Source organism: Neovison vison, chromosome 1 (genome assembly GCF_020171115.1).
Source record: "Neovison vison isolate M4711 chromosome 1, ASM_NN_V1, whole genome shotgun sequence".
NCBI classification, from domain to species: Eukaryota; Metazoa; Chordata; class Mammalia; order Carnivora; family Mustelidae; genus Neogale; species Neogale vison.
The window spans coordinates 165,789,828-165,861,916 of record NC_058091.1 but is presented as its reverse complement, the minus strand read 5'-3'; the positions used below and the strand labels follow the sequence as shown (position 1 = coordinate 165,861,916).

The window sequence follows — 72,089 nt, the reverse complement described above, 5'->3', positions numbered from 1 at the left end:
TTTTTATAACTTTTACCCTTTTCTTTTTTAACGTTTTTTAACTAGATTATCTAATATATATATATTTTTTTCTTTTTTATACTTTTCTTTATTCATTTTCTTTTTTTTTAATTCTTTTTTTTTCTTTTTTTCTTTCTTTCTTTTTGAACCTCTTTTTATCCCCAAATCAGAAGAGATCCTAATCTCTTCAATCTTTTTTTTCTTAATTCTTTTTTAAATTCTTGATTGAATTTTTAATTCAATCTCTTTTTTTTAATTCTTTTTAAATTTTATTTTCTTCCTTTCTTTTTGAACCTCTTTTTATCCCCAAATCAGAAGAGATCCCAATCAGAAGAGATTGGGAGATCCCAATCAAAGGAGATCCCAATCAGAGGAGATCCCTCACCCAATCGTGAGGGAGGAGAAATCGCCCCTCACGATTTGGGATCTCTTCTGATTTGGTTAAAGCATATTTTCCTGGGATTGTTGCCACCCTTTTAGTATTTTACCTGCTCCTTCATATACTCTTAGCTGGACAAAATGACAAGGCGGAAAAATTCACAACAAAAAAAAGAACAAGAGGCAGTACCAAAGGCTAGGGACCTAATCAATACAGACATTGGTAATATGTCAGATCTAGAGTTCAAAATGACAGTTCTCAAGGTTATAGCCGGGCTTGAAAAAGGCATGGAGGATATTAGAGAAACCCTCTCCAGAGATATAAAAGCCCTTTCTGGAGAAATAAAAGAACTAAAATCTAACCAAGTTGAAATCAAAAAAGCTATTAATGAAGTTCAATCAAAAATGGAGGCTCTCACTGCTAGGATAAATGAGGCAGAAGAAAGAATTAGCGATATAGAAGACCAAATGACAGAGAATAAAGAAGCTGAGCAAAAGAGGGACAAACAGCTACTGGACCATGAGGAGAGAATTCGAGAGATAAGTGACACCATAAGACGAAACAACATTAGAATAATTGGGATTCCAGAAGAAGAAGAAAGAGAGAGGGGAGCAGAAGGTATACTGGAGAGAATTATTGGGGAGAATTTCCCCAATATGGCAAAGGGAACGAGCATCAAAATTCAGGAGGTTCAGAGAACGCCCCTCAAAATCAATAAGAATAGGCCCACACCCCGTCACCTAATAGTAAAATTTACAAGCCTTAGTGACAAAGAGAAAATCCTGAAAGCAGCCCGGGAAAAGAAGTCTGTAACATACAATGGTAAAAGTATTAGATTGGCAGCTGACTTATCCACAGAGACCTGGCAGGCCAGAAAGAGCTGGCATGACATTTTCAGAGCACTAAACGAGAAAAACATGCAGCCAAGAATACTATATCCAGCTAGGCTATCATTGAAAATAGAAGGAGAGATTAAAAGCTTCCAGGACAAACAAAAACTGAAAGAATTTGCAAACACCAAACCAGCTCTACAGGAAATATTGAAAGGGGTCCTCTAAGCAAAGAGAGAGCCTACAAGTGGTAGATCAGAAAGGAACAGAGACAATATACAGTAACAGCCACCTTACAGGCAATACAATGGCACTAAAATCATATCTCTCAATAGTTACCCTGAATGTTAATGGGCTAAATGCCCCAATCAAAAGACACAGGGTATCAGAATGGAAAAAAAAACAAACCCATCTATATGTTGCCTCCAAGAAACCCATTTTAAACCCGAAGACACCTCCAGACTTAAAGTGAGGGGGTGGAAAAGAATTTACCATGCTAATGGACATCAGAAAAAAGCAGGAGTGGCAATCCTTATATCAGATCACTTAGATTTTAAGCCAAAGACTATAATAAGAGATGAGGAAGGACACTATATCATACTCAAAGGGTCTGTCCAACAAGAAGATCTAACAATTTTAAATATCTATGCCCCCAATGTGGGAGCAGCCAACTATATAAACCAATTAATAACAAAATCAAAGAAACACATCAACAATAATACAATAATAGTAGGGGACTTTAACACTCCCCTCACTGAAATGGACAGATCATCCAAGCAAAAGATCAACAGGGAAATAAAGGCCTTAAATGATACACTGGATGAGATGGACATCACAGATATATTCAGAACATTTCATCCCAAAGCAACAGAATACACATTCTTCTCTAGTGCACATGGAACATTCTCCAGAATAGATCACATCCTCGGTCCTAAATCAGGACTCAACCAGTATCAAAAGATTGGGATCATCCCCTGCATATTTTCAGACCACAATGCTCTGAAGCTAGAACTCAACCACAAAAGGAAGTCTGGAAAGAACACAAATACATGGAGACTAAACAGCATCCTTCTAAAGAATGAATGGGTCAACCGGGAAATTAAAGAAGAATTGAAAAAAATCATGGAAACAAATGATAATGAAAATACAACGGTTCAAAATCTGTGGGACACAACAAAGGCAGTCCTGAGAGGAAAATATATAGCGGTACAAGCTTTTCTCAAGAAACAAGAAAGGTCTCAGGTACACAACCTAACCCTACACCTAAAGGAGCTGGAGAAAGAACAAGAAAGAAACCCTAAGCCCAGCAGGAGAAGAGAAATCATAAAGATCAGAGCAGAAATCAATGAAATAGAAACCAAAAAAACAATAGAACAAATCAACCAAACTAGGAGCTGGTTCTTTGAAAGAATTAATAAAATTGATAAACCCTTGGCCAGACTTATCAAAAAGAAAAGAGAAAGGACCCAAATAAATAAAATCATGAATGAAAGAGGAGAGATCACAACTAACACCAAAGAAATACAAACTATTATAAGAACATACTATGAGCAACTCTACACCAACAAATTTGACAATCTGGAAGAAATGGATGCATTCCTAGAAACATATAAACTACCAAAATTGAACCAGGGAGAAATAGAAAGCCTGAACAGACCCATAACCAGTAAGGAGATTGAAACAGTCATTAAAAATCTCCAAACAAACAAAAGCCCAGGGCCAGATGGCTTCCCGGGGGAATTCTACCAAACATTTAAAGAAGAACTAATTCCTATTCTCCTGAAACTGTTCCAAAAAATAGAAATGGAAGGAAAACTCCCAAACTCATTTTATGAGGCCAGCATCACCTTGATCCCAAAACCAGACAAGGATCCCATCAAAAAAGAGAGCTATAGACCAATATCCTTGATGAACACAGATGCAAAAATTCTCACCAAAGTACTAGCCAATAGGATTCAACAGTACATTAAAAGGATTATTCACCACGACCAAGTGGGATTTATCCTAGGGCTGCAAGTTTGGTTCAACATCTGCAAATCAGTCAATGTGATACAACACATCAATAAAAGAAAGAACAAGAACCATATGATACACTCAATAGATGCTGAAAAAGCATTTGACAAAGTACAGCATCCCTTCCTGATCAAAACCCTTCAAAGTGTAGGGATAGAGGGCACATACCTCAATATCATCAAAGCCATCTATGAAAAACCCACTGCAAATATCATTCTCAATGGAGAAAAACTGAAAGCTTTTCCACTAAGGTCAGGAACACGGCAGGGATGTCCATTATCACCACTGCTATTCAACATAGTACTAGAAGTCCTAGCCTCAGCAATCAGACAACAAAAGGAAATTAAGGGCATCCAAATCGGCAAAGAAGAAGTCAAATTATCACTCTTCGCAGATGATATGATACTCTATGTGGAAAACCCAAAAGACTCCACTCCAAAACTGCTAGAACTTGTACAGGAATTCAGTAAAGTGTCAGGATATAAGATCAATGCACAGAAATCAGTTGCATTTCTCTACACCAACAACAAGACAGAAGAAAGAGAAATTAAGGAGTCAATCCCATTTACAATTGCACCCCAAACCATAAGATACCTAGGAATAAACCTAACCAAAGAGGCTAAGAATCTATACTCAGAAAACTATAAAGTACTCATGAAAGAAATTGAGGAAGACACAAAGAAATGGAAAAATGTTCCATGCTCCTGGATTGGAAGAATAAATATTGTGAAAATGTCTATGCTACCTAAAGCAATCTACACATTTAATGCAATTCCTATCAAAGTACCATCCATCTTTTTCAAAGAAATGGAACAAATAATTTTAAAATTTATATGGAACCAGAAAAGACCTCGAATAGCCAAAGGGATATTGAAAAAGAAAGCCAAAGTTGGTGGCATCACAATTCCAGACTTCAAGCTTTATTACAAAGCTGTCATCATCAAGACAGCATGGTACTGGCACAAAAACAGACACATAGACCAATGGAACAGAATAGAGAGCCCAGAAATAGACCCTCAACTCTATGGTCAACTAATCTTCGACAAAGCAGGAAAGAATGTCCAATGGAAAAAAGACAGCCTCTTCAATAAATGGTGTTGGGAAAATTGGACAGCCACGTGCAGAAAAATGAAATTGGACCATTCCCTTACACCTCACACAAAAATAGATTCAAAATGGATTAAGGACCTCAATGTGAGAAAGGAATCCATCCAAATCCTTGAGGAGAACACAGGCAGCAACCTCTTCGACCTCAGCCGCAGCAACATCTTCCTAGGAACATCGCCAAAGGCAAGGGAAGCAAGGGCAAAAATGAACTTTTGGGATTTCATCAAAATCAAAAGCTTTTGCACAGCAAAGGAAACAGTTAACAAAACCAAAAGACAACTGACAGAATGGGAGAAGATATTTGCAAATGACATATCAGATAAAGGACTAGTGTCCAAAATCTATAAAGAACTTAACAAACTCAACACCCAAAGAACAAATAATCCAATCAAGAAATGGGCAGAGGACATGAACAGACGTTTCTGCAAAGAAGACATCCAGATGGCCAACAGACACATGAAAAAGTGCTCCATATCACTCGGCATCAGGGAAATACAAATCAAAACCACAATGAGATATCACCTCACACCAGTCAGAATGGCTAAAATCAACAAGTCAGGAAATGACAGATGCTGGCGAGGATGCGGAGAAAGGGGAACCCTCCTACACTGTTGGTGGGAATGCAAGCTGGTGCAACCCCTCTGGAAAACAGCATGGAGGTTCCTCAAAATGTTGAAAATAGAACTGCCCTATGACCCAGCAATTGCACTACTGGGAATTTACCCTAAAGATACAAACGTAGTGATCCAAAGGGGCACGTGCACCCGAATGTTTATAGCAGCAATGTCCACAATAGCCAAACTATGGAAAGAGCCTAGATGTCCATCAACAGATGAATGGATCAAGAAGAGGTGGTATATATACACAATGGAATACTATGCAGCCATCAAAAGAAACGAAATCTTGCCATTTGCGACAACATGGATGGAACTAGAGCGTATCATGCTTAGCGAAATAAGTCAAGCGGAGAAAGACAACTATCATATGATCTCCCTAATATGAGGGAGTGGTGATGCAACATGGGGGCTTAAGTGGGTAGGAGAAGAATCCATGAAACAAGATGGGATAGGGAGGGAGACAAACCATAAGTGACTCTTAATCTCACGAAACAAACTGTGGGTTGCTGGGGGGAGGGGGGTTGGGAGAAGGGGGGTAGGGTTATGGACATTGGGGAGGGTATGTGCTTTGGGGTAAATTGGAAGGGGAGATGAACCATGAGAGACTATGGACTCTGAAAAACAATCTGAGGGGTTTGAAGTGGTGGGGGGGTGGGAGGTTGGGGTACCAGGTGGTGGGTATTATAGAGGGCACAGCTTGCATGGAGCACTGGGTGTGGTGAAAAAATAATGAATACTGTTTTTCTGAAAATAAATAAATTGGAAAAAAAAAAAAAAGAAAGAGTCACAAAGTTTTCCTTCTGCTTCAATTTTTTGAAACAGCTTCAGGAGAATAGGTGTTATTTCTTCTTTGAAAGTTTGGTAGAATTCCCCAGGGAATCCGTCAGGTCCTGGGCTCTTGTTTTTTGTGAGGTTTTTGATCACTGCTTCAATCTCCTTACTAGATATCGGTCTATTCAGGTTGTCAATTTCTTCCTGGTTCAATTTTGGGAGTTTATAGTTTTCCAGGAATGCATTCATTTCATCTCGGTTGCTAAGTTTATTGGCATATAACTGTGGATAGTAACTTCTGATGATTTTTTCTACTTCCTTGGTGTTCATTGTGATCTCTCCCTTTTAATTCATAATTTTTTGAATTTGGGCTTTCTCTCTTTTCTTTTGGATTAGTGTGGCCAATGGTTTATCGATCTTCTTGATTCTTTCAAAAAACCATCTTCTAGTTTCATTGATACTTTCTACTGTATCTCTGGCTTCTACCTCATTGAGCTCAGCTCTAATCTTGATGATTTTCCTTCTTATGTGTGGAGTTGGTTTGATTTGTTGTTGATTCTCCAGTTCATTAAGGTGTAGAGACAGCTGGTGTGTTCTGGATTTTTCAGTTTTTTTTTAGGGAGTCATGGATGGCTATGTATTTCCCCCTTAGGACCGCCTTTGCTGCATCCCATCGGTTTTGGACTGAAGTGTCTTCATTCTCATTGGTTTCCAGGAATTGTTTCAGTTCTTCTTTGATCTCCTGGTTGATCCAAGCATTCTTAAGCAAGGTGGCCTTTACTTTCCAGTTGTTTGAGTTTCTTCTGAACTTTTCCTTGTGATTAAGCTCCAGTTTCAAAGCATTGTGATCTGAGAATATGCAGGGAATCATCTCAGTCTTTTGGTATCGGTTGAGTCCTGATTTGTGACCCAGTATGTGGTCTATTCTGGAGAAGGTTCCGTGTGCATTTGAGAAGAATGAGTATTCTATTGTACAACAAAATAGGGAAGAGCACACAAAGGAAAGATACAATTTTTTCCACAAATGGTTTTTGGGAAAACTGGACAGCTACATGCAAAAGAATGAAACTGGACTACTTTTTATACCCTACCGCAAAATAAACTCAAAATGGATTAAATACCTAAATGGAGACACGAGACCATAATACTCAAAAAAAATATAATTGCACTGCTGGGTATTTACCCCAAAGATACAGATGTAGCTGCCTCAGGGGAGGTAAGGTAAGGGGAGGGGGGAAAGGTAAAATAAATGAAGGAGATTAAGAGGTACAAACTTCCATCTATAAAGAATATAAATCATAGAGATGAGTGGTACAATATAATGAATATAAATAATATTGTAACAATGTTCTATAGTGACAGAGGGTGACACATTTACCAAGAAGAGCTTGAGTAATGTCTACAGCTGTTGTATTGATATTATGTGCACTTAAACCTAATATAATATTTTATGTTAATTGTGCTCCAATTTAAAAAAAAAAAGAGGGGAAGAAACTCCACATTGGAGGAGGGACTTGCTATTTGGAGGGCATCACCAAACTTTACTGGGTTGATGGCAAATCCCATTTCTTTTTCTCCTTTTTAAAAACAATAGTTTTATTGAGCTATATTCCACCTAGGTCTTATTTCTTAACCTACTTGTCTGTAAAACAGATGTTTATTTGAAAACACATTAATAAAAATATTTTTATTCTTTTGTTATTTTATTTTACAAAATTTTTTTTAAATTTTAGTTTTAATTCCAGTTAGTTAACATACACATTTCCATTAATTTCAGGTGTACACTATTTTAACAGGAGTAGCGTTGAGTGTGCATGTCCGCAACTATTACCAAATATCAAATGAAAATTCCAAGGTGTGGGGCATTGTGTAAGGAAGGCTGCCATTTTTATAAATAGGAGAAAATGGATTGTGCATATTTGCTCATACACTCATCAAATGGACCTATAAGGATGACATGGTCTCTCTAGCACAGACACTTGACAAAGGCCCACTGGCAAGTGGAGGGACATATTATTGCATACATTTTATACCCCTTGAATTGTAAACTATATAAGGATTTATATTTTAAAAATATGAAAAGAAAAATTAAAGCCAGGATATGGCTCCCCAGGACACAGTGTTACTCCCTATTCGGTTTCCATGCCAATTGGATATACTGTCTTTTAATTCCTGCACTAATCATGCAGCATTAGCAAAGACTCCCCAGGTTTCAGGGCTCAGTCCTTCAGAAGACTACTCACTTCAGACACCAGCTGCATTTGGTAGCAGGGGAGTGTCCCTAGGTCACCTGGATCTCCAACTGTCTACAAATTAGAGAGGTCTTGTAACTCCCTCAGGCTTGCTAATTGATCAGAATGATTAACATGAGTCAGGCAAGTGTTATACTCACAAGTCCAGTTTTATTTAAAAGGGTACAAACCCTTTGTCTGAAAAACAATCTGAGGGATTTGAAGTGGCGGGGGGTGGGATGTTGGGGTACCAGGTGGTGGGTATTATAGAGGGCACAGCTTGCATGGAGCACTAGGTGTGGTGAAAAAATAATGAATACTGTTTTTCTGAAAATAAATAAATTGGAAAAAAAATAATAAAAGGGTACACATAGGGTGGATTCTGGTGGGAAGTACACAGCTTCCATGCCTCTGTCCATGGAGCCAGAGTATGCAACTTTCCAGAACATCATGCAAACATCAACTAAGAAGCCCACTGAGCCTTGGTGTCTAGGGTTTTGGTTGATGTTTCATTACAAAGACATGATTGCTTAATTCACCGGCTACTTAATTGAACTCAGTATCTACCCTCTTCTCCTCCCAGAGGTTCAGCTGGCCAAGAGCCTCCACCCTGTGTTGACAGGGTTGGTTTCCTGGTGACCAGCCACTGACCTGAAGCAGTTTAGGATCCTGCCTGGAATCACCTCATTAACAAAACAAGGTCAGCTTCCCACAATCAGGAAATCCCCAGGGATTCTGAAGCCCTTGACAGGAACCAGGGACTAGGACTAGGTACCCTCTTTACTAGACTTCACTTCCCATAGAGTATGGGCTGTCCAAGGTTAACAGGTGAGGCATGACTGTCATTTTCCCAAGACTGTGTTCCCTGAATGTGCATTCAGATTCTGCCTGGCTTGGGGTCTGGGGCTCAGTTAGGTGTCCTTTGGGGTCACTGAGAAGCCTGCTGCCTGGGATCCTGTGTCCTCCTCTCACTCATGAAGCCAAAAACACACCATATCAATGTTCCTGATGTCTTTCAGTTTCCCTTCCTGGTGATGGCTGTGTTTCTCAGAAAAGGAGCCCTCAGAACTTCATTTCACTTTCTATTCTTGGAAATGCAGGGCTCTGCAGTGTGATGGCTGCTTCTTTTTACTATTGGTCAGATTCCTCTGTGGGTAGACTAGAGGCTAGAGATGATTTAAGTCCTGCCTGCTCCTCACAGTCTGTATAGACATTTGGGGTGACCATCAGCTCTTTCTCTCTGCAGTGACCACACCAGCACACGGGACCTGTTCCAGTGGAAGGCCAGTCTGAGTGGAGCAGTGCTCCTGCTGTGGGCTGCACGGAGCACGTCCACCAGGCTCAGCATCTCCTGAGCTGCTCAGGGACACATTCAGAGCTCAACGCTGACACCAGGAGTCTCTTTCCCTCCAGGAGCTGGTAAGCAAGAAATCGCTTTGCATTGAGTACAGGCCTAAAAATAGAATTACACATCTGTAGTCCTGAGGTTGGGAGAGCCTGGATGCTTGATTTTGGGTGCTGTGGAGTAGGAAGGTTGAGGGGCACGATGTCTGGTGGATGGCTGTAAGCCAGTTAGAGCATTTAACTATTTGGGACATTTTCAGAGCAAGGCTGGAGGACAAACTTTATTCCTGTGAACTGCAGAAGGATCATGTGAATGTCTAGGGTGTCAGTAGATGGGGCTTTTCCCCAAGAGCTTCCTGTTCAGATACCCCCTACTCCCCATCTCATGCCTAACTACCTTTCTGTGGGGGAGACAATGCATGTATTATCTATTAATGGTGCATTCAAATAAATAATTTTTTAGAGACTTTATTTATTTATTTATTTATTTGACAGACAGAAATCACAAATATGCAGAGAGGCAAGCAGAGAGAGAGGGGAAAGCAGGCTCCCTGCTGAGCAGAGAGCTCTATGCAGTGTTTGATCCCTGGACCTTGGGATCATGACCTGAGCCAAAGGCAGAGGCTTTCACCCACTGAGCCACCCAGGTACGCCTCAAATAAATAAATTTTAAAGGATGATTAGCTTTATTATATGATGCATAAATTAGGCAGCATCTTATCTAGCAAACAGAAAGGGACTCCATTGAGCTGTAGGAAGAGAAATGTTTTTAAAGGAAGAGATGAAGAGTTCCCTTCCCACTGTGAGGGCATCTGCTTTGCAGCAGAGCAAACTTCAACCGAACTGGAAAACACACATACAGTAGGAAGAACACATTGATGACTCAGGCTAGGTGACATTGAATAACGACCAGCTGTGGGTGTTCAAATGTCTCTCAAAGAAGTGATGTGAGTCCTCTGAGGGCAAAAATAATTTTTCCAGGATAATGGGTCTGACAAGTCAGAAATTGCTGGCAAACGGTTCCCACAGTTTTATAGAAGTCTTTCCTCCACTGTGTAGTCATAGTTTGAATCATCTTAAATGCACCATGATGGGTGAAGGAATGAAAAAAGCAAATAAACAAACAAAAAGCACTGTGGATTTTGCCAGTGAGTCAAGGAAAACCTAACAGCTGCCTTGGGTTTCCCAAAGCCTTAAGAGTTCATTCAACTTAAAGCCATGTATCTCATTTTCTCAGATTCAGAAGCAGAGGGTTGCCATGTTACCCTGGCATCAGAATGGCAGAAATCTCACAATGAGGGGACATTTTTGCAGAGGCAGAATGGATGTTACCCACATGTGCCGCATACTTTATAGATACTTTTGCCGGCTTCCTTTGCATGAGAGTCAGCTGGGGCATTTTCCTGGTACTCAGGTTCAGTCCTTTCAGTGTGAGCCTCAGTTTTGATGAAGCAATTTCAGAAGATAAGAGAGTAATTATACAGGATAACATTATACTAAGGCATATCAAATTTCCAGGAATTTCACATAATTTCTAGAATGCTTCTATACCTACACAAATAGAACATAAAACATAGGATCTTTGTTTTCTAGGAAGATCACTTAAATGGTAAGGGAACTTTCACAACCTACTACCAAAAGTAGATCAAATCCTGGAAGAACAAAGAAAACTTTGTCTTTTTGACAGGCAAGAAACCAAATTCTAATTTTGCACGAACTTACTTTTAAAAAAATTATTTACTTTTTAAAATTTCTTTTCAATGCCAGAATTCATTGTTTACCCACGACACCCAGTGCTCTGTTCAATACATGCCCTCCTTAATACCCACCACCAGGCTCACCTATCCCCCAACCCCCTCCCCTCCAAAACCCTCAGTTTTTTTCTGAGTCCACAGACTCTCATGGTTCATCTCACCCTCCAATTTCTTTAGTATTAAAATTTTTTCATTCCAATGTGAAGCAGTCCCGACCATGAATAAAATTCCTTTCCAAAGATTCCTTTCTCACAATCTTTTAACAACTTTCTTCTGCCTCAAAAAAAGTGCATCACCAATCCACATACGTTTTTTTTTACTTTTCTTTTATTAAGACATATTTCCTTTTTTATTTTTACTAGCTCTAGCTACATTACTTAATTAGAGTTCTTAGCCCCGAAAAACTTTAATTTCAAGTGAAAACGAAATAGTAAGCATGAGTGAACTGTGTGTTACACCAGCATTCTTTAGATTGGCAAATTTAGAAGTACATTTTATAATTTCTACAAATGTGGTTTTTTTAATAATACACCTTTCTGTAAAGGACTCCAAAAAAGTTTACCAATGGACCTATATTTATGTTTAATAAAAAAACAAATTAGGGGAACCTAATTTTAGTAATTGATGTTTCATTATTTATGTTATTTGGAAAAGGTCTAAATATTTAATGAATTTAACTTAAATCATTACTTACTCTAGCTCAGCAAAACTATAATTTTTCAGTTTAGCAGAAAGATTTTGGAAACTATTTAAAAGCTTAACTCATAATTTATTTTTCTTAAGCTCTACACTTAATATGGGGCTTGAACTTACAACCCCAAGATCAAGAGTCACATGGTGTAAGAACTGAACCATAGAGGGGCCCCTACAGGTTCACCTAAAATTTTTAAAAATTTTATTTACACACTTATTCAATATGCTTGTTCTTTAAAAAAAAAAAAAGATTATACTTATTTATTTGTCAGACAGAGATCACAAGTAGGCAGAGAGGCAGGCAGAGAGAGAGGAGGAAGCAGGCTCCCCACTGAGAAGAGAGCCCTATGCAGGGCTCGATCCCAAGACCCTGGGATCTTGACCTGAGCCAAAGGGAGAGGCTTTAACCCACTGAGCCACCCAGGCGCCCCTATGCTTGTTCTTAATAAGTATGCTTAGATTAACCATAAAAGAAGTAATCACACATCATGAGACATCAAAGTCAATTATTTCCCCATTTATTGTTTTTAATTTTAATGCCAGTATAGTTAACATAGTGTTACATTATCTTCAAGTGCACAATTTAGTGATTCAACAGTTCTGTACATGACTCAGTGCTCACCATAGTAAGTGTACCCTTTAATACCCATCACCTGTTTCAACGATCCCCACTCACTTCCCCTTTGGTAACCAACAGTTTGTTCTCTATAGTTAACAGTCTACTTCTTGATTTGTCTCTCAGTCACTTTTATTCCTTTTGCTCCTTAGCTTTTTTTCTTACATTCTACACATGAGTGAAATCATACGGTATTTGTCTATGTCTGACTGACTTATTTCACTTAGCATGATACTCTCAAACTCCAACCATGTCATTACGAATGGTGATATTTCATTCCTTCTATGACTAAATAATATATATCACATCTTCTTTATCCACTCATCTATCAGTAGACACTTGGGCAGCTTCCTTAATCTGACTATTGTAAATAATGCTTCAGTAAACAGAGGGGTGCTTGCATCCATTTGAAGTAATGTTTTTCTGTTTTGGGGGTAAATACCCCAGAGTCCAATCACTGGATGGTAGGGTAGTTCTATTTTTAACTTTTTGAGGGCCCTCCATACTCTTATTCACAGTGGCTGTACCAGTCCTTCCCACCACCCATGTACCAGCATTCCTTTATCTGCACACCCTCTGCAACACTTCTTGTTTAGCCATTCTGACATGTGTGTGATATCTCATTTTAATTTTGACTGGCATTTTCCTGATGATGAGTGATGCTGTTTATCTTTTCATATGTGTGTTGTCCATCTGGATGCCTTTTTTGGCAAAATGTCTGATCACGCCTTTTGCCCATTTTTAAATGGGGTTATTTGTTTTTAGGGTGTTGAGTTGTGTCAGTTGGTCATATATTTTGTATACTAATTATTTTTTAAAAGGATTTTATAAAAAGATTATTTTTTATATTTTTTAGAGAGAAAGAGAGAGAGCATGTGTGGAAGCAGGGGGAGGGACAGAGGGAGGAGAGATTCTCAAGTTGACTCTGTGCTGTGATGGAACCCAATGCAGGACTTGATCTCATGACCTTGAGAAATAGGGAGCGGTTCACACTGTTGTCTGGCCTTCCTCTGTGGCTACCAATCTGAACATTATCAAGCCAAGTTGTTAGGACACAAAACAGGTTTGTAGATTCTTATAGCTTGTAGAATCATAGTTCTTAGATATAAAATAATGTGCTGGACGGTAGAGCACTTAACTCTGGATTTTGAAGATCCCATATATTTATTTATTTATGTACTCATTTTACTTATTTATTATTTTTCTTTAAGCCAAGGCTTAATCTCATGTACACATTAACAGAAACCAAGAGTACTGAGGTAGTGGAACTATGCACATCATCAGTACCCAAATAGCTACGGACTGGGACAAGGATTGAACCAGCACATCTCCAAGAATGGGGACTGCAGCCTGATTCCTCACACATGGAGAACTGTCACTGCCACCAACAGTTCCCAACTTGGAATCTGAGTTCAGATCCAGGGGTTAGGTTTAGAAGTTATGAGGAACTGTTCAATAGAGTGAGTGCCCTCTATAAATCACCACCAATGTCCATCATGGACTAAACCAGCAGGTTCCATTAATAAAGACTGCAGACAGGAAGTGGGGAAGAGACTAAGCCAGGAAAGACCAGTAAATACAGACTGTGGCCTGGAGCTGGGGAAGGGATTCCAGGGTGGACTTCTGTCTGAGCCAAGGGGAAGGGCTGGGGCTCTGTCACTGCCTTCTGTGTCTGTGACAGAGTGATGCATTAACCTGGACTTGAAAGGCAATTCAATCAGGAATTGTAATGCAAAAAAGAGCTCAAACCAAGATGGACTTACTGGTGGCCCTTGGAAATAGTGAGAAAGACTCTGACCTCAAAAGGATTCATGGGGTGCCACTCCTGTGTTTCTTTTTGTCCTCAGATAGAGTCAAACATTTGCTTTGGATCTAGACACTGCTAACAAATCTGTTAAAAAACAAAATTCAAGAGGCGCCTGGGTGGCTCAGTGGGTTGGGCCGCTGCCTTCGGCTCGGGTCATGATCTCGGGGTCCTGGGATCGAGTCCCGCATCGGGCTCTCTGCTCGGCGGGGAGCCTGTTTCCCTCTCTCTCTCTCTCTGCACCTGCCTCTCTGTCTACTTGTGATCTCTCTCTGTCAAATAAATAAAATCTTAAAAAAAAAAACTAACAAAATTCAATCAAGTATATTCTGAAGGCCTACTTGGATTTATTTATTTGCTTGTTTGTTTGTTAAAGATTTTATTTAATTGACAGAGAGAGATCACAAGTAGGCGGAGAGGCAGGCAGAGAGAAAGAGAGAAGGGTGCAGGCTCCCTGCCAAGCTGAGAGCCTGATGTGGAACTCAATACCAGCACCCTGAGATCTTGACCTCAGCCTAAGACAGAGGTTTCACCCACTGAGCCACCTAGGCACCCAACCTAATTGGATTTATTAAAAGACTTAAGAATCAGCCAGTATCCCATCTAGCAAATAGGAAAGTGCTCCATCAAGTTACAAAAAGGGAAAAGTTTTTAAGCACAGAGAGAAAGCAGAAAAGAATCCATTGTTTTAGACAAGCTTGCCCTCCTAAGGGAGAGATGAGGATCTGTCAATACAGTTTTAGTGCTGACTGGGAAATAGCCTTGTTGACTACTGAAAGATTACATCCCTGGAGGTTGAAACCACTTTTAGGTATTAAGCCTTGATTAATTGACTTGGGGAACTAACTCAAGTGGCTCCATTATGACCCTGTGACTTTCTTCTCAACACATGGCTCCATAGAACTATAAAGTCTGTGAGTCATGTTGTTGAGAGGATGAGATAAGAAATGCATGTCTAGCTGTTCACCTAAGGTTTACTGGCATGGATTTCTCACATTCCCTCCCATTTCTACCGCAGCCACAGAGGACCCACTGCAAGTGGTCAGAATACAAGCTCTCAGAGATACCATAAGGTACTCTGGCCCTGCTCTCCCTGCATTGTGTCACAGCAGAAAATAATAAGTAACAGGACATCACATACAACATCAGCTGAAGGCATGGCTTTTGTGAGGCTGAAATTTGCTCAGCACATAGGATCTTGCTGTCCACATCTGTTTGCATTTCCTACCCCGTCATCTGATTTCCTTTTGCTATATGTGTTCTATTCCTCAGGACTTGTCTCAGTCAGAGATTTCTTCACTCTCCTGTGTATTTTCTTGACATCGTCTGAGAATGCACAAGCATGAGACCACACCTGACTGGGCTGAAGTCTTATCTCATTGGCTCCTCCCTGGTGCCCTAATTGCGTACGCTTCTTTCACACTCACTGTTTCCCATTCTGCTTTATGTCCTGCCTGCTGTCCAAAGGGGTGATAGTGTTTGTTCTCCACACAGCAAGGGCTTGACCCCGCATATGCCACTTGCTCAAGATTTATACTCTTCTGCATGTGAAGAATATTCCTGCTGAGCAGTCACAAGTGCTTTCTTAAGTTCTTAATAGCTACCCTTGCAAGCTAGATTCCCAGTTTTTTCTTCTAAGGAGAATGTTTCCATGCCTTAGTCATATGTGTGTCAGTCCAGACCTTGTACACTTGTTCTAAATAATTTCTTCCCAAATTTGTTTTTGCCATCCTCCATCCTAGGCTGGAGCCAGTGGCTGCCAGGAAGCCCCTGGAAGATGTGTCTGATCCCTCAGTTTTAGCCCAAGCTCACCTCTCCAGCCTGCATGCTGGCATGACATCAGTGGTGATTGAAGCGACTTGCTTCCTGGTCTAAAAACTCTGCTGTCTGTCAAGTTGGGCCAGCAAACACTGAGGCAACAGATGAAAAGACTATTTCAGACACCTTAGTAGGAAAAAGGAGAGGGCCTGGGGACCAGACACTCTAATGCATTCCCAAGCCTGACTCTGCCTCCACCTTCATTGTGAATGTTATCAATACAACAAGGGAATAAGAAATCGAGAAGGAATTTGATGCTGTAATAATCAAGACAGTGGCATAGGGAATATCATGTGACTAGAAGAAAGTGTGCTTCTAATGGGCATGCAGACGGGGAGTGTATGGAATGCGTGACATCCAAAGATAAATATTTCTACAAAATCAAGCATTTACTCCCTTGATGAGTGCATTGAACCACATTGAACACAAACAAAGGTTTCTGTTTTCAGCCCAGAAACCTTAAAAGGGCCCCATTTTCCGGACACCCCTTCTGCATTTTTCAACCAGTCTCATCCAAGGAGGCATGTGTTCATTGTCTTCTCTGGCCAGACAATATGAATTCCTACAGTTGCCAATCTTCATAGGAGAGAATTTATAGATATTTCACATTCCGTTTAGTCCTGTGTATATGATTTCCTTGGTTCCCACAGCTCAAGGTATTATAATCCTTCATGATCAGTTAGGTCCAGGACTGCAGATCCAGCTCCGTTTGATTGCCAGCAGGCAAGCTGACAGAGGGACCGCCTCATCATGGCTGACTTCTTACAACATTCCACTCAACTCCTGCTTCAGTTTTTGCTCACACCACCTTTCCCATGGATGCCACTTTATAGACCAGTCAGTCCTCCAGGTGACTTATCTCTCCCATAGGGTTTCTGTCCCCTTTCACACCCAAGCATGGAACAGGGGATGGGTGGGGTCTCAGGATAGTTGTGGTGGTTCATAGCAAGGCCCAGGTGGATAGTCCAACATGACTTTTTAGAGCATGGGGATCCATGCCCCCTGCTGTATCTACTCCCAGAAATACAAAAAGGATTTTTGTTTCCAATTTCCAAGGAATTTTTGTTTCATTTCCAATCATTAAAAATTTCTATCTCCTAATGAAAAATATATGGCATCTTTTCTGAGAAGGGAAGGAGCCACTCATCCTTATTTAGCTACCTCATGTGAGAACCAAGGTCTCATGGTGATGTTTAAGGTTATCAGAAGTGGATTTTCTGGAGGGTCCCACAGAAAGGTGGGAAGGGGTGTGAGGGTAAGTGCTGGTGCTGTCTTCTTAGATTTGCCACCATGAAGAAGTATTATTTTCATAACATTACAAATAGAGAAAACTAAAACAAGATAAACAAAGAATAATGTGGACAGGAAAGTTTGAATAAAAGAATCAGGCTTTGAAATTAGTCCGTAAGAATGAAGAGTATCTTAAAGAAGAAGGACTTTCCAAGACAAGGGAAGAGACTGAGCAAGGGCAAATTGTACATCCAGGTCAGAAGTCTACACAATGTCTGGACAGAAAGAGAAGGGCTGCTGGATACAATGTTGTGGCCAGGACTGATGTTATACTGTCCATAAGAGCACAGCCCAAACCACCCCTTGTTATACTAACTATTTTTCCTTTCTTCTTCTCTTCTCCTCACAGTGCCTTCTGCTCCAGCCATGGGTCAGTCCTCCTCTTCCCAACCCTCTCATGGTGGTGATTTGGCCTCCAGCTTTGAGAAGTTTTTTAAGGACTTCAAGATGGAAAGCAAAATCATCTCTCAGGAAGCCATCAATTCAATTCAATCAAGCCTGAAAGCGGGGGACCTTCAGAGTGCGGGTTCTGTCATCAACAATGCGTTGAGAGATATCAATAATGCCCCACTGAGCATTGCTGTGACTGGGGAGTCTGGGACAGGGAAGTCCAGCTTCATCAATGCCATACGGGGTTTGCGGGGTGAGGAGAAAGGGGCTGCCGCTACTGGGCCGGTAGAGACTACCATGGAGAGAACCAAATATGAACACCCAAAGCTTCCCAATGTGACATTATGGGACCTGCCTGGCATAGGGACCACTAATTTTCTGCCTCATGAGTATCTGGAGAAAATGAAATTTAGGGAGTATGACTTGTTTATCATCATCTCTGCTACCCGCTTCAAAGGCCTTGATGCACAACTGTCTTTAGCAATTGAAAAAATGAAGAAGAATTTCTACTTTGTTCGAACAAAAATAGACAGTGATTTATATAATGAAAAAAAGTGTAAACCCAACACATTTAACGAACAAGAAATCCTGGAAAAGATCCGCAGTGACTGTGTGAATAACCTTAAAAAGGCCAACGTGAGTGATCCTGAGGTCTTCTTAATCTCCAGTTTTGACTTGGCGGACTATGATTTCCCAAGGCTGGAGAGTACCCTTCTGAGGGAGCTCCCAGAGCATAAGCGCCACATCTTTATGCAACATCTGCCGAATATTACTGAGGCCACCATTGACAGAAAGAAGGATTCCCTGAGACAGAAGGTCTGGCTGGAGGCATGAGGGCTGGAGCATCGGCCTTTGTCCCTATGATGGGTTACATCAGTGGTAATGATATGGAGACTTTAAAGGACACTTTAACCCTCTACAGGGTTTACTTTGGGCTGGATGACTCATCCCTGAAAATCATGGCCAAGGACTTGGACATATCGATGGAGAAACTCAAGGAAAACCTTAATTTTCCCCATTTGCTATCAGTTGAGAAGGAAGAGAAATCCTTAAGAGAAAAACTGCGAAGATATGTGGAAAATTTCTTCTTTGTTAATGGAGGACTCATTGCCGCTGGTATTTACTTTAACAAAATTTTCTACCTTCAAAATTTTGTCCTTGAGACTGTAGCAAATGATGCAAAAGTTCTTCTTAAAAAGCAGATTTCTAAGGACTTTGAGGACTCTAGGCAAGCCTCCCTACCTCAGGATGTTGGGAATGAAAATGGGAAAAGTAAGACAGCCAGCTCCTGAATTATTCTCAGTGCTGCTATGGCATTGGTGCCTGGAAAGATGACTTAGGGTTTCCTTTAAGCATTCTGACCCACTGCCCTCAAGGGTATCACAGACATTTCCATAATACACTCCTGAATAAACCACCAACGTAATGACTATTATTTGACAGTGGGAGCAATGAGCTCTAAAGAATCCTTCTTTTGTATGATTGTTTTGGGAAAAGTGAAGGAGAGTAATCTGGAATTTTCTGATTAGTGGAGAGAATAACTTTGTGTGATGGTTACCTCATACACAGCACCGGTCTTTCTACTGACATACTAGTAAAAATGGCTATGCCCAGAGTGGGTTCTGAAAATGAATTTTGAAGCTTTGTGCAGTGGCAGTATCGTAGCCAATGAGGTTTATCCGAGGCGCGATTATTGCTAATTGAAAATGAATTTTGAAATAAACGCATGCATAGTGCCTTTTTGGTGTTCCTGACATTCTGTTATGAATCCGTAAATTCTCTTCTTAAAATTTTTACTTAAATTCCAATTAGGGAACATACAATGTAATATTAGTTTCAGATGTACAGTATAGTGATTCAACACCTCCAAATAACACCCAGTGCTCATCACAAAAAGTACACTCCTTAATTCCCATCTCCTATTTAACCCATCCCCTCCAGTCACCTCCCTTCTGGTAACCATTAGTTTGTTCTCTATAGTTAAGTGTCTGTTTCTTGTTTTGCCTTTCTCTGTCTCTTTTTTTCCCCTTTGCTTATTTTTTTTTCTTAAGTTCCACATGTGAGTGAATTCGTACGATATTTCTCTACTTTGAGTAACTTATTTCACTTAACATAACTCTATCCTTATCTATGTCATAACAAATGGTAAGATTTCATTGTTTTATGGCTGAGCAATATTTCATTTTATCTATATCTATATCTTTATCTGTACCTATATATCATATCTTCTTAATCCATTGATCAGTCGATGGACACGTGGGTTGTTTCTATTATTTGACTATTGCAGATAAGTGCTGGGATGCAGGTATCCCTTTTAATTAGTATTCTTCTAATCTTTGTGCACATAACTAGTAGTGCTGTATCATTGGGTACTTCTATTTTTAGCTTTTTGAGGAACCTCCATACTGTTTTCCAGAGTGGCTGTACCATTTTATATTTCTACCAATGGTGCAAAAGGGTTCCCTTTCTCCACATCCTCACCAATGCCTGCTATTTCTTGTATTGTTGATTTTAGCCATTCTGACGAGTGCAAGTTGATATATCATTGTAGTTCTGATTTGCATTTCCTTGATAATGAGTGATGTGGAATGTCTTTTCATGGGTCTTTTGGCCAGGTGGATGTCTTCTTTGGAAAAATGTCTATTCATATATTCTGCCCATTTTTAATGTTATTTATTACTTGTATGTTGAATTGTTCCAGTGCTTTATATATTTTGGATATTAACTCTTTACCAGGTATGTCATTTGCAAATATCTTGTCCTATTCCAGAGGTTGCCTTTTAGTTTGTTGGCTTTTTCCTTCACTCTGCAGAAGTTTTTTCTCTTGATGTAGTCCCAATAGTTTATTTTTGCTTTTGTTTCCCTTGTCTCAGGAGTTTCTTCTAGGAAGAAGTTGCTAAAGCCAATATCAGAGAAGTTACTGCCTGTGTTCTCTTCTAGGATTACTTTTTTCTGCTATAGATTTCTTTTTTTCTTCCAATTTATTTATTTTCAGAAAAACATTATTCATTATTTTTTTTACCACACCCAGTGCTCCATGCAAGCTGTGCCCTCTATAATACCCACCACCTGGTACCCCAACCTCCCACCCCCCCCGCCACTTCAAACCCCTCAGATTGTTTTTCAGAGTTCATAGTCTCTCATGGTTCACCTCCCCTTCCAATTTACCCAAAAGCACATACCCTCCCCAATGTCCATAACCCTACCCCCCTTCTCCCAACCCCCCTCCCCCCAGCAACTCACAGTTTGCTTCGTGAGATTAAGAGTCACTTATGGTTTGTCTCCCTCCCTATCCCCTCTTGTTTCATGGATTCTTCTCCTACTCACTTAAGCCCCCATGTTGCATCACCACTTCCTCATATCAGGGAGATCATATGATAGTTGTCTTTCTCCGCTTGACTTAATACGCTAAGAAGGATACGCTCTAGTTCCATCCATGTTGTCGCAAATGGCAAGATTTCGTTTCTTTTGATGGCTGCATAGTATTCCATTGTGTATATATACCACCTCTTCTTTATCCATTCATCTGTTGATGGACATCTATCAAAGTACCATCCATCTTTTTCAAAGAAATGGAACAAATAATCCAAAAATTTATATGGAACCAGAAAAGACCTCGAATAGCCAAAGGGATATTGAAAAATATCCCTTCAAGCTTTATTACAAAGCTGTCATCATCAAGACAGCATGGTACTGGCACAAAAAGAGACACATAGACCAATGAAACAGAATAGCGAGCCCAGAAATAGACCCTCAACTCTATGGTCAACTAATCTTTGACAAAGATGGAAAGAATGTCCAATGGAAAAAAGACAGCCTCTTTAATAAATGGTGTTGGGAAAATTGGACAGCCATGTGCAGAAAAATGAAATTGGACCATTTCCTTACACCACACACAAAAATAGACTCAAAATGGATTAAGGACCTCAATGTGAGAAAGGATCCCATCAAAATCCTTGAGGAGAACACAGGCAGCAACCTCTTCGACCTCAGCCGCAGCATCATCTTCCTAGGAACATCGCCAAAGGCAAGGAAACCTAGATGTTCTTCTAGGATTTTTATGGTTTCAGGTCTCACATTGAATTCTTCAATCCATTTTTCTATTTATTTTTGTATATGGTATAAACAAGTGGTGGCGTTTTAGAGAGTGTCTTTGGTGTATGCTGCATATACCCTGCTGATGTGTTTTGGCTGCTCTATCCTTCAGGCCAGTTGTCTCTAGAGGCTCTATTTGTCTGCAGTAGGCAGTGTTTGGTCCTTTTCCTGAATCCTGAGTTTTAACCAAGTGGGATCTGGATTTCTTGAGAAATAAAACCTGACACCACCTCTATGAAAACTGAAGGCCTGAAGAACTCTCTGTTTGGTGGGAGATGTGGTGTGGACAGGGGTTTGGACTGGTCTTCTTGAGGAGGAGTCTGTCTCCCTGGGACTGATGGAAGCCTAAGAAGGGCATTTCCACTGCCTTCTGGCATTTCCAGAAGGGTGGATTTTGGTGTATGCAAATTAAGCAGCCAGTGTTGGTACTCTGCTGTTTCCTGCAGGTGGCTCTGTGTTTATGCTGAGGGGTGGGAAAGGAAAATGGGACTGGCCACTTCCTTTGTTCCTAGGGAGGTGTCTCCATGATGCTGCCTCTCAGGAACTAGTCTGAGAAGATCTAAACATCTCCCCACCATGTGCCCCAGGCACTATTTAGATCACTGATTCCAGGCTGTCTGTCCTGTGTAAGGACCTATTTAGCAAGATGCTTTCATTAAAGTTAAACAAAAACCTTGTTGTTTAGCCCTTAAATTGTCCCTGCTCCCCTTCCTCCAGGGGATTTACTTAAAAACAAGTCCCAGAAGCCAGCTCCAGGTAACAAAGCCCAGATACAAGGGTGGGTCAGGCCAAGTGGAGACATTCAATCAGTGGGGGGATGCATACTGTCTCCCTAGTTACCAAGGAGTATGGACCCCCGCCCTTTGGGAGTCTTTTGGGTGCCAATCCTAACCAAGGTGTGATAGGCTGGTTCAAATGTCTACTAGGGTAAATTGTGATTCAATTGGTCACCTAGCATCACTGTGACATTTCCTGTGTGTGTTACAATCCCATTGGCCACTTGTGCGTGGCCAGGCCTGACCGCATGGCCTTTGCCCTTAAAAGCTAGTCTGTGAAACAGAGAAGGGTTGCCCTCTCTTGTAAGAGGTGCATCCCCGAGTGTTCGGTTAGGTTCTTGATGCTTGTGTGAAATAAAGCGTTGCTTTACCTTCGCTTTGGATTAGTCTTGCTCCTTTAATCATGGACCCATTATTAGGGCATAACATCCTGGGGTTGTTTGCCTGTGTTTTCGCCAGAAGCAGTGCCGTGTCCTCTGGGCTCTAATCCAGTTGAGCCCACTGACCTTTAAAATTCAAGGCTTTAAGACCTACCAGTTTCAAGAATTCATGACATTTAGACCCTCTTGTTTCCAATGCCAATTGCTTTGGGAAATGTTTTCCTTTTGTGTTACCTGTGTGCTCCACTCTCTTGTCCTTTTCTGTGACCATGCCTCTCTCCCCTGCATAGCTTGCATGTTTCTTTTTCCCATATACCATGGCTCTGCAGTTCCTACCTTCTTCGATGTGGCCCTTCACTCCTTTAGTCATGGAGTTTGTTTTATATTCCTTATGGTCTATTTCTGGAGTATTTAAGATGATTTGATAGTTATCTAGTTGTGTTTGTGGGACAAGGTGAACCTAGGGTCCTCCTACTTTGCCACCATTTTCCTCTCCAAAACATTTGCATTCCTTCGTGAATGCAATAACATTCTGATTTTTAATAGATCATCAATTAATGTTCACTGATAACCTTCTTCACCATTTTATGGTTACCATTGTATTTAATAAACATAAAAGATAGTGAGATGAACATGTGTCACAGCAGATGAAAGAGAAACATTAGCTTTAAAAAAGTCTTTATCTGGTGTATTTATGAGAGAGACAAGTGCATAAGATGGAAAAATAGTCAAAGGGTTTGCATATTGTGGGTCTAGACACTCCTTGCTTTGGTAACAGTATATTTGTGCCCAAGCTTCAGAGGTTAGGGAATAAGAGACAAGAGGATTATGATTACTACTTGGAAATTAAAAAAAAAATCAAAAGGCCCTTAAACATACCCATCCCCTCATCTAATAAGGGAGATGCAAATTAGAAATCGCATCTACACTAAGATACCATTTATCCCCTATTCCATTGTATATATATATATATGACATCCTCTTTATCCATTTATCTATTGATGGTCACCTAGGTTCTTTCCATAGTTTGGCTATTGTGGACATTGCTGTTATAAACATTCAGGTACACATGTGCTTTCAGATCACTACATTTGAATCTTTAGGGTAAATACCCAGTAGTGCAATTGCTGGGTCTATTTTCAACATTTTGAGGAACTTCCATGCTGTTTTCCAGAGTGGTTTCACCGGCTTGCATTCCTACCAACACTGTAGGAGGGTTCCCCTTTCTCTACATCCTTGCCAGCATCTGTCATTTCCTGACTTGTTAATTTTAGCCATTCTGACTGGTGTGAGGTGGTATCTCATTGTGGTTTTGATTTCTATTTCCCTGATGCCAAGTGATGTGGAGCACTTTTTCTTGTGTCTGTTGGCTATCTGGATAGCTTCTTTGCAGAAATGTCTGTTCATGTCCTCTGCCCATTTCATGATCGGATTATTTGTTCTTTGGGTGTTGAGTTTGATAAGCTCTTTATAGATTTTGGATACTAGCCCTTTATCTGATATCTCATTTGCAAATACTTCTCCCAGTCTGTCAGTTGTCTTTAGGTTTTGTTAACTGTTTCCTTTGTCATGCAAAAGCTTTTGATCTTGATGAAGTCCCAATAGTTCATTTTTGCCCTTGCTTCCCTCGCCTTTGGCGATGTTCCTAGGAAGAAGTTGCTGCAGCTGAGGTCAAAGAGGTTGCTCCCTGTGTTCCCCTCACGGATTTTGATGGATTCCTGTCTTACATAGGTCCTTCATCCATTTTGAGTCTATTTCTGTGTGGGGTGTAAGGAAATGATCCAGTTTCATTCTTCTGCATGTGGCTGCCCACATTTCTTAACACCATTTGTTGAAGAGACTTTTTTCCATTGGACATTCTTTCCTGCTTTGTAGAAATTAGTTGACAATAGAGTTGAGGGTCCATTTCTGGGCTCTCTATTCTGTTCCACTGATCTATGTGTCTGTTTTTGTGCCAGTACCATACTGTCTTGATGATTACAGCTCTGTAATAGAGCTTGAAGTCTGGAATTGTGATGCCACCAACTTTGATTATTAGGGGTCTTTTCTGGTTCCATAAAAATTTTAGGATTATTTGTTCCATTTATTTGAAAAAAATTGATGAGATTTTGATAGGGATTGCATTAAATGTATAGATTGCTTTAGGTAGCATAGACATTTTCACAGTATTTGTTCTTCCAGTTCACGAGCATGGAATGTTTTTCCATCTTTTTGTGTCTTCTTCAATTTCCTTCATAAGTGTTCTGTAGTTTCTAGAGTATAGCTCTTTTACCTCTTTAGTTAGGTTTATTCCAAGGTAGCTGATGGTTTTTGGTGCTATTGTAAATGGAATCAATTCCCTAATTTCACTTTCTATGTTTACATTGTTAGTGTATAAAAAAACAAATGATTTCTGTGCATTGATTTTGTATCCTGCCACATTACTGAATTGCTGTATGAGTTCTTCCCGTTATTTGGGGGTGGAGTCTTTTAGGTTTTCCACATAAAGTATCCTGTCGTCTGTGAAGAGAGAGGGTTTGACTTTTTCTTTGCCAATTTGAATGCCTTTTATTTCTTTTTGTTGTCTGATTGCTGATGCTAGGAAATCAAGTACTGTGTTGAAAAATAGTGGCAAGAGTGGGCATTCTTTTTGTGTCCCTGATTTAAGAGAAAAGCTCTCAGTTTTTTCCCATTGAGAATGATAGTCACTGTGGGTTTTTCATACATGGTTTTTATGAATTTGAGAAATGTTTCCTCTATCCCTACACTCTGAAGAGTTTTAGTGGGGAAAGGAAACTTTGTTTTGTCAAATGCTTTTTCTGCATCAATTGAGAGGATAGTATGGTTCTTATCTCTTCTCTTATTAATGTGTTCTATCACATTGGTTGATTTGTGAATGTTGAAACACCTTTGGGTCCCAGGAATAAATTCCGCACGGTTGTGATGGATAATCCTTTTAATGTACTGATGGATCTTATTGGCTAGGAACTTGTTGAGAATTTTTGCACCCATATACATCATGGATATTGGTCTGTAATTCTTCTTTTAAATTCTTCTTTTCCTGGTTTGGGGTCAAGGTAATGCTGGCCTCATAGAATGAGTTTGGAGTTCTCCTTCTCTTTTTATTTTTTGAAACAACTTCAGGAGAATAGGTATGGTTTCTTCTTTGAATGTTTGGTAGAATTCCCAAGGGAATCCATCAGGCCATGAACTCTTGTTTTTTGGGTGTGGGTTTTTTTTTTTTTTTTTGTAACAATAGGATACATTATTATCTCATGATAAGGAGTTTTTGGGTGCTTTTTGATCACTGCTTCAATTTCATTACTGGTTATTGGTCTATTCAGATTTCCAATTTCTTCCTGTTTCAGTCTTAGTAGATTGTAGGTTTCCAGGAAGGCACCCATTTCTTCCAGGTTGTTTAATTTATTGGCATATATTTGTTGATAATAATTTCTAATAATTATTTCTCTGTCTTTGGTGTTAGTCATGATTTCTCCCCTTCATTCATAATATTATTAATTTGGGTCCCTTCTTATTTCTTTTGGATAACTCTGGCCAGTAGCGTATTGGTGTTATTAATTCTTTCAAAGAACCAGCTTCTAGATTCATTGAGTAGCTCTACCATATTTCTTGTTTCTAATTCATTGGTTCCTGTTCTAATCTTCATTATTTCTCTTCTCCTGCTTGGCTTAGACTATATTTGCTATTTTTTCTCCAGTTCTTGAAGGTGTAAAGTTAGCTTGTGTATTCAGGATTTCTTTCTCTCTTTCTTTCTCTCTTTCTTTCTTTCTCTCTCACTTTCTTTCTTTCTTTCTTTCGTCTCAGATGGCTATGTATTTCCCCCTTAGGACCACCTTTGCAGTATCCCATAGGTTTTGGACTGATGCATTTTCTTTCTCATTGGTTTCCATGAATTAAGTTCTTTAATTTCCTGGTTGACCCAACCATTCTTAAGCAGAATGGTCTTTAGCTTCTAAGTGTTTGACTTTCTTCCCAATTTTTTTCTTGTGATTGAGTTCCAGTTTCAAAGCACTGTGGTCTGAGAATATGCAAGGAATAATCTCAATCTTTTGGTACTGGTTGAGACTTGATTTGTGACCCAGTATGCAGTCTATTCTGGATAAAGTTCCATGTGTGTTTGAGAAGAATGATTGTTCTGTTATTTTAGGGTGGAATGTTCTGTATAAATCCATTAAGTCCCTCTGGTCTGGTGTGTCATTCAAAGCTTTTGTTTCTTTGTTGATCTGCTTAGATGATCTGTCTATTGCTGAGAGTGGAGTATTGAGGTCTCCTACTTTTAAGATATTATCAATATGTTTGTTTGGGTTAACAGTTGGCTTATGTAGTTGACTGCTCTCATGTTGGGGGGCATAGCTATTTAAAATTTTTAGATCTTCTTGTTAGATAGACTCTTTTAGCATAATATAGTGTCCTTCTTTATCTCTTACTACAGTCTTTAGCTTAAAATTGAATTTGTCTGATATGAGAATTGCAACCCCAAGTTTCTTTGGAGGTCCGTTGGCATGAGAAATGTTTCTCCATCCCCTCTTTTTCACTCTGGATGTAACTTTAAGTTTAAAATGAGTCTCTTGTAGACAGCATATGGGTGGATCCTGTCTTTTGATCCCATCTGCAACCCTGTGCTTTTCATTTAGACTGTTCACATTGAGGGTGATTTTTGAAAGATATGATTTTATTGCCAACGTGTTGCCTGTGAAGTCCTTCTTTCTATAAATTGTCTCTATTAATTTCTAGTCTATTACTCTTGGGGTCTTTCTTCTTTTATAGAAATCCCCTCCCCCTTAATATTTTTTTGCAGGGTTGGCTTGTTGTCACATATTCTTTTAGTTTCTGCCAGTCATGGAAACTCCGTTTCGCTTCGTCTGCTCTGAATGACAGTTATGCCGAATAAAGTATCCTTGGCTGCATGTTCTTCTCATTTAGTATCCTGAATATGTCCAGCCAGTCCTTTCTGTCTTGCCATGCCTCTGTGGACAGGTCTGACATTATTCTTATGTTCCTCCCACTGTACATTAGAAATCTCTTCCCCTCTCACAGCTTTCAAGATTGTTTCCTTGGATATAAGATTTGCAAATTGTGCTATTATATACTGTTGTTTGTTTTCATTGATTTTGGGAGGGGTCCTCTCTGCCTCTTGGACACGAATGCTTGTTTCCTTCCCCAGATTAGGGATGTTCTCAGCTATGATTTTCTCAAATGTACCTTCTAGCTCGCTCTCTCTTTCTCTCTCTCTCTCTCTCTCTCTCTCTCTCCATCCCTACAGGCCTCCCAATAATCTTATGATTGGAATGTTTCATGGCATCATTAATGTCTCTCATTCTGATCTCTTGAGTTTTTAGGTGTTTTTCCCAGGCCTCCTTGGTTTCCTCCTTTTCTGTCATCTTCTAGTCTACTAATTCATCCTTCTGCCTCGTTTACCCTGGCAGTCAGAGTATTCAATTCATACTGCATTTCATTCATAGCATTTTTACGTTTGGCCTGATTAGATCTAATTTCTGCCCCTAGAGATTCTATATGGTTGCTGTATTTTTCTCAAGCCTAGATATCAACTTCATAATTGTTACTCTGAAGTCTACTTCTGACATCTTGCTTATATACATATTCATTAAGTCTGTGGCAGAAGCCACAGTCTATGATTCTTTTCTCTGTTGGGAGTTCCTCTTCTTAGTCATTCTGTTGGGGGGTGTTTGAGGGAATGTACAGAGTCCAAAGTAATAACCATGATCCAAACAAGATGCACCTCTTTTATAGGGACCTTAGGGTCATTGTCCTTTTGTTCTTCCATCCTGTCTTCTGGGGGAGGGAACTACTGTGCTGTTGCTCAGGCAACGCTGTTTGGGCAGAGTTGCTCTGCCCCCTGTGGAGGAGGGGTAAAATGGGTTCAGTGAAATCTATTTTTTTTTTTTGATGGGGTGGTCCTCTGGCGGCTTTCCCTGGAGACTTTTTGTGTCTCTTCTGAGAGTCAGAGCAGAAACAATTTCATCCAAACATGTCTCAGAACAGAGAAATCACAGTCTGCTCTCTTCAATGACCTCTCCAGGCCACACTATATTCATTTCTATCAGTGCTGCTAAAACCTTCAGTCTCCTGGGTTGTGTGCCCTACAGCAACACTCCTAGCTGTTGCTCCCAGGTCTGGGCATGTCTCTGCCCTTTGGACCCCTTAAACTACAAGCTGCCACCTGTTTATACCTGTTCACTTACAGTTCCAGGTTCCTGTTTGGGGGATGCCCTAAAGTCCTTCCTCCTTCCACTACCAGTCTGTGAGTCTGTAACTTGGGAGTCTCCTGTGAGTCTCCCAGCATGGAAGGTTTTTGTGCTGCAGTGTTATTTGGGCATGTTTATGCAGGCTCCCTCCCCCTTCTCTTTATCTTCTGATATCTGCCCCCATTATCATGGTTCCCTGCTTCATACTTCAAGACCATCTACCGGAGATACTTTGTTTGTAGAGATCCAGATATATCTTCTTACATCTCAGGCTGGTTTTGTGGGTGTTCAGAATGGTTCATTAGATATCCAGCTTAATTCGGGGGACTGGTTAAAATAGGGTCCCCTATTCCTCTGCCAGTTTTTTTTTTCTCCCATGAATACCAAATATTCTCAGCGTGGATACCTGGATTGTTAGCTAATGTAAATAAAGATGCAAAAAATATTAAGGTGTTTTGAATTAGAGTTTCATTTTCTTTGTGTAAATACCCATCAATGGAATTATTTGATCATGTGGTAGTTCTATGTCTAATTTTTTGAGGAAATGCCATACTGTTTTAGACAGTGACTACTCCAGTTTGCATTGGCACCAGCAATGCATGTGGGTTTCTTTTCTCCATATCCTCAGCAACACTTGTCGCTTATTGGTTTTTTGTTTTCTTTTGCTTTATTTTGTTCTGAACGTTGTAAGGTGATATCTCATTCTAGCTTGGATTTTTATTCTCTGATGATTAATGATATTGAGCATTTTTTATGTGCTTTTGGACATCTATATGTCTCTGAAGAAATGTCTGTTCATCTCTTCTGCTCATTTTTAAATTGAATTATTTGGGTTTGTTTTGGGGAGTTGAGTTGAGTTGAGTTCATTATATGTTTGGATACTAAGCCCTCATCAGATCAATCATTAGCAAATATCTTTAATTTTGTCAGTTGTCTTTCTGTTTTGTTGATGGTTTCTTTCACTGCAAAATTTCTACTTTGATGTGGTCCCAGTTGTTTATTTTTGCCTTTGTTTCCCCTCCCTCAGGAGACATATCTAGAAAAACATTGCTACAGCTAATATCAGAGATCTTACTGCCTGTGCTCTCTTCTAGGGTTTTTATGGGTTTCAGGTTTCACATTTAGGTCTGTAATCCATTTTGAGGTTATTTTGATGTGAGTGGTCCAGTTTCTTTCTTTTGCTTGTAGCTGTCCAGTTTTCCCAGGATTATTTTTTGAAGGGATTGTCTTTTTCCCACTGCATATTCTTACTGTTTTGTCAAAGATTGGCTATATAATCCTGGGTTTACTTCTGGGATTTCCATTCTGTTCTGTTTATCTCTGTGTCTATTTTTGTTCCAGTACCATAGTGTTTTGATTACTGGACTTTCTAGTATTTCTTGAAGTCTGGAATTGGGATAGCTTTAGCTTTGCTCTTCTCGCAATTGCTTTGCTATTCAAGGTCTTTTGTGGTTCCAGTTTCAGGATTTTGAAATTATTTTAGGATTTTAATTTTAGGATGGTTCACTGGGATTTTGATAGGGTTTGCACTGGATCTATAAATTGCCTTGTGGGTTTTATTGATATTAAATTTTCCTACCAATGAGTGGGGTATATCTTTCCATTGTTTGGTGCCATCTTCAATATCTTTTACCAGTTTTTTTATAGTTTTCAGAGTACAAACCTTTTACATCTTTGGTTAGGTTTATTTCTAGTTATTTTATTCTGTTTGGTGCAATTGTAAATAGGATCATTTTCTTAATTTCTCTTTCTGCTGTTTCATTATCAGTGTACAGAAATGTGACAGATTTCTGCATATTAATTTTGTATCTTGTGCCTTTATTGAATTCATGACCAGTCTTACTAGGTTTTTTTTTGTGGACTCATTTTGGGTTTTCTGTATATAGTATCATGCCATCCACACATAGCAAAAGTTTTACTTCTTCTTTATGAATTTGGATACCTTTTATTCCTCTTCCTGATCTGATTGCTATGGCTAGGGCTCCAGTACTAAGGTGGATAAAAGTGATGAGAGTGGGCATCCTTGTTTTGTTTCTGCTGTTAGGGGAAAACTCTCCATTGGCCAACAATGAGTATGATGTTAGATATGGTTTTTCATAGATGGCCTTCATTATGTTGAGGCATGTTCCCTATAAATCTACTTTGTTGAAGGTTTTTATCATAAATAGATGTATTTTGTGATGTGCTTTTTCTGCACCTATTGAAATGATCCTATAGTTTTTATCCTTTCTCCTGTGTATGTGATACGTCACATTGATCGATTTGCAAACATTGAACCATGTCTGCATCCCCAGTATAGATCTTCCTGGATTGTGGTAAATGATTTTTAAATGCCTGTTTAGATTTAGTTTGCTAATATTTTTTGAGGAGATTTGCATCTATATTCATCAGAGATATTGGCCTGTATTTTTTCCCTTCCTTTCCTCTTTCTTTCTTTCTCTCTTTCTTTGGTTTTGGTCAAAGTGATGCTGGCTTCTTGGAATGAATTTGGAAGTTTTCTTTCCACTTTTGTTTTTTTGGAATCCTTTCAGAAAAATAGGTATTAACTCCTCATTAAATGTTTAACAGAATTCACCTGTGAAGCCATCCTGTCCTGCACTTTGTTGGGAATTTTTTATTACTGATTCAATTTCATTACCAGGAATTGGTTTATTCAATTTTTTTTTCTTTCTGAATCAGTTGTGCAAGGTTATATGTTTCTAGAAATTAATCCATTTCTTCTAAGCTGTCCAATTCATTGACATATGCTTTTTCATGATATTATCTTGTATTCCTTTGTATTTTGATGGTGCCAGTTGTTATTTCTCCTCTTTAATTTCTGATTTTGTCTGTTTGAGTCCTCTCTTTATCTTATCTTTCTCTCTATCTCTCTCTGTATTTTTTTTTTTGAGGAGTCTGGCTAAACTTTTATCATTTTTGTTAATCTTTTCAAAGCAACAGCTCCTGGTTTCATAGTTCTGTTTTGTTGGTTTTGTAGTTTCTATTGTTTATCTCCACTCTAATCTTTGTTATTTCCTTCCTTGTATTAGTGTTGGGTTTGTTTTTCTTTTTCTAGCTCTTTTAAGTGTAATGTTGGGTTGTTTGTTTGAGAATTTTTTGGTTCTTTACCTAGGCTTGTATTGCTATAATCTTCCCTCTTAGAATAGTTTTTGTTTCATCCCAAAGATTTTGGACTTTTGTGTGTTTGTTTTCATTTTTCTTCATGCATTTTTAAATTTCATCTTTGATTTTTTGGTTATCCCAGACATTGTTTAGCAGCTTGTTATTTAGCCTCCATGTATTTGTGTTCTTTCTAGATTGTTGTCTTGTAGTGTTTCATAGTGTTGTCAGAACAGATGCATAGCATGACTTCTATCTTTTTGAATTGATATGACTTCTACCTTTTTGAGACTTGTTTGTGGCATAAAATGTGATCTATGCTTGGGGTGTTCCATGTAAATTTGAAAATAATGTGCATTCTCGTTTTTGGATGCAATCTTCTGAATATATCTGTTAAGTCCATCTGGTCCAGTGTGTCATTCAAAACCACAGTTTCCTTGTTGATTGTCTTTTTGGATGATCTACCCATTGATGTCAGTGGGGTGTTAAAGCCTTGTACTATGATTATATTATCATTAATGTGTTTCTTTAATTTTGTTATTAATTAGTTTATATAATTGGCAGTTCCCGTGTTAGGGGCATAAATATTTATAGTTGTTAGATCTTCTTATTGGATAGACCCTTTAATTATGATATTGTGTCCTTCATCATCTCTTATTATGGTCTTTGGTTTAAAATCTAGTTTTTCTGGACTCCTGGAAGCAAACTGAGGGTTACAGAGGGGTGAGGGTCGGGGGTTGGGTAACCAGGTGATGAGTATTAAGGAAGGCACATGTGGTGATGAGCACTGGGTGTTATACACAACTACATCAAAAACTAATGATGTACTATATGCTGGTTAACTGAATATAATAAGAAAATAAATAAAAATAACTCTGGTTTGACTGATATAATGATTGTTACCCTAGCTTTCTTTTGGTGTCCATTAGCATGATAAATGGCTCTCTACCCCTCATTGAGGTGACTTGAGTCTAAAATGATTCTCTCATAGCCAGCATACTTATGGGTCATGTTTTTTATCCAATATGATACCCTGTGCCTTTTGATTGGGACATTTAGCCCATTTATAGTCAGAATAACTATTGAAAGAAAAGAATTTAGTGCCATTTTATTACCAACAAAGTCACTTTTTTCTGCGTATTGCCTCTGTTCCTTTCTGGTCTTTGTTACTTTGGGTCTCTCTCTTCACTATAAGGATCCCCTTAATATTTCCAGCAGGGCTGGTTTTTTTTTTTTTTTTAATTTTTTTTTTTTTTTGACAGAGACAGATCACAAGTAGGCAGAGAGGCAGGCAGAGAGAGAGAGAGAGTGAAGCAGGCTCCCCGCAGAGCACACAGCCCGATGCGGGACTCGATCCCAGGACCCTAGGATCATGACCTGAGCCGAAGGCAACAGCTTAACCCACTGAACCACTCAGGTGCCCCAAGGGCTGTTTTTTTTTTTTTTAAGATTTTATTTATTTATTTGACAGACAGAGATCACAAGTAGGCAGGGAGGCAGGCAGAGAGAGAGAGAAAGGAGGAAGGCTCCCTGCCGAGCAGAGAGCTCACTGTGGGACTCAATCCCAGGACCCTGTGATCATGACCTGAGCCAAAAGCAGAGGCTTTGACCCACTGAGCCACCCAGGCACCCCTATATTTCCTGCAGGGCAGGTTTAATGATCATGTTTTGTTTTGTTTTCTTTTCTTTTCTTTTTCTTTTTCTTTTTTTTTTTTTTTCCTGGAAGCTCTTTGTTTCTCCTTCTATTTTGAATGATAGCTTTGATGGATAAACTATTCTTAGCTGCATATTTTTCTCATTTAGCACATTGAATATATATGTCAGTCCTTTCTAGCCTGCCAGATCTCTGTAGATAGGTCTTCTGCCACTCTAATGTTTCTACCCTTTCAGGTTTCAGGTTAAGGACCTCTTGTCCCAAGTGCTTTCATGATTTTCTCTTTGTCTCTGATCTTTGCAAGTGATTATTATATGTTGAGGTGTGGACCTACTTTTATTGATTTTGAGGAGAGGTTTTCTGTGCCTCCTGAAGATGAACATCAATTTCCTTCCCAGAGTGGGGAAGTTCTCATCTATAATTTGCTCAAAGACACCTTCTTCCCCCTCTTTCTTTCCTCCCCTTCTGGGATTCCTATTATTATAATATATTTTTATTAAATTAATTAATTTATTTTCAGAAAAACAGTATTCATTATTTTTTCACCACACCCAGTGCTCCATGCAATCCGTGTCCTCTATAATACGCACCACTGGTACCCCTACCTCCCACCCCCCCAACACTTCAAACCCCTCAGATTGTTTTTCAGAGTCCATAGACTCTCATGGTTCACCTCCCCTTCTAATTTACCCCAACTCCCTATTCTTCTCTAACACCCCTTGTCCTCCATGCTATTTGTTATGCTCCACAAATAAGTGAAACCATATGATAATTGACTCTCTCTGCTTGACTTATTTCACTCAGCATAATCTCTTCCAGTCCCGTCCATGTTGCTACAAAAGTTGGGTATTCATCCTTTCTGATGGAGGCATAATTCTCCGTAGTGTATATGGACCACATTTTCCTTATCCATTCATCCGTTGAAGGGCATCTTGGTTCTTTCCATAGTTTGGCGACCGTGGCCATTGCTGCTATAAACATTGGGGTACAGATGGCCCTTCTTTTCACGACATCTGTATCCTTGGGGTAAATACCCAGGAGTGCAATGGCAGGATCATAGGGAAGTTCTATTTTTAATTTCTTGAGGAATCTCCACACTGTTCTCCAAAGAGGCTGCACCAACTTGCATTCCCACCAATAGTGGAAGAGGGTTCCCCTTTCTCCACATCCTCTCCAACACATGCTGTTTCTTGTTTTGTTAATTTTGGCCATTCTAACTGGTGTAAGGTGATATCTCAATGTGGTTTTAATTTGAATCTCCCTGAAGGCTAGTGATGATGAACATTTTTTCATGTGTCTGCTAGCCATTTGTATGTCTTCATTGGAGAAGTGTCCGCTCATATCTTCTGCCCATTTTTTGATATGTTTGCCTGTTTCATGTGTGTTGAGTTTGAGGAGTTCATTATAGATCCTGGATATCAACCTTTTGTCTGTACTGTCATTTACAAATATCTTCTCCCATTCCGTGGGTTGCCCCTTTGTTTTCTTGACTGTTTCCTTTGCTTTGCAGAAGCTTTTGATTTTGATGAATTCCCAAAAGTTTATTTTCGCTTTTGTTTCCTTTGCCTTTGGAGACATATCTTGAAAGAAGTTGCTGTGGCTGATATCAAAGAGATTACTGCCTATGTTCTCCTCTAGGATTCTGATGGATTCCTGTCTCTAGTTGAGGTCTTTTATCCATTTTGAGTTGATCTTTGTGTACGGTGTAAGAGAATGGTCGAGTTTCATTCTTCTACATATAGCTGTCCAGTTTTCCCAGCACCATTTGTTGAAGAGACTGTCATTTCCCATTGTATATTTTTTCCTGTTTTGTCGAAGATTAATTGTCCGTAGAGTTGAGGGTCCATATCTGGGCTCTCTACTCTGTTCCACTGGTCTATGTGTCTGTTTTTATGCCAGTACCATGCTGTCTTGGTGATCACAGCTTTGTAGTAAAGCTTGAAATCAGGTAACGTGATGCCCCCAGTTTTATTTTTGTTTTTCAACATTTCCTTAGCGATTTGGGGTCTCTTCTGATTCCATACAAATTTTTGGATTATTTGCTCCAGCTCTTTGAGGAATACTGGTGCAATTTTGATCGGAATGGCATTAAAAGAATAGATTGCTTTAGGCAGTTTAGACATTTTAACAATGTTTATTCTTCCGATCCAAGAGCATGGAATGGTCTTCCATCTTTTTGTGTCTTCTTCAATTTCTTTCATGAGTGTTCTGTAGCTCCTCAAGTACAGATCCTTTACCTCTTTGGTTAGGTTTATTTTATCACATATGTCTCAAATTCTCCCCTCATAATCCAGTAGTTGTTTATCTCTTTTTCTCAGATTCTTTGTTTTCCATCATTTTTCTTTTATATCTCTCGTATTCTCTCTTACTTCATTTATATTAGCAGTAAGAACCTCCATTTTTTATTGAATCTCATTAACACCTTTTTATAATTTCAACTAATTAGATTGTAATTTTTTATATTTCTCCAGAAAGGGATATTCTAGTGTCTTCTGTGCTTTTTTCACACCCGGCTAGAATCTTTATAACTGTTATTCCCTATAACTGTTATTTTGAACTCTAGTTCTGACATCTTACTTATATTCATTGTGATTAGCTCCCTCGCATGGCAGTCAGTACTCCTTCTTGTTCTCTTTTTTGAAGTAAGTTTTACCATTTTGTCATTCTGTCCAGAGAAGAATAGATGAACGAGAGAAGCAACACTAAAACAGCAACAATGACTCCAAAGATATTTACACTAAACAAATTAGAAAAGGTCCAAAACTAAAAAGAAAAGTGAGACAGAGAATATAATTAGATAGGTGTATGGAACAGAGCAATTCACTAGATCCTGGGTGTATTTTGGTATGTTGTTAGAAGAAACTACTTCCTAAATTATAAAGAAAGAAAATGTATATAATATAATATATATATTATATTATAGATATAATATATAATTATATATAAAGGTTTACTTTCTTTATAATTTATAGTTATAATTATATGCATAATTATAAATTTATAATTTATTAATTTATAATTATATATAATTATAATTATATATAATATATCGATATAAACAAGATTAAATACAATGATAGCATGTAACAGTAAACATGAAAAATTTTAAAAGACTTTTAAAAAAGAGTTGATAAAATAAGAAAATAGTTGTAAAGGAAAGAGAAAGAAATTAAAATTGAAATACTAATGAATCATGAGAAAAAAAACATTAATTCTATAAGCTATTTTGCCGTTAAGCTATTTTGGTGTTTACAGTTCTGTGTGATGGGAAACTTGGTATTAGCTGCATGAAAGAGAAAAACAAATACCATATGATCTCACTATATATGGAATCTAAAAAAACAAAACATTAAAAAATTGAAGTTCCTTGTTATAGAAAACAGATTGGGGGCTGTTGCTGAGTGGGGGGTAAAATTGGTTAGGGAGGTAAATGGTACAAAAAACAACATAAAATAAGTAAGTTGTGGGGATGTAATTGCAGTACAGTGAATACAGTACAGTTTACAGTGTATTGAATATTTGAAAGTTGCTAACAGTATAGATTTTTAAAATCTTCAATAGAAGAAAAAATTTTTAATTATGTAAGGGAAGGGATGACAAGTATATTTGTCATCATTTTGCAATATGTATAAATATTGCATCATTTTGTGGTATACCTGGAACTAGTATAAAGTTGTATGTCCATTATACCTCAATTAAAAACATGAAACAAAGATGTCCCAAAATACTTGGAAATCAAAGAGTTCTGAGTATGCAAGGACCAAAGGGAAAGTCACAGGAAATTAAAACATATATTGACTAATTGAAAATAAATGTCACATATCAAAGTTTATCATGAAGCTTGAGCAGTCATTAGAAGGAAATTTATAGCACAAAATGTCAATATTAGAAAAGAATAAAGACAGAAAATCAGAAATCTATATTTCCACCTCACATCTAAAGAGAAAAGAGTAAGTGAAACTGAAAACAAGGAGAAGGAAGGAAATAATAAAGATTATAACAGATGTTAATGAAGTAAAAAAAATTGGAGAAAAGCAATGAAACAAAAAGTCAGCAGCTTGAAGTGATCAATAAATATGATAAACTTTTAATCAGACTGAACAAAACAAAGAAGACAAAAATTATCAATATAAAAAATCAAACGAGGATCATCAATACTGTTCTCATGGACATTAAAAGGATAACAAGGAATACTAAGAACTCTATGCTCACAAATTCAGCAAGTGAGAAAAAAATGGATGAATTACTTAAAAGACATGAACTGCCAAACCTCACAAACAAAAGAGACCAAGTAAATAGTCCTATGTCTACTAATTAAAAATCTTCCAAAAACAAAAGAAGAAGGTAAAAAAGATATATAGAGAAAAAAAAGAGAGAGAGAGAGAAAGAAAAAAAGTCCAGGCCCATATTTTTTCACTAGTATATTCTACCAAACATTTAAAGAAGAAATAATACTAATTCTACACAAATTTCTCCAGAGAAGGAAGGAACACCTTCCAACTCATTCCTTGAGGCCATTACACTCTCATACCACGCAAAAGAAAGCAAAACACAATTACAACAGAAGACTAAAGAAGCAATCCCTATGGATATAAGCACAATAATACTCAATGTTAATAATGCAATTACAGCAATATATGAAAAGGATTATCCCTCACCACCAAGTGAGATTCCCTCCAGGAATGCAAAGCTCTTCAAACACTGGAAAAAATCAGTCACTCTAATTCCTGGCATTAGCAGTTATACTAAGAAAAATACTACGAATTTCAATAGATGCAGAAAAACATTTCAGTAATATTTACCATCCATTTTCTACTAAAAAATATATTTCATCAAACGAAGAATAGAACTCCTTTAACCTAATGGACACTATTCCTATTAACAAACAAAACAAAACAAAAACTAAAAATCAATGTCATTCCTAATCATAAAAGACAAATTGCTTTCTCCTAACATCAAGAACAAGACAAAAATATCCTCTTTCAGGGCACTTGGGTGGCTCAGTTGGATGGGCATCAGCAGTTGGCTCAGGTCATGGTCCCACATTTCTGGAATCAAGCCCCAGGTTGGGCTCTCTGCTCAGTGGGGAACCTACTTCTCCCTCTTCCTCTGCCTGCTGCTCCCCTTCCTTGTGCTCTCTATTAAATAAATAAATAAATAAAATCTTTAAAAAAAAAAAAGATGTATCCTCTCTCACCAATCTATAATATATGCTACTCAAAGTCCTAGCTTGTGCAATAAGACAATAATTTTTTTTAATGTATACTTACTAGAAAGGAAGAAATAGAACTGCCTCTGTTCACAGGATACTTTTATTTTGCATCAAAAAAATCCCCCAAATTCCATAAAACCTCCTAAACTAACAAGTGAGTGGAAACGTCACAAAATACAAGGCCACAGTACAAAAGTACTCCTGTGTTCCAGCAGTGAAAAATTGGAACTCAAAATTATAAAGGGCACTAAATAAATAAAATACGTAGGTATAAACAACAAATATGAGCAGGAGTTATACGCTAAAAACTACAAAACACTGATGAAAGATGTAAGAGACGATTCAAATACACGGAAATACAAAGTGTGTTCATACATTGAGAGCTCAATAATGTGATGATGCCAATTTCTTCTAATTAGCCTATAGATTCAAAACAATCTCAATCAAATGTTCATAGATATAGACATGCTAAATCTAAACTTATGTAGGAAAGACAACAAAAAAAAGAGACAAATCAATTATGAACAAAAGAATACAGTTTTCAGGTTCACACTCTCTTCTCACCTTATCCTAAGACTTAACAGAAAATTGCCATAATTTGGACATTGTGGTATTGAAAAAGGATAGATATGCACAACAACAGAACAGAATAGAGAGGACAAGAATTGACCTGAATATGATTAAACAATTTTTGACAACTTGCTAAGGCAATTCAATGGAGAAAGAAATTTCTTTCAAGAATGTTACTGAAAAAAGTGTATGCCAATATGGTGTGTGTGTGGGTGGGGGGTGGAGATGAACAAATTCACCCATATGTTCCCTGGAGAAAAGGTTTGTGATGACAATTTCTCTCTCCCAAGTTAATATATCTACATTGAACCTCCTAATAATTCCAGCGCCTCCATGGAGCACTTTCACTGTACCATACTTCTTTTGTGTAAATGTTAATTGCCTTCATTTAGGACTTGTAACCTCACAAGTTCCTTGAGTGAGTGAGTCAATCCCCATTCTGATGGTAAAGGGAAATGTTTTGCAATGATTTGCCATAGGTCAGGAAGCTAGAAAGCTGCAGAACCACACTCTTTGCTCACCCTCAGACAAATATCCACCTGTACCCACACTCCACTCTGAGTTTAATCAGACCCCTCAAGTCTCACAATTCTATTTCTGAGCTCTTGACTCTTGACTGCTCTGCTTAATCCTTATGCCCAGGGCTATTCTACTAGAGGCTTCCCCATCTCCTTGCATGGCACTTCTCTTCATGCTCTTCCTCAGGACAAACCCAGCATGTGATTCTTTATCCTTCTTCTGATATCTTCTTCCAGCAAGTCAACAAAACCACAAAGTCTGTCTTCAAAATACATCAGGAATGCAGTCTCTTCTCATACCTTCTCTCATTCATGACCAATCCACCACCATGTCTCACATGAACAACTAAATAAGCACCTTTAGGTGCATTAGATCTGGCCCATTGACCACCACAATAATCTACTTGCCAAACGCCTTCCAAAGATTAAATTAGCATGCCCTTCCTGTGGTGGTTTCCATCATAGTTAGAATACATTCTGAAGCAAATACCATGCACTCCAGTGTCCTACCTCACTTGGTCCCTGATTACTTGAAAGACTTCCTTTCCTACCACTCATCCATTGTTCACAAAACTGCACACCAGGGGCCCAACAGGTAGTCAATGGACATGGCAAACTCCTTGCATTTTCATGACCTTAGCACTTATTGTTCCCTCCACCTAGGATGCTCTTCCTACATATATGCACACTTTGTGTCTCTGTTCAACTTCCAGGTCTTCAGAGAGGCCTTCTCTAAGCACCAATTTGAAATATCCTCCTTTTCAACATATGCTTCTTTATTCTTCTTCTTAGCACCAGTACAACCTGACTCTATGTCACCTTTCACTTTCTCCACTGTTTCTTCTATTTCTCCTCTGTGAAATAAAGCTCAATGCTCCCCTATGAAGTCCCCTCAACAGGGACTTGGTTCTTTTTATTCCCTGCAATATCTGTAGTACTCATTTGGAAATGAGCTGAGAGCTGCTCAAGGAGCTCTAGATCTTCACATGCTGTGACTATTTAATTAATGCTGAATAAACAATTGAGAAAGTAAATGAATGAAGGCAACTGGATTGTGTGCCAAAGCCCTTGACCATAACATCTCACCTTACTGCCTGTTGGTAAGCTTTCTATTCTTTTTTGTTTGTTTGTTTTTTCTTTTTTTTTTTTAAAGATTTTATTTATTTATTTGACAGAGAGAAATCACAAGTAGACAGAGAGGCAGGCAGAGAGAAAGAGAGAGGGAAGCAGGCTCCCTGTTGAGCAGAGAGCCCGATGCGGGACTCAATCCAGGACCCTGAGATCATGACCTGAGCCGAAGGCAGCGGCTTAACCCACTGAGCCACCCAGGCGCCCTGTTTTTTCTTTTTTATTTCTTTTTTTTAATTTAAGCTTTCTAGTATTCATTGTGTAGAGTAGCAACCTTTCTTCTTACCATGTCTCAGATTAACACACAGTTGGTTTTGTTGTCATTGTTTTCATTTATAAAGTCTTATTGTTCTGGGGGAAGCAACTAACCTGTGCATCATCTGAGCTGAAGTGAATGTATCAGGTACATTGTGATCCAGATGGGAAGCTTCAAATGTGGATAGAGGTGCAACTGAGGCTTTGGTGTGGACACCAAAAGAAAAAGTCACAAAGAGCAAGTGATAAAAAGAGAGTCCCGACCAATCCCACTTTCTTCATTACCCAACTTTGTGACTTTTGGCAAATGACTAAAAAATCTGGGCTGCATTTGAAAAAAGTGGGTGATAAATGTTTCAAACCTCATCTTGCTATGGGTGTCAAACATGATAGAAGTAACTTGGTCCACAATTTGCTTTCAATAAAAGTTCTGTGATTACAATTATGCAGAAGAAAAGGCATCTCAACAAATATCATTAAAGTTTACCTCCCTTTTTCTTGATGATGTTCCCCAGAATGTGATTTCATTTGTCCCTTGCTGTGTTGACTTAGGGCTGCTACAATAGGAAAGAGAAGTCCAGCTGACCTGGGAGCTGGAGTTTCACATCACCTGCTCCAAAAATGTCCTACTTCAGAGAAACAGTATGTCATCCCATAGACCTTGAACTAGACAGAAGTTAGGACACAGACTGTATTACCACTAACCCAGCTGGTAAGAAGACTACAAGATGTCTTCAGACAGAAGAATGGAAGATTAAAGGTGAGGGGTTCCCCTCTTCTTAAGAACACCAAGTCTCTAGTGATCTGAATTAGTACCTCCAAGTTTAGGTCAGGAGAGCAAGTTTTGTCTTCAAGGGGAAGTCATGGGGGAACAAAAAAGTTGTCACAGTGAGAGCTTATTGAGGGCTTCTGAATGACAGGGCTCAACCCAGATGCCAAAGGAGTGGCCAGTCGTCATGGTGCCTTCTAGAGAAGCTCCGGAAGCCCCCTCAGACAGAGACTGACTGAGTCTTGCAGGGTGACATGAGAAAGACCCAAAATTGAATGCTACCCTTGATTGACTAGGTTCACATGTCTTAGATTGCAGACACCTCACAGATTTATCCCCTCTTCCTCCCAGACCCTAATACCCCTCTACCCTCTCAATAGTTCCCTCTTTCACACTTTGTACTGCTAGGGGAATCTTTAGACCTTTTATATATGCCAGCCAGGCACATGAACACTTTTATTAACCTTAGGATGAGCCTGATAAAACCAAAGCACTAAAATTTATTCTCTGACTTCCAACTTGTTCTGAGTTCTTTCCTACAGTGATTCATTTTCTTGTCTCATCTGAAAAAAAAAATGAACTTTAAAATAAATTCTACAGATGTATGTATTAGGTAAATCTCATCTCTTCACAAGTGTCTTCCCCAAAGGACCCATATGGACCCTTTGGATTTGTCTTTTTCTGTCTTAATTTAGCACAACTAAATTGGGGGCTGCCTGGGTGGCTCAGTGGGTTAAAGCTTCTGCCCTTGACTCAGGTTGTGGTCCCAGGGTCCTGGGATGGAGCTCCATGTCAGGCTTTCTGCAAAGCAGGGAGTCTGCCTCCCTTCCTATCTCTCTGCCTCTCCACCTACTTGTGGTCTCTGTCTATCAAATAAATAAGTAAAATCTAAAAAAAAAAAAAAAAAAAAGACTACTAAATTATAAGTAAAAGGCCCAGGAATCCTGAAAAGGTCATGACTTCTTGAGGAGGGGAAAGTTGTGTAACACCAGTATCAGCCACATCTCATTGATGAGATGAGAAAGATGGAGTATTTTCTTACTGTCCATGTTCTTTATAAGAATACATGGGATTTGGTGGCAAGAAAGTAAGCAGCCTAGGTCTTGCTAGTGTTAATTCTGCACTGGGAACATGTATGAAAACCTAAGGAACAAAAATTGTTAAATGCAATGTGGCCATACAAGAGGGTCAAGAGTGCTTTCCCTTTGAATATTTCACATATGTATTATGCATGAAGTAGCACAATCATTCACTTTCTCCCTTTCTGATTCATTTCTACCCTCCTGCAGACCTCAGCTGAGCAGTGGGGTAGCAAGAAGTAGTTGGGAAATTGTGGGCTAGTAGTGCTCTCCTCTTTACATCTGTGCTCTCAACTCTCTGGAGTGAGCCTTCAGAGTAATAAGGAATTTGAAGGCAACCTCTTCCATGTATACCTGTTACACCATAAAATATCTATCCTACACCACTGATGGGGAAGAAATGGAAAAATCTCAATTATAGTAAGAGCAGGATTCTTATATTTGAGGCTTGAAGCAGGTATTGTTGATTTTTCTGGCCCCATTTCACAAGTCTGATGTGGAAATTTGGGTGAAAGCGAAGCACGTTATACCTCCAGCTTGTCTAATTGAAGTCATCTTTGCTTTCCAGTCTCATTCCTAGCTCAGCTTTACTCTCTCATACCTCCTGTCCCTCACTGTTTCCTGTTCACAGGTCTCTCATCCCATCTAATGTTTGTAAAGCGTTAGAAAGATAAATCCTAACTTTGTTCCCTTCCCTCTGTTCCCCTGTAGTATCTGAAAATATGACATCCTGTAACATTTTCCAGTCCTTTTTCAACTTCCTTCCTTCCTGCTGTAGTGTTCCAGTACACTCTAAATTATTCACTTAGATATGTGCCCATAGTTGTGGATTGCCCTTACTCTGGCAAGGAGGGTATTGATCTGATGACTGGAGAAAATCATTCATGAAAAGCCAGTGAACAACAGTTATCTTGATTGTTACCAAATGTTTATTATCTGAGTAAATGGAGCAAATGTAAACTACTTCATAACACATGGAAATTAATGAAAACCATGGAATGTATTTTATATCATGATTTCAGCAAAATAGCCAAAAGAATGCAGAAAGAGGTCATGGTTAAATCCCCTTTTCATGGCAGCAGAGTATCAATATGGAGCAATGCTTTTGTCCAATGGACAGACATTCTCTCCACTTTAGGAAAGATCTGGCCTTGTTGGTGGATGGAAGAGGACCCCACCTACAGAACACAAGGCCTCAGGCCCATTTTTGTTTGTTTGTTTGTTTGGGCATTCTGAGCCATCTCTGTGTCATTTTCTGAGGCTTAAGCTCTCTAAAGTCTTATTCAAGAGAATTTTAGCATCATCAGCCACTGTATTGATGAATTTCAAATGTAGAAAGTAGGTTTTAAAAAACTGGAAGATGGTGGATGGCAGGCCTCCATTTACTGAGCAATAGCATTCAGCACATTTCATGGCCTTATCTCCTATGTTGTTATCCTGCATAAGGAACCGGAAATTCAAGGATTTGGTGAAACTCCTGATATCCTCCAAAGACATGCTCAGCTTCTCTGCAATCCCTTTGAGTGACTTCTCATCCAAACCAAAATGACTCTGGTAATGTTTCAGGCACTTTTCCTGCTGGGGAAAATCAAAGCCGTTAAAGCAGGCCATGAAGGGGATGAAGCTCAAAGCAGATGATTTCAGGGCATCCAGCCAGATCTTCTCCTTGAGCAAAGCTCTCTTCATCTCAATGGAAGCATCAGACAAATTGGGCAACAGAAGTGCAAAGGTGTAGCGCTTATGAACAGGGAGCTCCTTCAGCAGGGTCTCTTCCAGTGTTGGGAAATCAAAGTCATCCAGATCAAAGTTGGAGACCAAGAAGACGCATGGCTCAGGCACTCCAATGTGGCTGAGGTTAGCCAGGCAGTTGTCTCGTATCTGCTGAAGCACTCTCTCCCTTTTGAAAGATGTGGGTTTGCATTTCTCTTCATTATATAAATCATTGTCCACCTTGGTTCTAACAAAGTAGAACTTCTTGCCTATCTTTTTGATACTTTTGGCCAGCGAAGCATCATTGAGGCTAAACCGAGAGGAAGAAATAATGATAAAGAAGTCATAGGTAGCAAATTCCACCCTTTCTAGATATTCATGTGGTTGGAAATTGGGGGTTCCCGTTCCAGGCAGGTCCCAGAAGGTCACGTTGGGATATTTGGGATGTTGATAGGGCATTCTTTTCTTGGTAGTCTCCACAACGCCAACACTTGCAGAACCCTCCTCTTCATAACTAAGTCCTCGCAGGGCGTTGATGAAACTGGACTTCCCAGTGCCAGATTCCCCAATCACAGCCACATCCAGTGGAGCATTCTCTGCTGCCACAAGTGATTCCTCAATTATGTCAGCCACATCTTTTAGCTTGGCCTCTTTAAGGGTTGCTTGAATTCTACCAAGATTTTCTTGGGAGAGGATTCCCCCTACCTTACTGATTAATGTGGTGTAGTGAGGGACAAAGTTGGTGGCCAACTGCTGAAAATTCTTTCCTACCAGGAAGTCATGTAGGAACTGATCCATGCTGGCTGACTGTGGAACGTCTGTGGGAAAAGGAAAATGAATTAGGAAGACACAATGGAACAGCAGAACAGATGCAATGTCAGGTGAGGAAACACACAGGTCTCAACAACCCATTCCCATTCTCTCACATTTATTAATGTTACTCTGATTCACTTTTCCTGAGGAATTTTGTTTTCATGCTACAGTAGAAGCTGCTTGTCTACTCTTATGTTTCCTGTGTCACAAGAATCAGGACCTGTGGAAGAGAGAGTAACAGTACTCAAAGTATTCACATCCTGAACCTCGGAGCCTGTGAATGTGTGACCTTGCATAGCAAAAGGCACTTTGCTGGTATGAAGTTCAGGATCTTCAGATGAAAAGATTTTCTTGGATAATCCAAATGGGCTCAATATAATCACAGGGAACCTTTTAAGAAAGAAGCAAGGCCCAATGAAGAAAAGGAGATGGTATGATGGAGGTAGAGATAGAAGTGAAGATCCAGAAAGAGGTAAGAAGGGTCACAAGATAAGGAATTCAGGCAGGTTCCAAAAGCTGGAGAAGACAAAGAAATAGATGGTCTCTTGGAGCCTACAGAAGGAAGCAACCTTGCTGACACCTTGATTTGATTTGTTTTATTATTTTATTTTTACTTTCAAGTTTTTTATTTAAATTAGGGTTAGTGAACATATAGTGTAATATTAGTTTCAGGAGTAGAATTTAGTGATTCATCATTACATATAATACTCCATTCTCATCACAACAAGTACTCTCCTTAATACCCATCACCTACTGACATCTTGAGTTTAGCTCCTTTAAGATTTCATTTTGGATAACTCTCTCTGGAACTATAAGCCAGTAAATCTGGGGTTTTGTCTTAAGCTGTTAAATTTGTGTTAATTTATTACACAACAATGAGAAACTATTGCAGACATTCTGCTTTTCCTAAAATTTCAATATAGAGCTTAACACACTTCCATTCTGCAGAAAGAATCAGTCAGGCCAACACATTGGGGAGCACAGAAGAGTTGTAGACATAATTCACCTCCCATCCCTTGCAACAAATATGGTCAGGACTTGTCTTTTGGGAGAGGCAGGGGCCAGAGAAAAGCCCATCAGAATGTATGTTCCATAAGGGGGATAGCCAAGCACTTAGTCCTTACGGTAATAATTTCCTCATGGCAGCTTAATGTCCACTTGCCTCACCTCATGAGAGAATCTGGGTTTGATTTAGATCATGTAACAGGATGTGGCAGAGGAAATAGATAAAAGGTCTAATTTTCCCTATTCAATTCTGCACAGACTTGAAGTATAGATACCTTACAAAATCATGGCAATTCAAGGAAATCATTACTAGGTTCCTAGTAATAGGGACTTTTATCATTCACTATGAGAGAGGAAACTGTGATTTTAAAAATATTTATACTATACAGTTGTGGCTTATGGGGCTACCAGTATGCTTTTAACAGGAAGGATGTGCTCAATGCTCATCCCCATCTTGTAAGTACTGCAAGGAAAATTTTCAGAAGAGGGAGAATCATGGTTCCCCAAAAATATATAAAATAAATGTGTGTTAAAGACTTTATTTATCAGCTTGCTTATGAAGATGATATTACTTTTTTTTTTATTTATTTGACAGAGAGAGATCACAAGAAGGCAGAGAGGCAGGCAGAGAGAGAGTGAGGAGCAGGCTCCCCACTGAGCAGAGAGCCCGATGTGGGGCTCAATCCCAAGACCCCAGGATCATGACCTGAGCCGAAGGCAGAGGCCTCAACCCACTGAGCCAACCAGCTGCCCCAATGATATTACTTGTTAAATGGGGAATCCCCCAAAGAGAAATTTATATTTCAAGAATACTGAAACAGGACAGAGTGCTATATTCTCAGGTAAGAGTGGGAAATCAATTGAACCTCCACAGACAATGGCAGCTCCATACTGTAATGTTTAGCACTCTTGACTCTGAATCTCCCCGGACAGATTTTTATCTGTGTGACTGCTGTGAGCTGAATGTTTGTGTCCTCCACTTAATTTCATAAGCTCAAAGCTCTGGTATTAATTGGCAGATTTGTGGGTGGTACCTTAGTCATGAGGGCAGAATGATCATGAATGGATTAGTGCTTCAGAGACTCAAGATTTTGAGACTTCAGAGACCTAGCTGCCCATGCTGCCATGTCCACCTTGGAAGTGAGCTCTCACCAAATGCTGAAACAAATGTGCCTTGATCTGGGCATTCATATCCTCCAGAAGTATGAGAAGTATATTTCTGTTCATAAGCAACCCAGTCTGTGGTGTTTTGTTATAGCCTGAATGGATGGGAAGAAATTCCCAACAAAAGAATTATTCTACATTGCTACCAATTATTAAAACTCATTGAGTTTTGAAATAGTTCTATGGTATGAAAGGCTAGATTGCCTTTAAAGATGGGAGAGTTTCCAATGGAGACACCCATTAAACATCCTGCTTATTCCAAACTTTCTTAAAACTTTCTGATAAAAAAAGAAGAAAAAGAAGCATCTTCAGACTATGGTGCTCTTTTCTCCAAAGAGGAGGGCATGGACAGCTGGATGAAATCTTACCCTTCAACGAGTCAGACTTGCACGTCAGTCATCCAAGCATTAAGTCAGTATCTCATCATTGCAAGTACACAATTTGCTCACTCACCAGCCCTGGAGAGAAAAGAGATTTCTGATGTCAGAGATTGTTTATGTTTCTACTAAAACAACAAAAAGTTCTGAGTCCGGAGCCCCTGGCACAGGAACAATCCAGAGACCTATACTCCCTGGGAAATGCAGACACAGTCCTCTGAGGTCACTGCTGTGAGCAAGGGGCTGGAGTGATTCTGTTCTGCGTGGGTAAAGTGTGAAAACAACAGGACAGATGACACCCTCTGACTTGAGCTCTTTAGGTCATGAAATCTATTTGGTGCATTATAACAAGAGTTCAAAAAAGTTACCCATTGGAATAGATGCAGTAGATCAAAATGAAGGGTAGGCAAAATGTTGGTCAAATCATTATTCAGGTGTATGCATGCGTGTTCATGCCTGTGTGTTGAGTGTGTACTTAATTCCTATGTGAAATGCATCTTTTATGACTGGTCTCCTTCAGAAGACTTTGAAAGCTCTGCTCACAGGGTCTGGTTCTCTTGCAAGCAAAACTTCCCTCCGTAGTTGAATCTGCTCTCTGAGCTCCCTCTCTAAAGGTCTATGTTTCTTTACTCAGGGACCCTCAAACCCTGTTCAGATAGAGGAGATTATAGGTATAATGTGAGAAGGATCTGCAAGTTGGGAGCTTGGGGGGCCACTTACTTCCTGGGCTGATCTTTGATGGCCTCTCCTCAACCTCTGGGTCTGTGTCTTGGAGGCTCACACACAGCAATATCTGCACATGGACCACTCCTGGAAGACTCTGATAACTCTCCCAGAGTTACCTATCTCCCACCCTGAACTGGTAATGCCACATGGGCACACTACTGCCTTAAAATGTCTCATGAGTAGGGTTGTCTAGTACTAGGTGCAGGGGAGGGACAAAATGAACAGGTATCAGGGGACAGGATCAGGGTCCAGTCCGGGTTCAGGTGAGTGGACATGTGCAAAATCCATGTTTGGGTCAGACATAGTCACAGAAATGATTTCAAAAAGTGTAGGTATATGCTAAGCTGCCATTCCCATCCTGGATAGAAGAGATTGTACCCTGCCCCAACCTCTACTTGCTTTCCAAAGGGGTGTGTATGAGCTGGATTCAGCATTTCAGGTGACAGATTTAGGAAGGAAGATTAATTTACCATCAACAACTAAGTGAAAGGTGTACAATGGTATATCATGCTCCACTCATCTAGCAGAAATGTGTCCTATACCCGCTGGGCACTGAGGGCACCAGGTGGAGTCTAGAGAGTTATTTATTTTAAGTGCAAGATCTGCCTGTGTATTTTCATGATATCAAGCCTCTAATACGGGATGAAACATTACTGTCTTGGACTTTAATTTTTTGAAGAGACAGGGTTGTTTTCAATTGATCTAGCACATGGGAAGTCAAGGTGAGATGTTGTGATGGGATTTAGGCAAACCAGGAAAAGAATTCAAGGACTCTAGTCCAGGTTGTATGTCCTGGCTGGCCTGGGCCCCGCAGGACCACGAGTAAGGTCATCCAGCCTTCCCCATCCCATACTAGGGGCAAACTTATAGACAAGCAGAATACACAGTATGCTCAGGGACAGAAGAAACCCCTTCATACAACCAAATCAGTGAGCCGGGAACTCATCCAGGAGATTGTCTCCCTAGAGTCATGATGGCAGTTCAGGTCTCCTAGAAACTCTATGTACCCCATAAAGAAGAACCCAGGCTATTGCTAAGAATGGTCAAGAGAGGTCTTAAAGAAAGCTTTGAGCACAAGGGTATGGGAGAGCTACTCTTAAGTATTCTTATTCCAGAATGTTCCTCCAGCCTAACCCAGGCTAGGGCTCCATCTTTTTATCTTTTATTCAGCATTTCCATGCATGTTCTTCCACACCACCATGTCATTCACTCCCTCACTGGGCTCAGGGCACCTCCACTCCATCCTTGCTAACCTATTGCACTTTGAGTTTGTCACAGGGGCTCCTGGTGGAGAACACTGCAGTCTTTGTGGGCAGAGGCCTCAGTGGATTCTGGTTTCAAAGCAGATGAGATAGTGATTACATCATATTTCATAAGCTTCTTTCCCTCTGAAATCCTTGCATCCTCTGATCATTTCTTTAGGCATCTCTATCTCCCAAGGGGGGAGTCAAGCTCCCTGAAAAACTCCTGAAAAGTGAAGACACTTTGTGGGATTTTCCTTCACACTGGCCAATCAGTGCATTTTCTTTAATGTGGAGTGAGGGTGGAAACAGAGACAGTACTGTGATTTCCATTCTTTCCTAAAATTTACTAATTTGGGGTGCATCTAGGCAGAGATAAGTGGTAGTTGATAACAATAAGTAGACGCAGGTCCCCAGAAGAAGCATCAGCATCCAGTCATCACTGGGGCTGGAGATTCAGCATTAACTAGGATCCTTGTCCCCGCTTGTCTAGATAGAAACAGAGAATCAAACTGTGGGTTTAAGCCTTGGATCCCCCATCATTGCTTTGTAATTCAAAGCTTGTTTCTTGTCTGTGAGACTATTTCTTCATTTGTAACCAGAAATAATAATGCTTAACTAATAGAGCTTGGGGAAGATTAATCAAGAAAAGGCATGCAGAAGATCCAGCCCAGATAGACTCACAGATCAGAATCTTTATACACTGTGGTAAGAGTTGGAGGGAGTAAGAAGAACCAGAGGAAAGTCTTCTTCAGAGGTCCTAAGAAGACCAGAGGGAATTCACCAAGAGGTTGCTGGTGGGCCTGCCCAGAGCTTCACCTGGATTATACCATAAAACTTTCAGTAGAGTCCTGTGAAGTGGTAGTATAGCTTCACTGCTTCACAGGATAAAACACTGGGGCTCAGTTTCCAATGTGAAAATGTTCACAGTGCCCGGGGGCTGTGTTATCTGCAAACTCCCAAAAAGTTGGGTGTCTTGGCAGTTTCTTCATTGTGTGTGAATTTGGGGCTCATGTTAGATGAAAGCATCAGAGTCTGGGGGACAGTGATACACTCAGGATCCAGCTGTGTAAAGACAAGCAGGCAGGGGTAGGTGGAGATGATCAAGAAGCTGCACCACTGGACTGTGGTCCTTCTGAGGCAGAAATCTGAGGAGCTGGATGTGAGGACCATCTCCAGCAGCATCAGGAGACCCCACTGATAGATCTGGAAGGAAGCCCTCATGCAGTAGAAAATGCAATTTTCACTGTTGTTAAAAATAACTAAATTATTCTTGTGTTTGAAGACCTATGCAGTGAGGATATGTGGGTCCTCAAGATTGAAGGATATGGAAGGTTGGCAAAAGCTTACTTCTACCCTACAGACTTCCCCAGTGCAACATCCTGCTCATGCAGTCTGAGTGGAGGAGTATCTATACCTGCCTGGCTCCTGACTGAATGACCCTCATGATGTTCTTTTGTTCAAGTCCCCTCAGTCTATAACCTGCTTAGGAGCTGACTACTGGCAAAACAGCTGCAGAGCATTTCTCAGTGGTCTCCTCTGAGCCCCTAGCATGTGCACATCTCCTAAATGAGCACCTCTACTGGTTTTCTTTTCAGTGACTATTGAAATACAATTTACACATTCTATGATTCATGCCTTTAAAGTTTTTAGTAGCTTTGAATATATTCACAAATTTGTATACCCATCATAATCAAATTTAGAATATTTTCCTTATGCAAAAGATATCCTTTTAAAAATTGTGTTATGTTAGTCACCATACAGTACATCATTAGTTTTTGATATGGTGGTCCATGACTCATTGTTTGTGTATAACACCCAGTGCTTCAAAAGATATGTTGTACCTCTCAACTACCATCCCTCTTTCCCTCATACCATTTGCTCTTCAGATCTAGGAAACCCGCAATATATTTTCTGTGCCCAAGGATTTGCCTTTTCTGGACATTTTATATGAATGGAATCACAGAATGCATAGTCCAATGGGCTGTCTGCTTTCACTGAGCATAATGTTTTGGGGTTCATTCATGTTGTGGCAGGTATCAGTACTTCATTTTTTTTACCTTGCCCAATAATGATCTCTTGTATGGATAGACCACTTTTCTTTGTCTACTGAACAGTGGGTGGACAACTGCATTAATTCCATCTGAGGGGTTATTATAATAATGCTGCTGTGAACATTTGCATGCAGGTTTTACCTAGATGTATGTTTTCACCACTCTTGGGTATCTGCCTAGCAATGGAATTGCAGGGTCATTGGGTAACTCTGTTTAAATTGTTTTATTAGTTTTATTGAAGAATAATGGGTATACATCACTGTATGAGTTTAAGGCATATAGCATGATGATTTGTTTTACATATACTGTGAAGTATACTGTGCAATTACAACAATAGGTTCAGCTAACACCCATCATCTCAATAAGAGGAAAATAAGAAGAAAAAAGAGAACAGTTCTTCTTGTGATGAGAACTCTTAAGATATATTGCCTTAACAATGATCTGATAATCATATGGGGACATTATCTATAGTCATCAGGTTATCAGGTTATATATTACCTCCCTAGTACTTCTCTTATAACTGAAATCTTGTATCTTTGATCACTTCCCCCAATTTCCTCCTTCTTTCCTTGTGCTTCCACCTTTTCCCAAGTGTGGTCTTTTTTTCTATGAACTTATTTTATTTTATTATTTTTAGATTCCCCACATCAGTTAGATCATGCAGTATTTGTCTGTCTGATTTATTTTACTTAGCATAATGCTTTCATGGTACACCCATGTTATAGATGGTAGGATTTCCTCATTTTCTATTTAAACTTCTGACAAAGTATCAAACATTTCTGCATAGGCCTGTTTGTCATCTAAATACCTTTGCAGGGAGTTGGGTGTGGATCTGACTTCCAGGTTTGGGTTACCAAATCTGATAAGTCCCCGACCCCCTGTTCCCTAGTCCTTCTAATTCTCTTGCTCTTATAAGGTCAGTCAATCACTCAACAACATGACAAAGCCAGCCCTGTCCCTTCACCCCCATTATCTACATCCTTCACTGTTACTGTGCAGTACAATATGGCTTGAACAATTTATCTAAGGAAAGTGCTATAAATATTGAATTATCTTGATCATTGCAGCTTTATAATATAATCCCAAGTCAGGAATTGTGTTTTATTGGGTGTAAAGTAAATGCATTTCCATCGGTGTATATAGCTGTCTATCAGTTTCACTGAAAACCCAGAGGCCTCATACCTCCTCTTTTGGTATTTTTGAACACCTGAAGCTCATCTTTATCAACTGTCACCTAGTTCAGGTTATCAATACATTCTTGTTATCATATGTGTATTTTTCAGCTAGGTTGAAAATTTCCACTGCTACAAAGCTGATGTCCTCACAGTGACACAGAAACTGATAGAGAACGTATTTCCCAGATGGGTATACCTTCCATAATCTCTAGTGATTGAGGCAGCCACTTCATTGGACACCTTTAAAAAAACCTTGCAAACTTCTTGGAATCATCACTGGCCCTCAATCGTCAGGCAAGGTTATGAGATCTAATGGGATCCTCAAACTTAAAATTTTTAAACTAGCAAAAAATACCAGACATCCCTGTCCTAAGGTATTGCCTTTGGACTTGCTGACTGTTTGAAGTACCCTCTTTGGACAATGTAAACTCACCTCACACAACATAGTCACTGGCAGACCAATGTCTACTGGTACACAATTTTCTGAAGATCCCCTGTTGTCTCGTGCTGGTATGAACAACTATGGCAAAATATTTAGTGTTTTACCATCTAGCCTGTCATCAATAGGTTAAAGATGTCTTCCAAGATCTCAATTCAAAGGATACTATTGGTCATTGTCTAGAGCCTGGTGACTGGGTATTCTGGAATTATCATCAGAAAAATACAGCTTTTGAACTTGATCAAAAGCATCTTACCAAGAGCTCCCAACCACTGAAATTACTACAAAACTAGAGGGTGTTGAATCATGGGTATGCATTTCACAGCTAAAGAAGGCTTTACCTGACATCTAGTCCTTCACAGATGCTAGGGACCTCTAAATCAAACTGATGAGGAAGATAAGTAGCCAATATTTAAGTACACTGCCTTCACCTGAGACAACAGCTCAAGTCCTCATATTTTAAATAAATGTGAGACCCTTTCTCCTTTTTCTCCTTTCCTTTATTCTGGCATAGTCTTGGAAAAATAATGCCCTCAGCTATATGTCTGAGCCAGTTGCTCAGAAGGGGGAATAAACACAAGAAGGTAAAACAAGAAGGTAAAACAACCTTTTATTTCTAAAGAGAAAATCTAATCATGTCCCTAAATTTTCTCAAGTGAAATATGACATCACATTGGTTGGTTCCCTTGGATCTACATCACTGAGTTAAAAAAAGACTAAGCAGGACATATTCATGACCCAGGATTTGCTTCCCTTGAAAGAGCTATGCTTCCTGGTTAACAATTAAATTTATAGGACAATTTGATTAGGAACCTGTCCTTAACTCCTAAATATAATACAAAATCCATTGCTAAGAGCATAGCTGTGGCTGCCCCTCGGAACAATTTGTTACTTAAACTATAACCCCTGGGGGACCAAGCACATTCAAAGGACTCATCTAACTAACAACAGGCGCTTCTGGGAAGAGAAAGGAGAGGTAATGGAAAAGGGAAGCAGGTGGTTTTCGTTCCACCCTGAGCTGACCAGGAGTTCCCGGGTGCTCGGCTTCCCTGAAGTAGGTGGCGTTCCGCCCTGGTCGGGCTGGGCGTTCCTGGCTGCCCAGCTTCTGTGAAGGGGTGGCCTTCCGCCCTGAGTGAGCCGGGCATTACCAGCTGCCCAGCTTCATGGTTGTATATCGTCCTTCTCCCCAAAGACCTGTTGCCAGTATATGTATTTCTTAAGGCCATACCTAAATGTGCTTAGTAACTAGTAAAATCCTCCAGGGGTTATAGTTTAAGTAACAAATTTTTCCGAGGGGCAGCAGCATCTCCCCCTTTTTGTTTGTGAAGGAGTAGAAAAGTTGATTTTGCAGCTTCTTGATTTTTCAGTCGTGCTTCTGCGGACTAAGCATAAAAAGATTATAACAATAAGAAGAATAATCATTCCACTTATAACACCAAGACCAGTTTGTTTGATCCAAGTACAAGGGTTTAAATCAGACAGAATATCATTAATTCTTTGAGTAAAACTCACTCCTGGAACGGATTGTAATGATGAGTGAGTAATACTTAGAATCGTATCTTGAAGTTGTTTAATATCTTAAGGTTAGATTATCACCATAATGGTTAGTAATATGTTGACGAATTTTGCTCCAAGATACTTCTGATTCATTGTAGGCATGGGGAGTAACACAGAAAGAAGAAACATTCCAATCACATAAAATATGAAGTCTAAGCTTTATATTCTGAAGATCATCTCCCATATATATCATGGCTGTTTCTAAATCAGACACATGTTCATCTAATTTTTGATCTATGATCGTTTGTTGATTCCAGGCCTTGCTAGCATTCTCGTGCCACTTCTGTACAAATTGTGTAGTTTGTACAGTTTGATGCAAGGCCATTCCTGCAGTGGTAGCTGTAGCAGTAATCGCTATAATTCCTAGAATAGCTGTCATAAGCAACCCAACAAATCTTTTTGTTCTATGGACCCAGTCCTTCAATACTGTTAAGAGTATATGTATGTCTGGAGAGCTTTCCCAAACACGGTGGTGCTTCACTGGTAGCCAAATGCCTATTCTTCTAGCTAAAAGAATGACAGAATTGTCTGTATAAACATTCTTACCTACACAAGTAAACATCTTACAGTTTAGACAGTCTATTTATCTATTACTATGAATAAAAGTCATTTTTCCAATAACAAAAACATAGGGATCTCTAACACAAGCTCTTACCCATTCTTCATCCATAAGAAAAAAAGAAAATGCATAGTTATTAGACTGATTAATGTAAGAGCCATTCCAAACTCTTACGTGACTTAAAGCGGTAGTGACCTTCCATAACTTCTTTTGTCTTTTATGATAATCAACAAAAGGAGATGGCATTGAAAGTCCTTGCCCAAGCCACACCAGAGGTGCATCTCCTGAAGCTAAGGTTCATGGTAAAATGAGATCATCAAAAACTTGCCATTTTAACTTTCGATGAGAGGAGCAGCGTTCCCCAGTACAATTGGTGACTGCCATCCCCTTAGGGGAACAGTCCAATACAATTCCATAGGAATCATTAATAGCAATACTGGGGTGAGAAGCTTGACAATCCTTCCATAAAGGGCGAATTCCCTCATCAGACCACATTTGTGTTGGTTTGCATTTGGGAATAGGGGGTGCTGCGTCATAGCCAAGACCCCGATATTTGTAGGCTTGGAATCCTTTAATGGAGAGTAAATGTAACTGAGCTTTAGTCAAATAATTGTTAGTAGGAAGGTCCACCAACCATCTCTGATCACCAGGGACAAGGCAACTGGAATGGCTGCCGATACATATTGGCCTATCTTGATATCCATAAGTAAGATTAATATTTGTGCCCTGCTTGCCCACAGTTGAAACACTGTCCTTTAAATTTTCTTGTGGTCAGATCAGCCATTGCTTGATCTAACAAATCAGCTTTACAGGTCTCTTTTTGAAAAGAAGAGCATTTATATCCCTGAGATTCTATTCTCTCCCATGCTCTCAAAAAGCAATGCCAGAGCTGCTCAACAGCTTGATCATTCATTAATACCTGGTCTTGAACCTGGGCCCATGGTCCAAGACCCATGAGCTGTTCCATGGAAACAGGAATGTTATGAGCTCTATTATGGGCAGCTGCTATTTCTGCATGATCTTGCCACCATGTTTTGAATTGCAAGAACCCACCTGGAGAAAGAACTGTTCTTGCTAGCAATGACCAATGCATCGGAATAAGTCGATTGCCTTCTGCAATGCCTTGAATGATTCCCATTGTAAATGGAGAATTAGCTCCATTTACCAAAACAAACAAACAAACTAATGTAGAATTAGCTCCATTAGTTTTGGACTGCTTCTTTTAGTTCCTTCAATAATTTGAAGGGAAATTGCTCATGCTTGGCCTCATAGACACCATTAGGGTGTTAGAATCATGGCCTGGAGTGACATGTTCTGTAATAATAACCAGGAAATTAAAATGCAAGGCATCTAGGTCTTCCGCTCGCTGTGCTTCAAGGAGCCTTTCTGAACAGCTGATAGCATGTACTTTTCATCTTTTTCATTAAATGGTGCCTTCTTATTGAATGGCGGAGCCGATGGCGACAGTGCCATGGGCACCTTTTGTTCTGTTACTGGAGGAGGAGTTTCCTCCTTTCTATATTCCTTTTTGGTGGCCTTCATAGTTTCTTTCTCCTCCTGGATGGCATGTTCAGGTTCCTCTTTTTTAGTTTCTCCTGAACATTCATTATCGCTCTCCAAATCAGGGGTTTGTAAAGGCTCCAAAACGGAGCGAATGAGGGTCCATATAGGTCATATAGTAACTGGAATTTGCTTTCCTTTACTATACGAAAGTTTCAACTCGTGACCTACTTTTTACCATGTTTGTAAATCTAAAGCCCCTAATATAGAAAACCAGGAGCAATGTTCTTTAATTACCTTTAAAAGCTCCATAAGTATAAATAAATTGGAAAATAAAAAAAATAAATAAATAAATAAATAAATAAATAAATAAAAAGCTCCATAAGTTGGCCCTCACTGACTTTTGCTCCTCCCGCCTTCAGGAGCCTTCTCAATAAACAAACATAAGGGCGATAATCGTTTGTGCTCTGTAGATTACCCAAACCCTGCGATAATGGCCTACAACTCACCAGCGGGGAAAAAGGCACAGCCGTGCAAAACTCATGCTGGGGCTTTTTCTCCTGTTTTATTCAGATCGGGTCTTGTCTGGTCCCTGTTTGGGTGCCACTTGCCACGGCCAGTGAGACAAATCGACCAGGAAACCGTGAGTATTAAGAGGGTGGTGAAAAAAAACCTAACCAAAGAGGCTAAGAATGTATACTCAGAAAACTATAACGTCCTCATGAAAGAAATTGAGGAAGGCACAAAGAAATGGAAAAATGTTCCATGCTCCTGGATTGGAAGAATAAATATTGTGAAAATGTCTATGCTACCTAAAGCAATCTACACATTTAATGCAATTCCTATCAAATTACCATCCATCTTTTTCAAAGAAATGGAACAAATAATTTTAAAATTTATATGGAACCAGAGAAGACCTCGAATAGCCAAAGGGATATTGAAAAAGAAAGCCAAAGTTGATGACATCACAATTCCGGACTTCAAGCTCTATTACAAAGCTGTCATCCTCAAGACAGCATGGTACTGACACAAAAACAGACACATTGATCAATGGAACAGAATAGAGAGCCCAGAAATAGACCCTCAACTCTATGGTCAACTAATCTTCGACAAAGCAGGAAAGAATGTCCAATGGAAAAAAGACAGCCTCTTCAATAAATGGTGTTGGGAAAATTGGACAGCCACATGCAGAAAAATGAAATTGGACCATTTCCTTATACCACACACAAAAATAGACTCAAAACGGATGAAGGACCTCAATGTGAGAAAGGCATCTATCAAAATCCTTGAGGAGAACACAGGCAGCAACCTCTTCGACCTCAGCCGCAGCAACATCTTCTTAGGAACTTTAACAAGCAAGGGCAAAAATGAACTATTGGGATTTCATCAAGATCAAAAGCTTTTGCACAGCAAAGGAAACAGTTAACAAAACCAAAAGACAACTGACAGAATGGGAGAAGATATTTGCAAACGACATATCAGATAAAGGACTAGTGTCCAAAATCTATAAAGAACTTAACAAACTCAACACCCAAAGAACAAATAATCCAATCAAGAAATGGGCAGAGGATATGAACAGACATTTCTGCAAAGAAGACATCCAGATGGCCAACAGACACAAGAAAAAGTGCTCCATATCACTTGGCATCAGGGAACTACAAATCAAAACCACAATGAGATATCACCTTACACCAGTCAGAATGGCTAAAATCAACAAGTCAGGAAGTGACAGATGCTGGCGAGGATATGGAGAAAGGGGAACCCTCCTACACTGTTGGTGGGAATGCAAGCTGGTGCAACCACTCTGGAAAACAGGATGGAGGTTCCTCAAAATGCTGAAAATAGAACTTCCCTATGACCCAGCAATTGCACTACTGGGTATTTACCCTAAAGATACAAACGTAGTGATCCGAAGGGGCACGTGCACTCGAATGTTTATAGCAGCAATGTCCACAATAGCCAAACTATGGAAAGAACCTAGATGTCCATCAACAGATGAATGGATCAAGAAGATGTGGTATATATACACAATGGAGTACTATGCAGCCATCAAAAGAAATGAAATCTTGCCATTTGCAACAACGTGGATGGAACTAGAGCATATCATGCTTAGTGAAATAAGTCAAGCGGAGAAAGACAACTATCATATGATTTCCCTGATATGAGGAAGTGGAGATGCAACATGGAGGCTTAAGGGGGTAGGAGAAGAATCAATGAAACAAGATGGGATTGGGAGGGAGACAAACCATAAGTGACTCTGAGGTTTGCTGGGGGGAGGGGGTTTGGGAGAAGGGGGGTGGGGTTATGGACATTGGGGAGGGTTTGTGCTTTGGTGAGTGCTGTGAAGTGTGTAAACCTGGCGATTCACAGACCTGTACCCCAGGGGATAAAAATATGTGTTTATAAAAAATAAAAAATTAAAAAAAATATATTACAATCACCAAAAAAAAAAAAAAAAAGAGGGTGGTGAAAAGAAATTAAGAGACAAAGAGATGGGGGCAGGAGGAACACTGAGGAGGATATCCTGGCCAGCTGGGGATGCCCAGCTCGCTCAGAGAGGTAGGGCGCCCCTTCACAAAAGCCGGGAGGCTGAGCACCCGGGAATGCCCGGTCAGCTCAGGGTGGAACGAAAACCGCCTGCTTCCCTTTTCCATTACCTCTCCTTTCTCTTCCCAGAAGCGCCTGTTGTTAGTTAGATGAGTCCTTTCAATGTGCTTGGTTAACTATAAACTTTATCCTCTTCCTTGCTTGTCAGCAAGACATGACTTACATTTGACTTTCATCAGTCTTTCTGTTGGCTATTGTTTCTATCTAATAAAAGGGAGACTGTGGAGTTGCTCGTGGCAGCAGTCCATTTCGACTGTTGTCCCCTGTTCCCAATCTCTTGCAGCTGACTAGTTTGTGCCTAATCTTCCGTCGCCGGCTGGAAGCGGCACATAGCTACTCAACAAAGATCCTTAGACTCCCTAGCCAAAGATTTTCTTGACAATAAGACAGACTCTGATTATCTTTTAGCTGAGCAAGAGCTGTCTATACTGTGACCAACACCACCAGCTACGTCCGGATTAACACTTTTGGGGAAATTGAACCACAACTACATATGAGCACTGAACAAGCCACTTAGCCTAAAAAGATCATTCTTCAGTGGGGTCTTTCTTTGACTTATTTAGTTTTGAGTGTTTGGGTCCTGGGTACCATGGCTTCAAAGTGCACTCCAACCTTGGAAAACTATCTGTTTATAAAAATAAAAATAATCTGCCAGGTACACTTTGTGTTCTTAAAAATTTTTTTAAATGCATGTTCACACATGCTAACCACCAAGCAAGTAATCTCCCTGAGACTGGAACTTCAGAAAATGAATGTAGGGGATGGCTGATACCAAAACTGAACCTGAAAGTCATCACCAGGAATATTGTGGAGATTAAGGAAGAACATCATGACATGTAAATACCATGGAGAGAATCAACAACAGCTGTGAGAACAAAGGAACAGTAACTCAAGTTGGCACCAATCTTTAAGTTAAGCTAAGCGTCTGATCAAAGTAGGGAAATTGTGAAAAAGAAGTTCGACAGGGGCCACATAGTCACAGGGCCATTGAAGCCACTTAAGTTAAGGCCTGGACTCATTAAACCAAGACCACGTACCTAACCTAACTACAACTTCACTCCCCTGGGCATGTATAATTTAACCAGTCAGTGTACAAATTTCCTGATTAACCATGGGAAATTTGCTGATAGACCCTTTCCCTTCCCCTTAGGAGAGCAATCTTGACTAAAACAAGTGATTCTTAGTTAATAATTTCTTTCTTTTTCCCTTCTTCTTTTCCTTTAAAAACATTTCCATTCCTACAGCTCAGTGAAACTCCTTCTTACTTGCTAGATTCATGAATCATTTAATAAATCCAATAGCTCTTTAAAATTTATTCACTTTAATTTTGTTTTAACAGATAATGCAGGCATTGTCTCCCCAGGGAAAGCATTCAGGCATGAGATGAGGGGTGTCTGATCCAGGAGTTCTTGGGGGCAAAGACCTTTCCATTGACACCCCAGACATTCACATATTCCTTCTGCAGTTCACAGGAATAAGGCTTGTTCTCCAAAAACCCTCTGAAAATATCCCAAATAGTTAAAAACTCTGACTTACAGCCATCTACCAAACATCCTGCCCCTCCGACTTCCATGTCTACAGCACCCCAAATCAAGTATGCAGACTCTCCCAACTTCAGACCTATATATATCTGTAATTCCATTTTTTGATCTGTACTCAATCCACAGTGGTTCCTTGCTTACCAGGTCCTGGAGGAGACTTCTGGTGTCAAAGTTGAGCTCTGAATGTGTCCCCTGACAGCACAGGAAATGCTGAGCCTGGTTGAAGTGCTCCCTGCAGCCCACAATAGAAACACTCCCCTACACAGACTGGCCTTGCACTGGAACAGGTCCTGTGTGCTGCTGTGGTCACTGCAGAGATTAAATATGTACAATGCCTGTGAGGAACAGGCAGGATTTAAATAATCTCTGTCCACTGTTCCACCCTCAAAGGAATCTGGCCAGTAGTTGAGAAGCAGCCATCAGTGTAGAGCTCTGCATTTCCAAGAACATAAAATGAAACTTAAGTTCTGAGGGCTCCTTTTCTGAGAAACAGAGCCATTTCTAAGAAGGGAAAGTGAAAGCCACCATGGTCATTGTTATTGTGTATTTTTGGCATTGTGAGTGAGAAGAGGGCACAAGATCCCCAGCTTATACACAGAGAGAGGAATATAAGAATAATGTCACACCTGTCCAAGGAGACCTGGCAAACCAGAAACAGCTGGAAAGATACATTCAGGATACTAAATGAGAAGAACATGCAGTCAAGGATACTTTATCTAGCAAGGCTGTCATTCAAAATGGCTAGAGAGATAAGGAACTTCCAAGACTGGCAGAAACTAAAAGAATATGTGACCACCAAGCCAGCTCTGCAAAAAATATTAAGGGGGTTCTATAAAAAAAAGAAAAACTCAAAGAGTAAGATAGACCAGAAATTTACAGCGACAGTCTATAGAAAGAAGGACTTCACAGGCAACATGATGTCAATAAAATCCTATCTTTCAATAATTTCTCTCAATGAGAATGGCCTAAATGCTCCAATGAAATAAAACAAGGTTGCAGATAGGATAAAAAGACAGGATCTAGGGCGCCTGGGTGGCTTAGTGTGTTAAGCCGCTGCCTTTGGCTCAGGTCATGATCCCAGGGTCCTGGGATCGAGTCCCACATCGGGCTCTCTGTTTAGCGGGGAGCCTGCTTCCCTCTCTCTCTCTCTGCCTGCCTCTCTGTCTACTTGTGATCTCTCTCTGTAAAATAAATAAATAAAATCTTAAAAAAAAAAAAAAAAAAAGACAGGATCTGCCCATAAGCTGTTTATAAGAGAATCATTTTGAACCTAATGTTACAGCCAGGAGGGGGACAAGATGGTGGAGAAGTAGGAGACCCTGTTTCAACTGGTCCCCGAAAGTGAGCTGATTATCTACCAGATCACTCTGAACATACATGAAATCAGCCTGAGATGTAGGATTATACACTTCTGTATCAAAAAGTTCAGGTTAAAAAGTTATTATGGAATTTGATGTACTGGACATCTCACTGTGATGGTAAATAGTTTAACAAAAGAGCTACCAAAAAAATGAACCAGGATAATGGGAACATATTAAAAATAAAAGTTGTTACTATGAATTAGTGGTGGTTGTTCTCTTGTCTTTTTGTTTGTTTGTTTTGTTTTGTTTTTCCAGTTGGCTTTCTGGGGGAGGAACCTGCCGTGTGGGTTTTCAGGCAATGTTCCTTGAGTTAAGTCCTCTTGCCCCCCTCAAGGGGATAGGCTCTGAGGAAACTGGTTTTTCAGGCTTTTGTTCTCTGGAGGTTTTTATGTTTGTTTGTTCATTTGTTTTCTCTTGCCTTGACAGCTTTTGATGGTTTTTGGAGGTTTAGAGGAAAGCAAACTGCACCCAGACCTCCCTTTCAGAGAGAAGCCTCAGTCTGTTCTCCTCTGGGTGCTGCAGAGCACCTAAGTTCCTCCTCGGCCCCTGGCAGAGCACGTTCCAAGTCACAGTCCCTGGGAACACAGGAACTCCTGCTTGTACACAAAACCACGACAGCAGGGGCTGTCTGGGAAACTCCAGACTGCCAGAGAGGTTCCAAGCCGCGATAGCACACTGAGATTTTATTGCTGGCCCAGGCTGGGAGTGCTTAGACTTTTCAGTCTGAGAGCACCAGGCTGGCGCCTTCCCGCACCTATTTCAGCGGAGCGTGTGGGGCGCAACTCAGGCTCTGATAGCGCAGTGCAGTGCAGTGCACACGTGGGGACTGTAAAAAGGCTGTGCTTCTGCTGCCTGGTGAGGCTCCCAGCCCCTCATGGGAGCCAGACCCCATGCATTCTAAGGCGCCCTGGTGGTTCAGGGACCAAGACCTGGTTTTTCTGCCGCACTCTCTCTGGCTCAGTGCCACAGATGGCTGTCCTCAGTTCAGGGACTTAAGCCCCTGTCCCTAACCGCCCCGATTCCCACAGTTTTCCCCCACAATCCCTTGCTCTTTTTGAGTACTTTCAACCAGACTCCAAGTTAATGCTGGTCCCCAGTCACAGGGCACTCTCGTATTGGGGGATTACTTTCCAATGGGTCACTTCTGGTGGCTCCCTCCCCCTTTTGTTTATCTTCCGATATCAGTCCCATGTTCCCACTCTGCTTTACCTGCCCACTGCCATCTTCTGCTCCCGTAGAGATCCAGATGTGTATAATTCTAATCTCAGGCTGATTTCATGGGTGATCAGAGTTCTTTCGTAGGTAATCAGCTCACTTTAGGGTACAGGTTGAAACGGCGCCTCCTCCTACTTCCCCGCCATCTTGTCTCCCCCTAGGATTATACACTTCTGGATCTCTATGGGAGCAGAGGACACCAGTGGACAGGTAAAGTGGAATGGGAATGTTGGACTGATATTGGAAGGTAACGAAAGGGGGAGAGAGCCACCAGAAACAACCCATTGAAAAGTAATACCTCAATACAAGAGTGCCCTGAGACTGAGAACCAGTATTAACTTGGAGTCTCATTAAAAGCACTCAAAAAGAGCAAAAGATCTTAAGGGGAAATTGGTGGAATCATCCTGTTACGGGCACAGGCTTAAGCCCATAGACCCAAGACGACTACTGCCAGCGCCCTGCCAGGGAGAGTGCAGTGAAGCATCCAGGCCTTGGTCCCTGAGCTACTGGCGCCTGTGAGAGTCTGGATGGCAGCACGTGAGAGGGTCCTGGTGTGGATGCCAGCCAGCACTCTCTGGAACCACAGCCTTTTCAACTCTGCGCGCACACTGCACAACCCAGATCTGAGTCATGCTTCACAACCTCTCCTGAGAGAGGTCCATGCAGTCACTAGCTGGTGCTCTCTAGGACCGGGGAGAGTCTGAGCACCCCCAGTCCTTGCCGACAGGAAAATCTCAGTGCCCTATCTCTGGTTGGGATCTCTCCAGGGGTATGGACCTGCAAAGACAGCCTCAGGGGAAGCAGCTGCTGGAAGCCAGCTCTCTGGACTAGTACTTCTTGTGGTTTTGGCAACATGGGGGTACAAGCGGGAGCTCCGGTAACCCTGAGACTGTGACTGGGGATGTTCTCTGCTGGAGCCCAAGGGGGAGTTTATGTGCTCTGGAGCTTCCAGAGGGGAACAGACTGAGGCTTTTCTCTGAGATGCAGTTTGATTTCCTCTAAACCTTGGAAGAACCACCAAAACCACCCAAGGGGAGGAAAAAAAACCTCTAGAAAACAAAAACCTGAATAACCGGTTTCCTCAGAGCCCAGCCCCTTGATAGGGGGCAGGAGGACTCAACTCTAGCAAGACTGCCTGAAAAACCATGCAGCATGCCCCTCCCCTAGAAAGCCAGACCAAAAAAAACAAAAACCAACAACAACAAAAAAGAGGACAACCACCACAGGATCCCCATAAAATTGTAAAACCCCCAAATCAGGGGAAAAGAAGATATTGAGCTCCCAGTATTGCCCTAAAACCTGTATACTTTATAGATACAATGTTTATTTTTATTTAATCCCTAGTATTCTTGTTTTTTTTTATTTTTTTAATAATTTTTTAGTCTACTTGCCATCACAATGAGAGGCTCAGTACAACAAATTCCATAAAAATCTTTTAACTTGAACTTTTTTGATACATATATGTGCTTATTTTTTGATTTTCTATTTTTTATTATTCATATAGAGATAAGCTTCAAGGTAGTCCTCTTTCCCCAGGCAATATTACCCCTATATATAAACCAGTGTTAATCCCCCTTTATCTTAGAAAAGTTGAGTCCTTTAACAAGTATATCAAGATACACCCAGGAAGAATCAAAACAACCTTCCTTACCCACACTGAGAGTTTATAACCACCCTCCCATCTTTTTCTTCTGCCAGTGTTTCTCTGTATTTGTTTTTGTTCTGGTAGAATATAAATCTTTTTTTTTAAGATTCTATTTATTTATTTGACAGACAGAGATCACAAGTAGGCAGAGAGGCAGAGAGAGAGAGAAAGAGCTAAAGAGAGAGAGAGAGAGAGAGAGAGGAGGAAGCAGCCTCCCTGCTGAGCAGAGAGCCCAATGTGGGGCTCGATCCCAGGATCCTGGGATCATGACCTGAGCTGAAGGCAGAGGTTTTAACCCACTGAGTCACCCAGATACCCCTGTTCTGGTAGTATATAAAGCTTATACTTGGGATTCACTTTGGCTGGGTTTTTTCTTGCATTTTCTTTTGTCAGTCTTTTTGTTTGTCTGTTTTTCTGTGTATACTTTATAAATCTTAACTTTAGGACACATTCGGGCTGGGTCTTCTCTCTTTTTCTCTTTTTTTCCCCCCCCCCTCTCTCTTTTTTTTCTCTTTTTGGTGGGGACTCTCAATTGCTCAGAAGCATTCCAAGGTGCAATTTGCCTGGACCACGGTTGATACATTCAGCTACACATCCCCTCAGCCATCTTTCACCAAAATGACCAGGAGGAGGATTGCCCAACAGAGGAAAAATTCAAAGACTGTGCCCTCTCCACCAGAGCTATAGGATATGGACATAAACAGTATACTAGAAAGGGAATTCAGGCTAAAAATTATCCAGGCAATGGCTAGGTTGGAGAAAACCATAAATGACAAAATGGAATTGATTAGAGCAGAAGTGAAAACCACTGGGGAAGATGTTAACAATGTGTTATCTAAATTCTCTAGCAGCTAGGGAAACTGAGGCAGAAGATAGAATTAGTGATCTAGAGGACAAACTGATAGAAAAAAAGGATCAGGAGGAGGCCTGGAACAAACAGCTTAGAAGCCATGAAACAGAATTAGGGAAATAAATGACACCATGAAACATTCCAATGTCAGATTTATTGGGATCCCTGAGGGGAAGAAGAAGGAAAGAAGACAAGAAGATATAGTTGAACATATTCGCGATGAAAAATTTCCCAATCTGGAGAATGGAACCAAGCGTTCATGTCCTAGAGGTAGAAAGAGCACCCCCCAAATTCAACAAATCTAGAAAGGCCTTGAAACACTTGATAGTGAGAATGATGAATCATAATTTTAGACAAGAGCTCCTGAGGGCAGCTAGGGGGGAAGAGATTCTTTACATACAGAGTAAGGTCCATCAGAATAAAGCCAGACCTGTCCACAGAAACCTTTCTGGAAGCCAGAAATGGCTGGCAAGACATATTCAGGGCACCAAATGAGAAGAACATGCATCCAAGAATGTTTTATCCAGGAAGGCCGACATTCGGAATGGATGGTGAGATAAAGAGCTACCAGGACTGGCAAGGTTTAAAAGAATATGTAACCACCAAGGCATCACTACAAGAAATACTAAAGGGGGTTCAATAAAAGAAGAAAGAACCCAAGAGTGACATAGAATAGAAATTTACAGACAATCTATACAAACAAGGACTTCACAGGAACATGACGTCAATAAAAACGAATCTTTCAAGAATCACTCTCAATGTGAAGGGTCTACACGCTCCCATAAAATGACCCAGGGTTGCAGAGTGGGTGTAACGACAGGACCCAGGCATATGCTGTCTACAAGAGACCCATGAGGAACCTAAAGATACATCCGGACTGAATGTGATGGGGCAGAGAACCATCTTTCATGCCTGTGGGCCTCACAAAAAAGCTGGGGTAGCAATTCTCATAACAGATAAATTAGATTTTAAGATAAAGACTGTAGTCAGAGATAAAAAAGGACACTACATCATTCTTAAAGGGTCTATCCACCAAGAATATCTAACAATTGTAAATATTTATGCCCCCAATATGGGAGCAGCCTACTACAGAAGAAAACCGTTAATCAAGATTAAAATTCATATTGATATAAATACATTACCAGTAGGGGATCTTTTTTTTTCCAATTTATTTATTTTCAGAAAAACAGTATTCATTATTTTTTTACCACACCCAGTGCTCCATGCAAGCCGTGCCCTCTATAATATCCACCACCTGGTACCCCAACCTCCCACCCCCCCGCCACTTCAAACCCCTCAGATTGTTTTTCAGAGTCCATAGTCTCTCATGGTTCACCTCCCCTTCCAATTTACCCAAAAGCACATACCCTCCCCAATGTCCATAAGATCCCCTACTGCTACCAGTAGGGGATCTTAACACGCCACTCAGTAATAGACAGATCATCCAAGCAGAAAATCGATAAAGAAACAAGAGCACTGAATGACACATTACACTACATGGACCTCATAGATATATACAGAACACTCCACCCTAAAACAACAGAATACTCATTCTTCTCGAGTGCACATGGAGCCTTCTCCAGAATAGACCACATACTGGGTCACAAATCAGGACTCAACCGATACCAAAAGACTGAGATTATTCCCTGCATATTCTCAGATCACAATGCTTTGAAACTGGAATTCAACAACAAGAAAAAAGATCAGAAAGAATTTAAACTCCTGGGAGCCAAAGACCACCATGCATAAGAATGCTTGGATCAACCAGAAAATCAAAGAAGAACTTAAACAATTCAGGGAAACCAATGAGAATGAAGACACTTTTTAAAAATTTTTTTATTTTTTATAATCATATATTTTTATCCCCCATGGTGCAGGTCTGTGAATTGCCAGGTTTACACACTTCACCATAGCACATACCCTACCCAATGTCCACAACCTCACCCCCCTTCTCCCAACTCCCCTGCCCCCAGCAACCCTCAGTTTGTTTTGTGAGATTAAGAGTCACTTATGGTTTGTCTGCCTCCCAATCCCATCTTGTTTCATTGATTCTTCTCCTACCCTCTTAAAGCCCCCATGTTGCATCAACACTTCCTCATATCAAGGAGATCATATGATAGCTGTCTTTCTCCGCTTGACTTATTTTGCTAAGCATGATATGCTCTAGTTCCATCCATGTTGTCACAAATGGCAAGATTTCATTTCTTTTGATGGCTACATAGTATTCCATGGTGTATATATACCACCTCTTCTTTATCCATTCATCTGTTGATGGACATCTAGGTTCTTTCCATAGTTTGGCTATTGTGGACATTGCTGCTATAAACATTCGGGTGCACGTGCCCCTTTGGATCACTACGTTTGTATCTTTAGGGTAAATACCCAGTAGTGCAATTGCTGGGTCATAGGGAAGTTCTATTTTCAACATTTTGAGGAACCTCCATGCTGTTTTCCAGAGTGGTTGCACCAGCTTGCATTCCCACCAACAGTGTAGGAGGGTTCCCCTTTCTCCACATCCTCGCCAGCATCTGTCATTTCCTGACTTGTTGATTTTAGCCATTCTGACTGGTGTGAGGTGATATCTCATTGTGGTTTTGATTTGTATTTCCCTGATGCCGAGTGATATGGAGCACTTTTTCATGTGTCTGTTGGCTATCTGGATGTCTTCTTTGCAGAAATGTCTGTTCATATCCTCTGCCCATTTCTTGATTGGATTATTTGTTCTTTGGGTGTTGAGTTTGCTAGTTCTTTATAGATTTTGGACACTAGTCCTTTATCTGATACGTTGTTTGCAAATATCTTCTCCCATTCTGTCAGTTGTCTTTTGATTTTGTTAACTGTTTCCTTTGCTGTGCAAAAGCTTTTGATCTTGATGAAATCCCAATAGTTCATTTTTGCCCTTGCTTCCCTTGCCTTTGGCTATGTTCCTAGGAAGATGTTGCTGCGGCTGAGGTCGAAGAGGTTGCTGCCTGTGTTCTCCTCAAGGATTTTGATGGATGCCTTTCACACATTGAGGTCCTTCATCCATTTTGAGTCTATTTTTGTGTGTGGTATAAGGAAATGGTCCAATTTCATTTTCTGCATGTGGTTGTCCAATTTTCCCAACACCATTTATTGAAGAGGCTGTCTTTTTTCCATTGGACATTCTTTCCTGCTTTGTCGAAGATTAGTTGAGCATAGAGTTGAGAGTCTATTTCTGGGCTCTCTATTCTGTTCCATTGATCTATGTGTCTGTTTTTGTGTCAGTACCATGCTGTCTTGATGATGACAACTTTGTAATAGAGCTTGAAGTCCGGAATTGTGATGCCACCAACTTTGGCTTTCTTTTTCAATATCCCTTTGGCTATTCGAGGTCTTTTCTGGTTCCATATAAATTTTTGCATTATTTGTTCCATTTCTTTGAAAAAGATGGATGGTACTTTGATAAGAATTGCATTAAATGTGTAGATTGCTTTAGGTAGCATAGACATTTTCACAATATTTATTCTTCCAATCCAGGAGCATGGAACATTTTTCCATTTCTTTGTGTCTTCCTCAATTTCTTTCGTGAGTACTTTATAGTTTTCTGAGTATAGATTCTGTGCCTCTTTGGTTAGGTTTATTCCTAGGTATCTTATGGTTTTGGGTGCAATTGTAAATGGGATTGACTCCTTAATTGCACTTTCTTCTGCCTTGTTGTTGGTGTAAAGAAATGCAACTGATTTCTGTGCATTGATTTTATATCCTGACACTTTACTTAATTCCTGTGCAATTTCTAGCAGTTTTGGAGTGGAGTCTTTTAGGTTTTCCACATGTAGTATCATATCATCTTCAAAGAGTGATAGTTTGACTTCTTCATTGCCGATTTGGATGCCTTTAATTTCCTTTTGTTGTCTGATTGCTGAGGCTAGGACTTCTAGTACTATGTTGAATAGCAGTGGTGATAATGGACATCCCTACCATGTTCCTGACCTTAGCGGAAAAGCTTTCAGTTTTTCTCCATTGAGAATGATATTTGCGGTGGGTTTTTCATAAATGGCTTTGATAATATTGAGGTATGTGCCCTCTATCCCTACACTTTGAAAAGTTTTGATCAGGAAGGGACGCTGTACTTTGTCAATGCTTTTTCAGCATCTATTGAGAGTATCATATGGCTCTTGTTCTTTCTTTTATTGATGTGTTGTATCACATTGATTGATTTATGGATGTTGAACCAACCTTGCAGCCCTGGAATAAATCCCACTTGGTCGTGGTGAATAATCCTTTTAATGTACTGATGAATCCTATTGGCTAGTATTTTGGTAGAATTTTCGCATCTGTGTTCATCAAGGATATTAGTCTATAGCTCTCTTTTTTGATGGGATTTTCTCTGGGTTTAGGATCAAGGTGATGCTGGCCTCATAAAATGAGTTTGGAAGTTTTCCTTCCATTTCTAGTTTTTGGAACAGTTTCAGGGGAATAGGACCTAGTTCTTTTTTAAATGTTTGGTAGAATTCCCCCGGGAAGCCGTCTGGCCCTGGGCTTTTGTTTGTTTGGAGATTTTTTTTTTAAATTAAATTAATTTATTAATTTTTCAGAAAAACAGTATTCATTATTTTTTCACCACACCTAGTGCTCCATGCAAGCCGTGCCCTCTATAATACCCACCACCTGGTAACCCAACCTCCCACCCCCCGCCACTTCAAACCCCTCAGATTCTTTTTCAGAGTCCATAGTCTATCATGGTTCACTTCCCTTCCAATTTACCCAAATTCCCTTCTCCTCTCTAATGCCCCTTGTCCTCCATGCTATTTGTTATGCTCCACAAATAAGTGAAACCATATGATAATTGACTCTCTCTGCTTGACTTACTTCACTCAGCATAATCTCTTCCAGTCCCGTCCATGTTGCTACAAAAGTTGGGTATTCATCCTTTCTGATGGAGGCATAATACTCCATAGTGTGTATGGACCACATCTTCCTTATCCATTCATCCATTGAAGGGCATCTTGGTTCTTTCCATAGTTTGGCGACTGTGGCCATTGCTGCTATAAACATTGGGGTACAGATGGCCCTTCTTTTCACGACATTGGTGTCTTTGGGTTAAATACCCAGGAGTGCAATTGCAGGGGCATAGGGAAGCTCTATTTTTAATTTCTTGAGGAATCTCCACACTGTTCTCCAAAGAGGCTGC

At 40.0% G+C, this 72,089-nt stretch overlaps 1 protein-coding gene and 2 pseudogenes across 1 annotated transcript; 2 read left to right on the top strand and 1 right to left on the bottom strand.

The window, feature by feature from the left end:
• Nucleotides 1-16,644: 16,644 nt before the first annotated feature.
• On the top strand, nucleotides 16,645-19,411 carry LOC122915496 (annotated as a pseudogene).
• LOC122897027 lies at nucleotides 19,297-19,453 on the top strand (annotated as a pseudogene).
• A 24,851-nt stretch (nucleotides 19,454-44,304) lies between these two features.
• LOC122900738 (T-cell-specific guanine nucleotide triphosphate-binding protein 2-like) lies at nucleotides 44,305-62,305 on the bottom strand. Its single transcript, XM_044239663.1, has 3 exons — nucleotides 62,008-62,305; nucleotides 48,459-48,548; nucleotides 44,305-45,926 (listed from the first exon to the last, which is right to left on the bottom strand). Exon 3 carries the CDS (start codon nucleotides 45,904-45,906, stop codon nucleotides 44,647-44,649), a length of 1,260 nt encoding a protein of 419 aa, XP_044095598.1. The 5' UTR covers nucleotides 45,907-45,926; nucleotides 48,459-48,548; nucleotides 62,008-62,305; the 3' UTR covers nucleotides 44,305-44,646.
• Nucleotides 62,306-72,089: the final 9,784 nt, after the last annotated feature.

Excerpts from the sequence above, each read along its gene's own strand:
- LOC122900738 (XM_044239663.1), bottom strand. The coding sequence starts at position 45,906 with ATGGATCAGTTCCTACATGACTTCCTGGTAGGAAAGAATTTTCAGCAG.